We start from the raw sequence: 68,766 nt of genomic DNA, 5'->3' as shown, positions 1-68,766 counted from the left end.
TGCAGACGTTCGCATTTTGGGAGCAGGGCAGACTCAGGCGCCCTGTACGGACACCCAGAGATACCTTTGACATTTGAGGTGGCAAGACAAGCAAGCAGCCCCAGTCTCTGTGCCTCTGTGCAAGCAGTGCCATGGGCAGATGAGGCTGAGCAACAGCTTTCCAGGCTAGCTCTTTCTGCCTGCGAGCTATCTGCAGACGTTCGCATTTTGGGAGCAGGGCTGCCGCAGGCGCCCGGCACGGACACCCAAAGCTTCGTTTTAAGTTTGAGGTGGCAAGACAAGCAAGCAGCCCCAGTCTCTGTGCCTCTGTGCGAGCAGTGCCATGGGCAGATGAGGCTGAGCAACAGCTTTCCAGGCTAGCTCTTTCTGCCGGCCAGCTATCTGCAGACGTTCGCATTTTGGGAGCAGGGCTGCCTCAGGCGCCCGGCACGGACACCCAGAGATACCTTTGACGTTTGAGGTGGCAAGACAAGCAAGCAGCCCCAGTCTCTGTGCCTCTGTGCGAGCAGTGCCATGGGCAGATGAGGCTGAGCAACAGCTTTCCAGGCTAGCTCTTTCTGCCTGCGAGCTATTTGCAGACGTTCGCATTTTGGGAGCAGGGCTGCCTCAGGCGCCCGGCACGGACACCCAGAGATACCTTTGACATTTGAGGTGGCAAGACAAGCAAGCAACCTCAGACTCTGTGCCTCTGTGCGGGCGGTGCCATGGGCAGATGAGGCTGAGCAACAGCTTTCCAGGCTAGCTCTTTCTGCCTGCCAGCTATCTGCAGACGTTCGCATTTTGGGAGCAGGGCTGCCAGAAGCGCCAGGCACGGACACCCAGAGATACCTTTGACGTTTGAGGTGGCAAGACAAGCAAGCAGCCCCAGTCTCTGTGCCTCTGTACGAGCAGTGCCATGGGCCGATGAGGCTGAGCAACAGCTTTCCAGGCTAGCTCTTTCTGCCTGCGAGCTATCTGCAGACGTTCGCATTTTGTGAGCAGGGCTGCCGGAGGCGCCCAGCAAAGACACCCAAAGCTTCGTTTGACGTTTGAGGTGGCAAGAGAAGCAAGCAGCCCCAGTCTCTGTGCCTCTGTGCGAGCAGTGCCATGGGCAGATGAGGCTGAGCAACAGCTTTCCAGGCTAGCTCTTTCTGCCTGCGAGCTATCTGCAGACGTTCGCATTTTGGGAGCAGGGCTGCCGCAGGCGCTCGGCACGGACACCCAGAGATACGTTTGAAGTTTGAGGTGGCAAGACAAGCAAGCAGCCCCAGTCTCTGTGCCTCTGTGCGAGCAGTGCCATGGGCAGATGAGGCTGAGCAACAGCTTTCCAGGCTAGCTCTTTCTGCCTGCCAGCTATCTGCAGACGTTCGCATTTTGGGAGCAGGGCTGCCTCAGGCGCTAGGCACGGACACCCAGAGATACCTTTGACGTTTGAGGTGGCAAGACAAGCAAGCAGCCCCAGTCTCTGTGCCTCTGTGCGAGCAGTGCCATGGGCAGATGAGGCTGAGCAACAGCTTTCCAGGCTAGCTCTTTCTGCCTGCCAGCTATCTGCAGATGTTCGCATTTTGGGAGCAGGGCTGCCGGAGGCGCCCAGCAAAGACACCCAAAGCTTCGTTTGACGTTTGAGGTGGCAAGAGAAGCAAGCAGCCCCAGTCTCTGTGCCTCTGTGCGAGCAGTGCCATGGGCAGATGAGGCTGAGCAACAGCTTTCCAGGCTAGCTCTTTCTGCCTGCGAGCTATCTGCAGACGTTCGCATTTTGGGAGCAGGGCTGCCGCAGGCGCTCGGCACGGACACCCAGAGATACGTTTGAAGTTTGAGGTGGCAAGACAAGCAAGCAGCCCCAGTCTCTGTGGCTCTGTGCGAGCAGTGCCATGGGCAGATGAGGCTGAGCAACAGCTTTCCAGGCTAGCTCTTTCTGCCTGCGAGCTATCTGCAGACGTTCGCATTTTGGGAGCAGGGCTGCCGCAGGCGCCCGGCACGGACACCCAAAGCTTCGTTTTAAGTTTAAGGTGGCAAGACAAGCAAGCAGCCCCAGTCTCTGTGCCTCTGTGCGAGCAGTGCCATGGGCAGATGAGGCTGAGCAACAGCTTTCCAGGCTAGCTCTTTCTGCCTGCCAGCTATCTGCAGACGTTCGCATCTTGGGAGCAGGGCTGCCGGAGACACCCGACAAAGACACCCAAAGCTACATTGGAACTTTGAGGTGGCAAGACAAGCAAGCAGCCCCAGTCTCTGTGCCTCTGTGCGAGCAGTGCCATGGGCAGATGAGGCTGAGCAACAGCTTTCCAGGCTAGCTCTTTCTGCCTGCGAGCTATCTGCAGACGTTCGCATCTTGGGAGCAGGGCTGCCGGAGACACCCGACAAAGACACCCAAAGCTACATTGGAACTTTGAGGTGGCAAGACAAGCAAGCAGCCCCAGTCTCTGTGCCTCTGTGCAAGCAGTGCCATGGGCAGATGAGGCTGAGCAACAGCTTTCCAGGCTAGCTCTTTCTGCCTGCGAGCTATCTGCAGATGTTCGCATTTTGGGAGCAGGGCTGCCTCAGGCGCCCGGCACGGACACCCAAATCTTCGTTTCACGTTTCAGGTGGCAAGACAAGCAAGCAGCCCCAGTCTCTGTGCCTCTGTGCAAGCAGTGCCATGGGCAGATGAGGCTGAGCAACATCTTTCCAGGCTAGCTCTTTCTGCCTGCCAGCTATCTGCAGACGTTCGCATTTTGGGAGCAGGGCTGCCTCAGGCGCCCGGCACGGACACCCAGAGATACCTTTGACGTTTGAGGTGGCAAGACAAGCAAGCAGCCCCAGTCTCTGTGCCTCTGTGCGAGCAGTGCCATGGGCAGATGAGGCTGAGCAACAGCTTTCCAGGCTAGCTCTTTCTGCCTGCCAGCTATCTGCAGACGTTCGCATTTTGGGAGCAGGGCTGCCTCAGGCGCCCGGCAGGGACACCCAGAGATACCTTTGACGTTTGAGGTGGCAAGACAAGCAAGCAGCCCCAGTCTCTGTGCCTCTGTGCGAGCAGTGCCATGGGCAGATGAGGCTGAGCAACAGCTTTCCAGGCTAGCTCTTTCTGCCTGCCAGCTATCTGCAGACGTTCGCATTTTGGGAGCAGGGCTGCCTCAGGCGCCCGGCACGGACACCCAGAGATACCTTTGACGTTTGAGGTGGCAAGACAAGCAAGCAGCCCCAGTCTCGGTGCCTCTGTGCGAGCAGTGCCATGGGCAGATGAGGCTGAGCAACAGCTTTCCAGGCTAGCTCTTTCTGCCTGCGAGCTATCTGCAGACGTTCGCATTTTGGGAGCAGGGCTGCCTCAGGCGCCCGGCACGGACACCCAAATCTTCGTTTCACGTTTGAGGTGGCAAGACAAGCAAGCAGCCCCAGTCTCTGTGCCTCTGTGCGAGCAGTGCCATGGGCAGATGAGGCTGAGCAACAGCTTTCCAGGCTAGCTCTTTCTGCCTGCCAGCTATCTGCAGACGTTCGCATTTTGGGAGCAGGGCTGCCTCAGGCGCCCGGCACGGACACCCAGAGATACCTTTGACGTTTGAGGTGGCAAGACAAGCAAGCAGCCCCAGTCTCTGTGCCTCTGTGCGAGCAGTGCCATGGGCAGATGAGGCTGAGCAACAGCTTTCCAGGCTAGCTCTTTCTGCCTGCGAGCTATCTGCAGACGTTCGCATTTTGGGAGCAGGGCTGCCGCAGGCGCTAGGCACGGACACCCAGAGATACGTTTGAAGTTTGAGGTGGCAAGACAAGCAAGCAGCCCCAGTCTCTGTGCCTCTGTGCGAGCAGTGCCATGGGCAGATGAGGCTGAGCAACAGCTTTCCAGGCTAGCTCTTTCTGCCTGCCAGCTATCTGCAGACGTTCGCATTTTGGGAGCAGGGCAGACTCAGGCGCCCGGCACGGACACCCAGAGATACCTTTGACGTTTGAGGTGGCAAGACAAGCAAGCAGCCCCAGTCTCTGTGCCTCTGTGCGAGCAGTGCCATGGGCAGATGAGGCTGAGCAACAGCTTTCCAGGCTAGCTCTTTCTGCCTGCGAGCTATCTGCAGATGTTCGCATTTTGGGAGCAGGGCTGCCTCAGGCGCCCGGCACGGACACCCAAATCTTCGTTTCACGTTTGAGGTGGCAAGACAAGCAAGCAGCCCCAGTCTCTGTGCCTCTGTGCGAGCAGTGCCATGGGCAGATGAGGCTGAGCAACATCTTTCCAGGCTAGCTCTTTCTGCCTGCGAGCTATCTGCAGACGTTCGCATTTTGGGAGCAGGGCTGCCTCAGGCGCCCAGCACGGACACCCAGAGATACCTTTGACGTTTGAGGTGGCAAGACAAGCAAGCAGCCCCAGTCTCTGTGCCTCTGTGCGAGCAGTGCCATGGGCAGATGAGGCTGAGCAACAGCTTTCCAGGCTAGCTCTTTCTGCCTGCCAGCTATCTGCAGACGTTCGCATTTTGGGAGCAGGGCTGCCTCAGGCGCTAGGCACGGACACCCAAAGATACGTTTGAAGTTTGAGGTGGCAAGACAAGCAAGCAGCCCCAGTCTCTGTGGCTCTGTGCGAGCAGTGCCATGGGCAGATGAGGCTGAGCAACAGCTTTCCAGGCTAGCTCTTTCTGCCTGCCAGCTATCTGCAGACGTTCGCATTTTGGGAGGAGGGCTGCCGCAGGCGCCCGGCAAAGACACCCAAAGCTACGTTTGAAGTTTGAGGTGGCAAGAGAAGCAAGCAGCCCCAGTCTCTGTGCCTCTGTGCGAGCAGTGCCATGGGCAGATGAGGCTGAGCAACAGCTTTCCAGGCTAGCTCTTTCTGCCTGCCAGCTATCTGCAGACGTTCGCATTTTGGGAGCAGGGGGGCCTCAGGCGCTAGGCACGGACACCCAGAGATACGTTTGAAGTTTGAGGAGGCAAGACAAGCAAGCAGCCCCAGTCTCTGTGCCTCTGTGCGAGCAGTGCCATGGGCAGATGAGGCTGAGCAACAGCTTTCCAGGCTAGCTCTTTCTGCCTGCCAGCTATCTGCAGACGTTCGCATTTTGGGAGCAGGGCTGCCTCAGGCGCCCGGCACTTACACCCAGAGATACCTTTGACGTTTGAGGTGGCAAGACAAGCAAGCAGCCCCAGTCTCGGTGCCTCTGTGCGAGCAGTGCCATGGGCAGATGAGGCTGAGCAACAGCTTTCCAGGCTAGCTCTTTCTGCCTGCGAGCTATCTGCAGACATTCGCATTTTGGGAGCAGGGCTGCCTCAGGCGCCCGGCACGGACACCCAAATCTTCGTTTCACGTTTGAGGTGGCAAGACAAGCAAGCAGCCCCAGTCTCTGTGCCTCTGTGCGAGCAGTGCCATGGGCAGATGAGGCTGAGCAACAGCTTTCCAGGCTAGCTCTTTCTGCCTGCGAGCTATCTGCAGACGTTCGCATTTTGGGAGCAGGGCTGCCTCAGGCGCTAGGCACGGACACCCAAAGATACGTTTGAAGTTTGAGGTGGCAAGACAAGCAAGCAGCCCCAGTCTCTGTGCCTCTGTGCGAGCAGTGCCATGGGCAGATGAGGCTGAGCAACAGCTTTCCAGGCTAGCTCTTTCTGCCTGCCAGCTATCTGCAGACGTTCGCATTTTGGGAGCAGGGCTGCCGCAGGCGCCCGGCAAAGACACCCAAAGCTTCGTTTCACATTTGAGGTGGCAAGACAAGCAAGCAGCCCCAGTCTCTGTGCCTCTGTGCGAGCAGTGCCATGGGCAGATGAGGCTGAGCAACAGCTTTCCAGGCTAGCTCTTTCTGCCTGCGAAGTATCTGCAGACGTTCGCATTTTGGGAGCAGGGCTGCCTCAGGCGCTAGGCACGGACACTCAGAGATACGTTTTAAGTTTGAGGTGGCAAGACAAGCAAGCAGCCCCAGTCTCTGTGCCTCTGTGCGAGCAGTGCCATGGGCAGATGAGGCTGAGCAACAGCTTTCCAGGCTAGCTCTTTCTGCCTGCGAGCTATCTGCAGACGTTCGCATTTTGGGAGCAGGGCTGCCGGAGGCGCCCGGCAAAGACACCCAGAGATACGTTTGACGTTTGAGGTGGCAAGACAAGCAAGCAGCCCCAGTCTCTGTGCCTCTGTGCGAGCAGTGCCATGGGCAGATGAGGCTGAGCAACAGCTTTCCAGGCTAGCTCTTTCTGCCTGCGAGCTATCTGCAGACGTTCGCATTTTGGGAGCAGGGCTGCCTCAGGCGCCCGGCACGGACACCCAGAGATACCTTTGACGTTTGAGGTGGCAAGACAAGCAAGCAGCCCCAGTCTCTGTGCCTCTGTGCGAGCAGTGCCATGGGCAGATGAGGCTGAGCAACAGCTTTCCAGGCTAGCTCTTTCTGCCTGCCAGCTATCTGCAGACGTTCGCATTTTGGGAGCAGGGCTGCCTCAGGCGCCCGGCACGGACACCCAGAGATACCTTTGACGTTTGAGGTGGCAAGACAAGCAAGCAGCCCCAGTCTCTGTGGCTCTGTGCGAGCAGTGCCATCGGCAGATGAGGCTGAGCAACAGCTTTCCAGGCTAGCTCTTTCTGCCTGCGAGCTATCTGCAGACGTTCGCATTTTGGGAGCAGGGCTGCCGCAGGCGCTCGGCACGGACACCCAGAGATACGTTTGAAGTTTGAGGTGGCAAGACAAGCAAGCAGCCCCAGTCTCTGTGCCTCTGTGCGAGCAGTGCCATGGGCAGATGAGGCTGAGCAACATCTTTCCAGGCTAGCTCTTTCTGCCTGCGAGCTATCTGCAGACGTTCGCATTTTGGGAGCAGGGCAGACTCAGGCGCCCTGTACGGACACCCAGAGATACCTTTGACATTTGAGGTGGCAAGACAAGCAAGCAGCCCCAGTCTCTGTGCCTCTGTGCAAGCAGTGCCATGGGCAGATGAGGCTGAGCAACAGCTTTCCAGGCTAGCTCTTTCTGCCTGCGAGCTATCTGCAGACGTTCGCATTTTGGGAGCAGGGCTGCCGCAGGCGCCCGGCACGGACACCCAAAGCTTCGTTTTAAGTTTGAGGTGGCAAGACAAGCAAGCAGCCCCAGTCTCTGTGCCTCTGTGCGAGCAGTGCCATGGGCAGATGAGGCTGAGCAACAGCTTTCCAGGCTAGCTCTTTCTGCCTGCGAGCTATCTGCAGACGTTCGCATTTTGGGAGCAGGGCTGCCTCAGGCGCCCGGCACGGACACCCAGAGATACCTTTGACGTTTGAGGTGGCAAGACAAGCAAGCAGCCCCAGTCTCTGTGCCTCTGTGCGAGCAGTGCCATGGGCAGATGAGGCTGAGCAACAGCTTTCCAGGCTAGCTCTTTCTGCCTGCGAGCTATCTGCAGACGTTCGCATTTTGGGAGCAGGGCTGCCTCAGGCGCTAGGCACGGACACCCAAATCTTCGTTTCACGTTTGAGGTGGCAAGACAAGCAAGCAGCCCCAGTCTCTGTGCCTCTGTGCGAGCAGTGCCATGGGCAGATGAGGCTGAGCAACAGCTTTCCAGGCTAGCTCTTTCTGCCTGCCAGCTATCTGCAGACGTTCGCATTTTGGGAGCAGGGCTGCCGCAGGCGCCCGGCGAAGACACCCAAAGCTACGTTTGAAGTTTGAGGTGGCAAGACAAGCAAGTAGCCCCAGTCTCTGTGCCTCTGTGCGAGCAGTGCCATGGGCAGCTGAGGCTGAGCAACAGCTTTCCAGGCTAGCTCTTTCTGCCTGCGAGCTATCTGCAGACGTTCGCATTTTGGGAGCAGGGCTGCCTCAGGCGCTAGGCACGGACACCCAGAGATACCTTTGACGTTTGAGGTGGCAAGACAAGCAAGCAGCCCCAGTCTCTGTGCCTCTGTGCGAGCAGTGCCATGGGCAGATGAGGCTGAGCAACAGCTTTCCAGGCTAGCTCTTTCTGCCTTCCAGCTATCTGCAGACGTTCGCATTTTGGGAGCAGGGCTGCCTCAGGCGCCCGGCACGGACGCCCAGAGATACCTTTGACGTTTGAGGTGGCAAGACAAGCAAGCAGCCCCAGTCTCGGTGCCTCTGTGCGAGCAGTGCCATGGGCAGATGAGGCTGAGCAACAGCTTTCCAGGCTAGCTCTTTCTGCCTGCGAGCTATCTGCAGACGTTCGCATTTTGGGAGCAGGGCTGCCTCAGGCGCCCGGCACGGACACCCAAATCTTCGTTTCACGTTTGAGGTGGCAAGACAAGCAAGCAGCCCCAGTCTCTGTGCCTCTGTGCGAGCAGTGCCATGGGCAGATGAGGCTGAGCAACAGCTTTCCAGGCTAGCTCTTTCTGCCTGCCAGCTATCTGCAGACGTTCGCATTTTGGGAGCAGGGCTGCCGCAGGCGCTAGGCACGGACACCCAGAGATACGTTTGAAGTTTGAGGTGGCAAGACAAGCAAGCAGCCCCAGTCTCTGTGCCTCTGTGCGAGCAGTGCCATGGGCAGATGAGGCTGAGCAACAGCTTTCCAGGCTAGCTCTTTCTGCCTGCGAGCTATCTGCAGACGTTCGCATTTTGGGAGCAGGGCAGACTCAGGCGCCCGGCACGGACACCCAGAGATACCTTTGACGTTTGAGGTGGCAAGACAAGCAAGCAGCCCCAGTCTCTGTGCCTCTGTGCGAGCAGTGCCATGGGCAGATGAGGCTGAGCAACAGCTTTCCAGGCTAGCTCTTTCTGCCTGCGAGCTATCTGCAGATGTTCGCATTTTGGGAGCAGGGCTGCCTCAGGCGCCCGGCACGGACACCCAAATCTTCGTTTCACGTTTGAGGTGGCAAGACAAGCAAGCAGCCCCAGTCTCTGTGCCTCTGTGCGAGCAGTGCCATGGGCAGATGAGGCTGAGCAACATCTTTCCAGGCTAGCTCTTTCTGCCTGCGAGCTATCTGCAGACGTTCGCATTTTGGGATCGGGGCTGCCTCAGGCGCCCGGCACGGACACCCAGAGATACCTTTGACGTTTGAGGTGGCAAGACAAGCAAGCAGCCCCAGTCTCTGTGCCTCTGTGCGAGCAGTGCCATGGGCAGATGAGGCTGAGCAACAGCTTTCCAGGCTAGCTCTTTCTGCCTGCCAGCTATCTGCAGACGTTCGCATTTTGGGAGCAGGGCAGACTCAGGCGCCCTGTACGGACACCCAGAGATACCTTTGACATTTGAGGTGGCAAGAGAAGCAAGCAGCCCCAGTCTCTGTGCCTCTGTGCGAGCAGTGCCATGGGCAGATGAGGCTGAGCAACAGCTTTCCAGGCTAGCTCTTTCTGCCTGCCAGCTATCTGCAGACGTTCGCATTTTGGGAGCAGGGCTGCCTCAGGCGCCCGGCACGGACACCCAGAGATACCTTTGACGTTTGAGGTGGCAAGACAAGCAAGCAGCCCCAGTCTCTGTGCCTCTGTACGAGCAGTGCCATGGGCCGATGAGGCTGAGCAACAGCTTTCCAGGCTAGCTCTTTCTGCCTGCGAGCTATCTGCAGACGTTCGCATTTTGGGAGCAGGGCTGCCTCAGGCGCCCGGCACGGACACCCAGAGATACCTTTGACGTTTGAGGTGGCAAGACAAGCAAGCAGCCCCAGTCTCTGTGCCTCTGTGCGAGCAGTGCCATGGGCAGATGAGGCTGAGCAACAGCTTTCCAGGCTAGCTCTTTCTGCCTGCCAGCTATCTGCAGACGTTCGCATTTTGGGAGCAGGGCTGCCTCAGGCGCTAGGCACGGACACCCAGAGATACGTTTGAAGTTTGAGGTGGCAAGACAAGCAAGCAGCCCCAGTCTCTGTGCCTCTGTGCGAGCAGTGCCATGGGCAGATGAGGCTGAGCAACAGCTTTCCAGGCTAGCTCTTTCTGCCTGCGAGCTATCTGCAGACGTTCGCATTTTGTGAGCAGGGCTGCCGGAGGCGCCCAGCAAAGACACCCAAAGCTTCGTTTGACGTTTGAGGTGGCAAGAGAAGCAAGCAGCCCCAGTCTCTGTGCCTCTGTGCGAGCAGTGCCATGGGCAGATGAGGCTGAGCAACAGCTTTCCAGGCTAGCTCTTTCTGCCTGCGAGCTATCTGCAGACGTTCGCATTTTGGGAGCAGGGCTGCCGCAGGCGCTCGGCACGGACACCCAGAGATACGTTTGAAGTTTGAGGTGGCAAGACAAGCAAGCAGCCCCAGTCTCTGTGCCTCTGTGCGAGCAGTGCCATGGGCAGATGAGGCTGAGCAACAGCTTTCCAGGCTAGCTCTTTCTGCCTGCCAGCTATCTGCAGACGTTCGCATTTTGGGAGCAGGGCTGCCTCAGGCGCTAGGCACGGACACCCAGAGATACGTTTGAAGTTTGAGGTGGCAAGAGAAGCAAGCAGCCCCAGTCTCTGTGCCTCTGTGCGAGCAGTGCCATGGGCAGATGAGGCTGAGCAACAGCTTTCCAGGCTAGCTCTTTCTGCCTGCCAGCTATCTGCAGATGTTCGCATTTTGGGAGCAGGGCTGCCGGAGGCGCCCAGCAAAGACACCCAAAGCTTCGTTTGACGTTTGAGGTGGCAAGAGAAGCAAGCAGCCCCAGTCTCTGTGCCTCTGTGCGAGCAGTGCCATGGGCAGATGAGGCTGAGCAACAGCTTTCCAGGCTAGCTCTTTCTGCCTGCGAGCTATCTGCAGACGTTCGCATTTTGGGAGCAGGGCTGCCGCAGGCGCTCGGCACGGACACCCAGAGATACGTTTGAAGTTTGAGGTGGCAAGACAAGCAAGCAGCCCCAGTCTCTGTGGCTCTGTGCGAGCAGTGCCATGGGCAGATGAGGCTGAGCAACAGCTTTCCAGGCTAGCTCTTTCTGCCTGCGAGCTATCTGCAGACGTTCGCATTTTGGGAGCAGGGCTGCCGCAGGCGCCCGGCACGGACACCCAAAGCTTCGTTTTAAGTTTAAGGTGGCAAGACAAGCAAGCAGCCCCAGTCTCTGTGCCTCTGTGCGAGCAGTGCCATGGGCAGATGAGGCTGAGCAACAGCTTTCCAGGCTAGCTCTTTCTGCCTGCCAGCTATCTGCAGACGTTCGCATCTTGGGAGCAGGGCTGCCGGAGACACCCGACAAAGACACCCAGAGATACCTTTGACGTTTGAGGTGGCAAGACAAGCAAGCAGCCCCAGTCTCTGTGCCTCTGTGCGAGCAGTGCCATGGGCAGATGAGGCTGAGCAACAGCTTTCCAGGCTAGCTCTTTCTGCCTGCGAGCTATCTGCAGACGTTCGCATCTTGGGAGCAGGGCTGCCGGAGACACCCGACAAAGACACCCAAAGCTACATTGGAACTTTGAGGTGGCAAGACAAGCAAGCAGCCCCAGTCTCTGTGCCTCTGTGCAAGCAGTGCCATGGGCAGATGAGGCTGAGCAACAGCTTTCCAGGCTAGCTCTTTCTGCCTGCGAGCTATCTGCAGATGTTCGCATTTTGGGAGCAGGGCTGCCTCAGGCGCCCGGCACGGACACCCAAATCTTCGTTTCACGTTTCAGGTGGCAAGACAAGCAAGCAGCCCCAGTCTCTGTGCCTCTGTGCAAGCAGTGCCATGGGCAGATGAGGCTGAGCAACATCTTTCCAGGCTAGCTCTTTCTGCCTGCCAGCTATCTGCAGACGTTCGCATTTTGGGAGCAGGGCTGCCTCAGGCGCCCGGCACGGACACCCAGAGATACCTTTGACGTTTGAGGTGGCAAGACAAGCAAGCAGCCCCAGTCTCTGTGCCTCTGTGCGAGCAGTGCCATGGGCAGATGAGGCTGAGCAACAGCTTTCCAGGCTAGCTCTTTCTGCCTGCCAGCTATCTGCAGACGTTCGCATTTTGGGAGCAGGGCTGCCGCAGGCGCCCGGCGAAGACACCCAAAGCTACGTTTGAAGTTTGAGGTGGCAAGACAAGCAAGTAGCCCCAGTCTCTGTGCCTCTGTGCGAGCAGTGCCATGGGCAGATGAGGCTGAGCAACAGCTTTCCAGGCTAGCTCTTTCTGCCTGCCAGCTATCTGCAGACGTTCGCATTTTGGGAGCAGGGCTGCCTCAGGCGCCCGGCAGGGACACCCAGAGATACCTTTGACGTTTGAGGTGGCAAGACAAGCAAGCAGCCCCAGTCTCTGTGCCTCTGTGCGAGCAGTGCCATGGGCAGATGAGGCTGAGCAACAGCTTTCCAGGCTAGCTCTTTCTGCCTGCCAGCTATCTGCAGACGTTCGCATTTTGGGAGCAGGGCTGCCTCAGGCGCCCGGCACGGACACCCAGAGATACCTTTGACGTTTGAGGTGGCAAGACAAGCAAGCAGCCCCAGTCTCGGTGCCTCTGTGCGAGCAGTGCCATGGGCAGATGAGGCTGAGCAACAGCTTTCCAGGCTAGCTCTTTCTGCCTGCCAGCTATCTGCAGACGTTCGCATTTTGGGAGCAGGGCTGCCTCAGGCGCTAGGCACGGACACCCAGAGATACGTTTGAAGTTTGAGGTGGCAAGACAAGCAAGCAGCCCCAGTCTCTGTGCCTCTGTGCGAGCAGTGCCATGGGCAGATGAGGCTGAGCAACAGCTTTCCAGGCTAGCTCTTTCTGCCTGCCAGCTATCTGCAGATGTTCGCATTTTGGGAGCAGGGCTGCCGGAGGCGCCCAGCAAAGACACCCAAAGCTTCGTTTGACGTTTGAGGTGGCAAGAGAAGCAAGCAGCCCCAGTCTCTGTGCCTCTGTGCGAGCAGTGCCATGGGCAGATGAGGCTGAGCAACAGCTTTCCAGGCTAGCTCTTTCTGCCTGCGAGCTATCTGCAGACGTTCGCATTTTGGGAGCAGGGCTGCCGCAGGCGCTCGGCACGGACACCCAGAGATACGTTTGAAGTTTGAGGTGGCAAGACAAGCAAGCAGCCCCAGTCTCTGTGGCTCTGTGCGAGCAGTGCCATGGGCAGATGAGGCTGAGCAACAGCTTTCCAGGCTAGCTCTTTCTGCCTGCGAGCTATCTGCAGACGTTCGCATTTTGGGAGCAGGGCTGCCGCAGGCGCCCGGCACGGACACCCAAAGCTTCGTTTTAAGTTTAAGGTGGCAAGACAAGCAAGCAGCCCCAGTCTCTGTGCCTCTGTGCGAGCAGTGCCATGGGCAGATGAGGCTGAGCAACAGCTTTCCAGGCTAGCTCTTTCTGCCTGCCAGCTATCTGCAGACGTTCGCATCTTGGGAGCAGGGCTGCCGGAGACACCCGACAAAGACACCCAAAGCTACATTGGAACTTTGAGGTGGCAAGACAAGCAAGCAGCCCCAGTCTCTGTGCCTCTGTGCGAGCAGTGCCATGGGCAGATGAGGCTGAGCAACAGCTTTCCAGGCTAGCTCTTTCTGCCTGCGAGCTATCTGCAGACGTTCGCATCTTGGGAGCAGGGCTGCCGGAGACACCCGACAAAGACACCCAAAGCTACATTGGAACTTTGAGGTGGCAAGACAAGCAAGCAGCCCCAGTCTCTGTGCCTCTGTGCAAGCAGTGCCATGGGCAGATGAGGCTGAGCAACAGCTTTCCAGGCTAGCTCTTTCTGCCTGCGAGCTATCTGCAGATGTTCGCATTTTGGGAGCAGGGCTGCCTCAGGCGCCCGGCACGGACACCCAAATCTTCGTTTCACGTTTCAGGTGGCAAGACAAGCAAGCAGCCCCAGTCTCTGTGCCTCTGTGCAAGCAGTGCCATGGGCAGATGAGGCTGAGCAACATCTTTCCAGGCTAGCTCTTTCTGCCTGCCAGCTATCTGCAGACGTTCGCATTTTGGGAGCAGGGCTGCCTCAGGCGCCCGGCACGGACACCCAGAGATACCTTTGACGTTTGAGGTGGCAAGACAAGCAAGCAGCCCCAGTCTCTGTGCCTCTGTGCGAGCAGTGCCATGGGCAGATGAGGCTGAGCAACAGCTTTCCAGGCTAGCTCTTTCTGCCTGCGAGCTATCTGCAGACGTTCGCATTTTGGGAGCAGGGCTGCCTCAGGCGCTAGGCACGGACACCCAAATCTTCGTTTCACGTTTGAGGTGGCAAGACAAGCAAGCAGCCCCAGTCTCTGTGCCTCTGTGCGAGCAGTGCCATGGGCAGATGAGGCTGAGCAACAGCTTTCCAGGCTAGCTCTTTCTGCCTGCCAGCTATCTGCAGACGTTCGCATTTTGGGAGCAGGGCTGCCGCAGGCGCCCGGCGAAGACACCCAAAGCTACGTTTGAAGTTTGAGGTGGCAAGACAAGCAAGTAGCCCCAGTCTCTGTGCCTCTGTGCGAGCAGTGCCATGGGCAGCTGAGGCTGAGCAACAGCTTTCCAGGCTAGCTCTTTCTGCCTGCCAGCTATCTGCAGACGTTCGCATTTTGGGAGCAGGGCTGCCTCAGGCGCCCGGCAGGGACACCCAGAGATACCTTTGACGTTTGAGGTGGCAAGACAAGCAAGCAGCCCCAGTCTCTGTGCCTCTGTGCGAGCAGTGCCATGGGCAGATGAGGCTGAGCAACAGCTTTCCAGGCTAGCTCTTTCTGCCTGCCAGCTATCTGCAGACGTTCGCATTTTGGGAGCAGGGCTGCCTCAGGCGCCCGGCACGGACACCCAGAGATACCTTTGACGTTTGAGGTGGCAAGACAAGCAAGCAGCCCCAGTCTCGGTGCCTCTGTGCGAGCAGTGCCATGGGCAGATGAGGCTGAGCAACAGCTTTCCAGGCTAGCTCTTTCTGCCTGCGAGCTATCTGCAGACGTTCGCATTTTGGGAGCAGGGCTGCCTCAGGCGCCCGGCACGGACACCCAAATCTTCGTTTCACGTTTGAGGTGGCAAGACAAGCAAGCAGCCCCAGTCTCTGTGCCTCTGTGCGAGCAGTGCCATGGGCAGATGAGGCTGAGCAACAGCTTTCCAGGCTAGCTCTTTCTGCCTGCCAGCTATCTGCAGACGTTCGCATTTTGGGAGCAGGGCTGCCTCAGGCGCCCGGCACGGACACCCAGAGATACCTTTGACGTTTGAGGTGGCAAGACAAGCAAGCAGCCCCAGTCTCTGTGCCTCTGTGCGAGCAGTGCCATGGGCAGATGAGGCTGAGCAACAGCTTTCCAGGCTAGCTCTTTCTGCCTGCGAGCTATCTGCAGACGTTCGCATTTTGGGAGCAGGGCTGCCGCAGGCGCTAGGCACGGACACCCAGAGATACGTTTGAAGTTTGAGGTGGCAAGACAAGCAAGCAGCCCCAGTCTCTGTGCCTCTGTGCGAGCAGTGCCATGGGCAGATGAGGCTGAGCAACAGCTTTCCAGGCTAGCTCTTTCTGCCTGCCAGCTATCTGCAGACGTTCGCATTTTGGGAGCAGGGCAGACTCAGGCGCCCGGCACGGACACCCAGAGATACCTTTGACGTTTGAGGTGGCAAGACAAGCAAGCAGCCCCAGTCTCTGTGCCTCTGTGCGAGCAGTGCCATGGGCAGATGAGGCTGAGAAACAGCTTTCCAGGCTAGCTCTTTCTGCCTGCGAGCTATCTGCAGATGTTCGCATTTTGGGAGCAGGGCTGCCTCAGGCGCCCGGCACGGACACCCAAATCTTCGTTTCACGTTTGAGGTGGCAAGACAAGCAAGCAGCCCCAGTCTCTGTGCCTCTGTGCGAGCAGTGCCATGGGCAGATGAGGCTGAGCAACATCTTTCCAGGCTAGCTCTTTCTGCCTGCGAGCTATCTGCAGACGTTCGCATTTTGGGAGCAGGGCTGCCTCAGGCGCCCAGCACGGACACCCAGAGATACCTTTGACGTTTGAGGTGGCAAGACAAGCAAGCAGCCCCAGTCTCTGTGCCTCTGTGCGAGCAGTGCCATGGGCAGATGAGGCTGAGCAACAGCTTTCCAGGCTAGCTCTTTCTGCCTGCCAGCTATCTGCAGACGTTCGCATTTTGGGAGCAGGGCTGCCTCAGGCGCTAGGCACGGACACCCAAAGATACGTTTGAAGTTTGAGGTGGCAAGACAAGCAAGCAGCCCCAGTCTCTGTGGCTCTGTGCGAGCAGTGCCATGGGCAGATGAGGCTGAGCAACAGCTTTCCAGGCTAGCTCTTTCTGCCTGCCAGCTATCTGCAGACGTTCGCATTTTGGGAGGAGGGCTGCCGCAGGCGCCCGGCAAAGACACCCAAAGCTACGTTTGAAGTTTGAGGTGGCAAGAGAAGCAAGCAGCCCCAGTCTCTGTGCCTCTGTGCGAGCAGTGCCATGGGCAGATGAGGCTGAGCAACAGCTTTCCAGGCTAGCTCTTTCTGCCTGCCAGCTATCTGCAGACGTTCGCATTTTGGGAGCAGGGGGGCCTCAGGCGCTAGGCACGGACACCCAGAGATACGTTTGAAGTTTGAGGAGGCAAGACAAGCAAGCAGCCCCAGTCTCTGTGCCTCTGTGCGAGCAGTGCCATGGGCAGATGAGGCTGAGCAACAGCTTTCCAGGCTAGCTCTTTCTGCCTGCCAGCTATCTGCAGATGTTCGCATTTTGGGAGCAGGGCTGCCTCAGGCGCCCGGCACTTACACCCAGAGATACCTTTGACGTTTGAGGTGGCAAGACAAGCAAGCAGCCCCAGTCTCGGTGCCTCTGTGCGAGCAGTGCCATGGGCAGATGAGGCTGAGCAACAGCTTTCCAGGCTAGCTCTTTCTGCCTGCGAGCTATCTGCAGACATTCGCATTTTGGGAGCAGGGCTGCCTCAGGCGCCCGGCACGGACACCCAAATCTTCGTTTCACGTTTGAGGTGGCAAGACAAGCAAGCAGCCCCAGTCTCTGTGCCTCTGTGCGAGCAGTGCCATGGGCAGATGAGGCTGAGCAACAGCTTTCCAGGCTAGCTCTTTCTGCCTGCGAGCTATCTGCAGACGTTCGCATTTTGGGAGCAGGGCTGCCTCAGGCGCTAGGCACGGACACCCAAAGATACGTTTGAAGTTTGAGGTGGCAAGACAAGCAAGCAGCCCCAGTCTCTGTGCCTCTGTGCGAGCAGTGCCATGGGCAGATGAGGCTGAGCAACAGCTTTCCAGGCTAGCTCTTTCTGCCTGCGAGCTATCTGCAGACGTTCGCATTTTGGGAGCAGGGCTGCCGCAGGCGCCCGGCAAAGACACCCAAAGCTTCGTTTCACATTTGAGGTGGCAAGACAAGCAAGCAGCCCCAGTCTCTGTGCCTCTGTGCGAGCAGTGCCATGGGCAGATGAGGCTGAGCAACAGCTTTCCAGGCTAGCTCTTTCTGCCTGCGAAGTATCTGCAGACGTTCGCATTTTGGGAGCAGGGCTGCCTCAGGCGCTAGGCACGGACACTCAGAGATACGTTTTAAGTTTGAGGTGGCAAGACAAGCAAGCAGCCCCAGTCTCTGTGCCTCTGTGCGAGCAGTGCCATGGGCAGATGAGGCTGAGCAACAGCTTTCCAGGCTAGCTCTTTCTGCCTGCGAGCTATCTGCAGACGTTCGCATTTTGGGAGCAGGGCTGCCGGAGGCGCCCGGCAAAGACACCCAGAGATACGTTTGACGTTTGAGGTGGCAAGACAAGCAAGCAGCCCCAGTCTCTGTGCCTCTGTGCGAGCAGTGCCATGGGCAGATGAGGCTGAGCAACAGCTTTCCAGGCTAGCTCTTTCTGCCTGCGAGCTATCTGCAGACGTTCGCATTTTGGGAGCAGGGCTGCCTCAGGCGCCCGGCACGGACACCCAGAGATACCTTTGACGTTTGAGGTGGCAAGACAAGCAAGCAGCCCCAGTCTCTGTGCCTCTGTGCGAGCAGTGCCATGGGCAGATGAGGCTGAGCAACAGCTTTCCAGGCTAGCTCTTTCTGCCTGCCAGCTATCTGCAGACGTTCGCATTTTGGGAGCAGGGCTGCCGCAGGCGCTCGGCACGGACACCCAGAGATACCTTTGACGTTTGAGGTGGCAAGACAAGCAAGCAGCCCCAGTCTCTGTGGCTCTGTGCGAGCAGTGCCATCGGCAGATGAGGATGAGCAACAGCTTTCCAGGCTAGCTCTTTCTGCCTGCCAGCTATCTGCAGACGTTCGCATTTTGGGAGCAGGGCTGCCTAAGGCACCGGGCACGGACACCCAGAGATACCTTTGACGTTTGAGGTGGCAAGACAAGCAAGCAGCCCCAGTCTCTGTGCCTCTGTGCAAGCAGTGCCATGGGCAGATGAGGCTGAGCAACATCTTTCCAGGCTAGCTCTTTCTGCCTGCGAGCTATCTGCAGACGTTCGCATTTTGGGAGCAGGGCTGCCGCAGGCGCCCGGCACGGACACCCAAAGCTACATTGAAACTTTGAGGTGGCAAGACAAGCAAGCAGCCCCAGTCTCTGTGCCTCTGTGCGAGCAGTGCCATGGGCAGATGAGGCTGAGCAACAGCTTTCCAGGCTAGCTCTTTCTGCCTGCCAGCTATCTGCAGACGTTCGCATTTTGGGAGCAGGGCTGCCGCAGGCGCTCGGCACGGACACCCAGAGATACCTTTGACGTTTGAGGTGGCAAGACAAGCAAGCAGCCCCAGTCTCTGTGCCTCTGTGCGAGCAGTGCCATGGGCAGATGAGGCTGAGCAACAGCTTTCCAGGCTAGCTCTTTCTGCCTGCCAGCTATCTGCAGACGTTCACATTTTGGGAGCAGGGCAGACTCAGGCGCCCTGTAGGGACACCCAGAGATACCTTTGACATTTGAGGTGACAAGACAAGCAAGCAGCCCCAGTCTCTGTGCCTCTGTGCGAGCAGTGCCATGGGCAGATGAGGCTGAGCAACAGCTTTCCAGGCTAGCTCTTTCTGCCTGCGAGCTATCTGCAGACGTTCGCATTTTGGGAGCAGGGCTGCCTCAGGCGCCCGGCACGGACACCCAAATCTTCGTTTCACGTTTGAGGTGGCAAGACAAGCAAGCAGCCCCAGTCTCTGTGCCTCTGTGCGAGCAGTGCCATGGGCAGATGAGGCTGAGCAACAGCTTTCCAGGCTAGCTCTTTCTGCCTGCGAGCTATCTGCAGACGTTCGCATCTTGGGAGCAGGGCTGCCGGAGACACCCGACAAAGACACCCAAAGCTACGTTTGAAGTTTGAGGTGGCAAGACAAGCAAGCAGCCCCAGTCTCTGTGCCTCTGTGCAAGCAGTGCCATGGGCAGATGAGGCTGAGCAACAGCTTTCCAGGCTAGCTCTTTCTGCCTGCGAGCTATCTGCAGACGTTCGCATTTTGGGAGCAGGGCTGCCGGAGACGCCCAGCAAAGACAGCCAAAGATTCGTTTTAAGTTTGAGGTGGCAAGACAAGCAAGCAGCCCCAGTCTCTGTGGCTCTGTGCGAGCAGTGCCATGGGCAGATGAGGCTGAGCAACAGCTTTCCAGGCTAGCTCTTTCTGCCTGCGAGCTATCTGCAGACGTTCGCATTTTGGGAGCAGGGCTGACGCAGGCGCCCGGCACGGACACAGAGAGATACGTTTGAAGTTTGAGGTGGCAAGACAAGCAAGCAGCCCCAGTCTCTGTGCCTCTGTGCGAGCAGTGCCATGGGCAGATGAGGCTGAGCAACAGCTTTCCAGGCTAGCTCTTTCTGCCTGCCAGCTATCTGCAGACGTTCGCATTTTGGGAGCAGGGATGCCGCAGGCGCCCGGCAAAGACACCCAAAGATTCGTTTGACGTTTGAGGTGGCAAGACAAGCAAGCAGCCCCAGTCTCTGTGCCTCTGTGCGAGCAGTGCCATGGGCAGATGAGGCTGAGCAACAGCTTTCCAGGCTAGCTCTTTCTGCCTGCGAGCTATCTGCAGACGTTCGCATTTTGGGAGCAGGGCTGCCTCAGGCGCCCGGCACGGACACCCAGAGATACCTTTGACGTTTGAGGTGGCAAGACAAGCAAGCAGCCCCAGTCTCTGTGCCTCTGTGCGAGCAGTGCCATGGGCAGATGAGGCTGAGCAACAGCTTTCCAGGCTAGCTCTTTCTGCCTGCGAGCTATCTGCAGACGTTCGCATTTTGGGAGCAGGGCTGCCTCAGGCGCTAGGCACGGACACCCAAATCTTCGTTTCACGTTTGAGGTGGCAAGACAAGCAAGCAGCCCCAGTCTCTGTGCCTCTGTGCGAGCAGTGCCATGGGCAGATGAGGCTGAGCAACAGCTTTCCAGGCTAGCTCTTTCTGCCTGCCAGCTATCTGCAGACGTTCGCATTTTGGGAGCAGGGCTGCCGCAGGCGCCCGGCGAAGACACCCAAAGCTACGTTTGAAGTTTGAGGTGGCAAGACAAGCAAGTAGCCCCAGTCTCTGTGCCTCTGTGCGAGCAGTGCCATGGGCAGCTGAGGCTGAGCAACAGCTTTCCAGGCTAGCTCTTTCTGCCTGCGAGCTATCTGCAGACGTTCGCATTTTGGGAGCAGGGCTGCCTCAGGCGCTAGGCACGGACACCCAGAGATACCTTTGACGTTTGAGGTGGCAAGACAAGCAAGCAGCCCCAGTCTCTGTGCCTCTGTGCGAGCAGTGCCATGGGCAGATGAGGCTGAGCAACAGCTTTCCAGGCTAGCTCTTTCTGCCTTCCAGCTATCTGCAGACGTTCGCATTTTGGGAGCAGGGCTGCCTCAGGCGCCCGGCACGGACGCCCAGAGATACCTTTGACGTTTGAGGTGGCAAGACAAGCAAGCAGCCCCAGTCTCGGTGCCTCTGTGCGAGCAGTGCCATGGGCAGATGAGGCTGAGCAACAGCTTTCCAGGCTAGCTCTTTCTGCCTGCGAGCTATCTGCAGACGTTCGCATTTTGGGAGCAGGGCTGCCTCAGGCGCCCGGCACGGACACCCAAATCTTCGTTTCACGTTTGAGGTGGCAAGACAAGCAAGCAGCCCCAGTCTCTGTGCCTCTGTGCGAGCAGTGCCATGGGCAGATGAGGCTGAGCAACAGCTTTCCAGGCTAGCTCTTTCTGCCTGCCAGCTATCTGCAGACGTTCGCATTTTGGGAGCAGGGCTGCCGCAGGCGCTAGGCACGGACACCCAGAGATACGTTTGAAGTTTGAGGTGGCAAGACAAGCAAGCAGCCCCAGTCTCTGTGCCTCTGTGCGAGCAGTGCCATGGGCAGATGAGGCTGAGCAACAGCTTTCCAGGCTAGCTCTTTCTGCCTGCGAGCTATCTGCACACGTTCGCATTTTGGGAGCAGGGCTGCCTCAGGCGCCCGGCACGGACACCCAGAGATACCTTTGACGTTTGAGGTGGCAAGACAAGCAAGCAGCCCCAGTCTCTGTGCCTCTGTGCGAGCAGTGCCATGGGCAGATGAGGCTGAGCAACAGCTTTCCAGGCTAGCTCTTTCTGCCTGCGAGCTATCTGCAGACGTTCGCATTTTGGGAGCAGGGCTGCCGCAGGCGCTAGGCACGGACACCCAAATCTTCGTTTCACGTTTGAGGTGGCAAGACAAGCAAGCAGCCCCAGTCTCTGTGCCTCTGTGCGAGCAGTGCCATGGGCAGATGAGGCTGAGCAACAGCTTTCCAGGCTAGCTCTTTCTGCCTGCCAGCTATCTGCAGACGTTCGCATTTTGGGAGCAGGGCTGCCGCAGGCGCCCGGCGAAGACACCCAAAGCTACGTTTGAAGTTTGAGGTGGCAAGACAAGCAAGTAGCCCCAGTCTCTGTGCCTCTGTGCGAGCAGTGCCATGGGCAGCTGAGGCTGAGCAACAGCTTTCCAGGCTAGCTCTTTCTGCCTGCGAGCTATCTGCAGACGTTCGCATTTTGGGAGCAGGGCTGCCTCAGGCGCTAGGCACGGACACCCAGAGATACCTTTGACGTTTGAGGTGGCAAGACAAGCAAGCAGCCCCAGTCTCTGTGCCTCTGTGCGAGCAGTGCCATGGGCAGATGAGGCTGAGCAACAGCTTTCCAGGCTAGCTCTTTCTGCCTTCCAGCTATCTGCAGACGTTCGCATTTTGGGAGCAGGGCTGCCTCAGGCGCCCGGCACGGACGCCCAGAGATACCTTTGACGTTTGAGGTGGCAAGACAAGCAAGCAGCCCCAGTCTCGGTGCCTCTGTGCGAGCAGTGCCATGGGCAGATGAGGCTGAGCAACAGCTTTCCAGGCTAGCTCTTTCTGCCTGCGAGCTATCTGCAGACGTTCGCATTTTGGGAGCAGGGCTGCCTCAGGCGCCCGGCACGGACACCCAAATCTTCGTTTCACGTTTCAGGTGGCAAGACAAGCAAGCAGCCCCAGTCTCTGTGCCTCTGTGCGAGCAGTGCCATGGGCAGATGAGGCTGAGCAACAGCTTTCCAGGCTAGCTCTTTCTGCCTGCCAGCTATCTGCAGACGTTCGCATTTTGGGAGCAGGGCTGCCGCAGGCGCTAGGCACGGACACCCAGAGATACGTTTGAAGTTTGAGGTGGCAAGACAAGCAAGCAGCCCCAGTCTCTGTGCCTCTGTGCGAGCAGTGCCATGGGCAGATGAGGCTGAGCAACAGCTTTCCAGGCTAGCTCTTTCTGCCTGCGAGCTATCTGCAGACGTTCGCATTTTGGGAGCAGGGCAGACTCAGGCGCCCGGCACGGACACCCAGAGATACCTTTGACGTTTGAGGTGGCAAGACAAGCAAGCAGCCCCAGTCTCTGTGCCTCTGTGCGAGCAGTGCCATGGGCAGATGAGGCTGAGCAACAGCTTTCCAGGCTAGCTCTTTCTGCCTGCGAGCTATCTGCAGATGTTCGCATTTTGGGAGCAGGGCTGCCTCAGGCGCCCGGCACGGACACCCAAATCTTCGTTTCACGTTTGAGGTGGCAAGACAAGCAAGCAGCCCCAGTCTCTGTGCCTCTGTGCGAGCAGTGCCATGGGCAGATGAGGCTGAGCAACATCTTTCCAGGCTAGCTCTTTCTGCCTGCGAGCTATCTGCAGACGTTCGCATTTTGGGATCGGGGCTGCCTCAGGCGCCCGGCACGGACACCCAGAGATACCTTTGACGTTTGAGGTGGCAAGACAAGCAAGCAGCCCCAGTCTCTGTGCCTCTGTGCGAGCAGTGCCATGGGCAGATGAGGCTGAGCAACAGCTTTCCAGGCTAGCTCTTTCTGCCTGCCAGCTATCTGCAGACGTTCGCATTTTGGGAGCAGGGCTGCCGGAGGCGCCCGGCAGGGACACCCAGAGATACCTTTGACGTTTGAGGTGGCAAGACAAGCAAGCAGCCCCAGTCTCTGTGCCTCTGTGCGAGCAGTGCCATGGGCAGATGAGGCTGAGCAACATCTTTCCAGGCTAGCTCTTTCTGCCTGCGAGCTATCTGCAGACTTTGCATTTTGGGAGCAGGGCTGCCGGAGACGCCCGGCAAAGACACCCAAAGCTACGTTTGACGTTTGAGGTGGCAAGACAAGCAAGCAGCCCCAGTCTCTGTGCCTCTGTGCGAGCAGTGCCATGGGCAGATGAGGCTGAGCAACAGCTTTCCAGGCTAGCTCTTTCTGCCTGCCAGCTATCTGCAGACGTTCGCATTTTGGGAGCAGGGCTGCCGGAGGCGCCCGGCAGGGACACCCAGAGATACCTTTGACGTTTGAGGTGGCAAGACAAGCAAGCAGCCCCAGTCTCTGTGCCTCTGTGCGAGCAGTGCCATGGGCAGATGAGGCTGAGCAACATCTTTCCAGGCTAGCTCTTTCTGCCTGCGAGCTATCTGCAGACTTTGCATTTTGGGAGCAGGGCTGCCGGAGACGCCCGGCAAAGACACCCAAAGCTACGTTTGACGTTTGAGGTGGCAAGACAAGCAAGCAGCCCCAGTCTCTGTGCCTCTGTGCGAGCAGTGCCATGGGCAGATGAGGCTGAGCAACAGCTTTCCAGGCTAGCTCTTTCTGCCTGCGAGCTATCTGCAGACGTTCGCATTTTGGGAGCAGGGCTGCCGCAGGCGCCTGGCAAAGACACTCAAAGTTACGTTTGACGTTTGAGGTGGCAAGACAAGCAAGCAGCCCCCGTCTCTGTGCCTCTGTGCGAGCAGTGCCATGGGCAGATGAGGCTGAGCAACAGCTTTCCAGGCTAGCTCTTTCTGCCTGCCAGCTATCTGGAGACGTTCACATTTTGGGAGCAGGGCTTCCGGAGACGCCCGGCAAAGACACGCAAAGCTACGCTGAATGTTTGAGGTGGCAAGACAAGCAAGCAGCCCCAGTCTCTGTGCCTCTGTGCAAGCAGTGCCATGGGCAGATGAGGCTGAGCAACAGCTTTCCAGGCTAGCTCTTTCTGCCTGCCAGCTATCTGCAGACGTTCGCATTTTGGGAGCAGGGCTGCCTCAGGCGCCCGGCACGGACACCCAGAGATACGTTTGACGTTTGAGGTGGCAAGACAAGCAAGCAGCCCCAGTCTCTGTGCCTCTGTGCGAGCAGTGCCATGGGCAGATGAGGCTGAGCAACAGCTTTCCAGGCTAGCTCTTTCTGCCTGCGAGCTATCTGCAGACGTTCGCATTTTGGGAGCAGGGCTGCCGCAGGCGCCCGGCAAAGACACCCAAAGCTACGTTTGACGTTTGAGGTGGCAAGACAAGCAAGCAGCCCCAGTCTCTGTGCCTCTGTGCGAGCAGTGCCATGGGCAGATGAGGCTGAGCAACAGCTTTCCAGGCTAGCTCTTTCTGCCTGCGAGCTATCTGCAGACGTTCGCATTTTGGGAGCAGGGCTGCCTCAGGCGCCCGGCACGGACACCCAGAGATACCTTTGACGTTTGAGGTGGCAAGACAAGCAAGCAGCCCCAGTCTCTGTGCCTCTGTGCGAGCAGTGCCATGGGCAGATGAGGCTGAGCAACAGCTTTCCAGGCTAGCTCTTTCTGCCTGCCAGCTATCTGCAGACGTTTGCATTTTGGGAGCAGGGCTGCCGCAGGCCCCCGGCAAAGACACCCAAAGCTACGTTTTAAGTTTGAGGTGGCAAGACAAGCAAGCAGCCCCAGTCTCTGTGCCTCTGTGCGAGCAGTGCCATGGGCAGATGAGGCTGAGCAACAGCTTTCCAGGCTAGCTCTTTCTGCCTGCCAGCTATCTGCAGACGTTCGCATTTTGGGAGCAGGGCTGCCTCAGGCGCCCGGCACGGACACCCAGAGATACCTTTGACGTTTGAGGTGGCAAGACAAGCAAGCAGCCCCAGTCTCTGTGCCTCTGTTCGAGCAGTGCCATGGGCAGATGAGGCTGAGCAACAGCTTTCCAGGCTAGCTCTTTCTGCCTGCGAGCTATCTGCAGACGTTTGCATTTTGGGAGCAGGGCTGCCGGAGACACCCGGCAAAGACACCCAAAGCTACGTTTGACGTTTGAGGTGGCAAGACAAGCAAGCAGCCCCAGTCTCTGTGCCTCTGTGCGAGCAGTGCCATGGGCAGATGAGGCTGAGCAACAGCTTTCCAGGCTAGCTCTTTCTGCCTGCGAGCTATCTGCAGACGTTCGCATTTTGGGAGCAGGGCTGCCGCAGGCGCCTGGCAAAGACACCCAAAGCTTCGTTTTAAGTTTGAGGTGGCAAGACAAGCAAGCAGCCCCAGTCTCTGTGCCTCTGTGCGAGCAGTGCCATGGGCAGATGAGGCTGAGCAACAGCTTTCCAGGCTAGCTCTTTCTGCCTGCGAGCTATCTGCAGACGTTCGCATTTTGGGAGCAGGGCTGCCTCAGGCGCCCGGCACGGACACCCAAAGCTACATTGGAACTTTGAGGTGGCAAGACAAGCAAGCAGCCCCAGTCTCTGTGCCTCTGTGCGAGCGGTGCCATGGGCAGATGAGGCTGAGTAACAGCTTTCCAGGCTAGCTCTTTCTGCCTGCGAGCTATCTGCAGACGTTCGCATTTTGGGAGCAGGGCTGCCGCAGGCGCCCGGCAAAGACACCCAAAGCTACGTTGTAAGTTTGAGGTGGCAAGACAAGCAAGCAGCCCCAGTCTCTGTGCCTCTGTGCGAGCAGTGCCATGGGCAGATGAGGCTGAGCAACAGCTTTCCAGGCTAGCTCTTTCTGCCTGCCAGCTATCTGCAGACGTTCGCATTTTGGGAGCAGGGCTGCCTCAGGCGCCCGGCACGGACACCCAGAGATACCTTTGACGTTTGAGGTGGCAAGACAAGCAAGCAGCCCCAGTCTCTGTGCCTCTGTGCGAGCAGTGCCATGGGCAGATGAGGCTGAGCAACAGCTTTCCAGGCTAGCTCTTTCTGCCTGCCAGCTATCTGCAGACGTTCGCATTTTGGGAGCAGGGCTGCCGCAGGCGCCCGGCAAAGACACCCAAAGATACGTTTTAAGTTTGAGGTGGCAAGACAAGCAAGCAGCCCCAGTCTCTGTGCCTCTGTGCGAGCAGTGCCATGGGCAGATGAGGCTGAGCAACAGCTTTCCAGGCTAGCTCTTTCTGCCTGCCAGCTATCTGCAGACGTTCGCATTTTGGGAGCAGGGCTGCCTCAGGCGCCCGGCACGGACACCCAGAGATACCTTTGACGTTTGAGGTGGCAAGACAAGCAAGCAGCCCCAGTCTCTGTGCCTCTGTGCGAGCAGTGCCATGGGCAGATGAGGCTGAGCAACAGCTTTCCAGGCTAGCTCTTTCTGCCTGCGAGCTATCTGCAGACGTTTGCATTTTGGGAGCAGGGCTGCCGGAGACGCCCGGCAAAGACACCCAAAGCTACGTTTGACGTTTGAGGTGGCAAGACAAGCAAGCAGCCCCAGTCTCTGTGCCTCTGTGCGAGCAGTGCCATGGGCAGATGAGGCTGAGCAACAGCTTTCCAGGCTAGCTCTTTCTGCCTGCGAGCTATCTGCAGACGTTCGCATTTTGGGAGCAGGGCTGCCTCAGGCGCCCGGCACGGACACCCAGAGATACATTTGACGTTTGAGGTGGTGAGACAAGCAAGCAGTCCCAGTCTCGGTGCCTCTGTGCGAGCAGTGCCATGGGCAGATGAGGCTGAGCAACAGCTTTCCAGGCTAGCTCTTTCTGTCTGCCAGCTATCTGCAGACGTTCGCATTTTGGGAGCAGGGCTGCCGCAGGCGCTCGGCACGGACACCCAGAGATACCTTTGACGTTTGAGGTGGCAAGACAAGCAAGCAGCCCCAGTCTCTGTGCCTCTGTGCGAGCAGTGCCATGGGCAGATGAGGCTGAGCCACAGCTTTCCAGGCTAGCTCTTTCTGCCTGCCAGCTATCTGCAGACGTTCACATTTTGGGAGCAGGGCTTCCGGAGACGCCCGGCAAAGACACGCAAAGCTACGCTGAATGTTTGAGGTGGCAAGACAAGCAAGCAGCCCCAGTCTCTGTGCCTCTGTGCAAGCAGTGCCATGGGCAGATGAGGCTGAGCAACAGCTTTCCAGGCTAGCTCTTTCTGCCTGCGAGCTATCTGCAGACGTTCGCATTTTGGGAGCAGGGCTGCCTCAGGCGCCCGGCACGGACACCCAGAGATACGTTTGACGTTTGAGGTGGCAAGACAAGCAAGCAGCCCCAGTCTCTGTGCCTCTGTGCGAGCAGTGCCATGGGCAGATGAGGCTGAGCAACAGCTTTCCAGGCTAGCTCTTTCTGCCTGCGAGCTATCTGCAGACGTTCGCATTTTGGGAGCAGGGCTGCCGCAGGCGCCCGGCAAAGACACCCAAAGCTACGTTGTAAGTTTGAGGTGGCAAGACAAGCAAGCAGCCCCAGTCTCTGTGCCTCTGTGCGAGCAGTGCCATGGGCAGATGAGGCTGAGCAACAGCTTTCCAGGCTAGCTCTTTCTGCCTGCCAGCTATCTGCAGACGTTCGCATTTTGGGAGCAGGGCTGCCTCAGGCGCCCGGCACGGACACCCAGAGATACCTTTGACGTTTGAGGTGGCAAGACAAGCAAGCAGCCCCAGTCTCTGTGCCTCTGTGCGAGCAGTGCCATGGGCAGATGAGGCTGAGCAACAGCTTTCCAGGCTAGCTCTTTCTGCCTGCCAGCTATCTGCAGACGTTTGCATTTTGGGAGCAGGGCTGCCGCAGGCGCCCGGCAGGGACACCCAGAGATACCTTTGACGTTTGAGGTGGCAAGACAAGCAAGCAGCCCCAGTCTCTGTGCCTCTGTGCGAGCAGTGCCATGGGCAGATGAGGCTGAGCAACAGCTTTCCAGGCTAGCTCTTTCTGCCTGCCAGCTATCTGCAGACGTTCGCATTTTGGGAGCAGGGCTGCCGCAGGCGCCCGGCAAAGACACCCAAAGCTACGTTTTAAGTTTGAGGTGGCAAGACAAGCAAGCAGCCCCAGTCTCTGTGCCTCTGTGCGAGCAGTGCCATGGGCAGATGAGGCTGAGCAACAGCTTTCCAGGCTAGCTCTTTCTGCCTGCGAGCTATCTGCAGACGTTCGCATTTTGGGAGCAGGGCTGCTGGAGACACCCGACAAAGACACCCAAAGCTACATTGGACCTTTGAGGTGGCAAGACAAGCAAGCAGCCCCAGTCTCTGTGCCTCTGTGCGAGCGGTGCCATGGGCAGATGAGGCTGAGCAACAGCTTTCCAGGCTAGCTCTTTCTGCCTGCCAGCTATCTGCAGACGTTCGCATTTTGGGAGCAGGGCTGCCGCAGGCGCCCGGCACGGACACCCAGAGATACCTTTGACATTTGAGGTGGCAAGACAAGCAAGCAGCCCCAGTCTCTGTGCCTCTGTGCGAGCGGTGCCATGGGCAGATGAGGCTGAGTAACAGCTTTCCAGGCTAGCTCTTTCTGCCTGCGAGCTATCTGCAGACATTCGCATTTTGGGAGCAGGGCTGCCGGAGGCGCCCGTCAAAGACACCTAGAGATACCTTTGACGTTTGAGGTGGCAAGACAAGCAAGCAGCCCCAGTCTCTGTGCCTCTGTGCGAGCAGTGCCATGGGCAGATGAGGCTGAGCAACAGCTTTCCAGGCTAGCTCTTTCTGCCTGCGAGCTATCTGCAGGCGTTCGCATTTTGGGAGCAGGGCTGCCGCAGGCGCCCGGCACGGACACCCAGAGATACCTTTGACGTTTGAGGTGGCAAGACAAGCAAGCAGCCCCAGTCTCTGTGCCTCTGTGCGAGCAGTGCCATGGGCAGATGAGGCTGAGCAACAGCTTTCCAGGCTAGCTCTTTCTGCCTGCAATCTATCTGCAGACGTTCGCATTTTGGGAGCAGGGCTGCCTCAGGCGCCCGGCACGGACACCCAAAGCTACATTGGAACTTTGAGGTGGCAAGACAAGCAAGCAGCCCCAGTCTCTGTGCCTCTGTGCGAACGGTGCCATGGGCAGATGAGGCTGAGTAACAGCTTTCCAGGCTAGCTCTTTCTGCCTGCGAGCTATCTGCAGACGTTCGCATTTTGGGAGCAGGGCTGCCGCAGGCGCCCGGCAAAGACACCCAAAGCTACGTTTGACGTTTGAGGTGGCAAGACAAGCAAGCAGCCCCAGTCTCTGTGCCTCTGTGCGAGCAGTGCCATGGGCAGATGAGGCTGAGCAACAGCTTTCCAGGCTAGCTCTTTCTGCCTGCCAGCTATCTGCAGACGTTCGCATTTTGGGAGCAGGGCTGCCTCAGGCGCCCGGCACGGACACCCAGAGATACCTTTGACGTTTGAGGTGGCAAGACAAGCAAGCAGCCCCAGTCTCTGTGCCTCTGTGCGAGCAGTGCCATGGGCAGATGAGGCTGAGCAACAGCTTTCCAGGCTAGCTCTTTCTGCCTGCGAGCTATCTGCAGACGTTCGCATTTTGGGAGCAGGGCTGCCGCAGGCGCCCGGCAAAGACACCCAAAGCTACGTTTTAAGTTTGAGGTGGCAAGACAAGCAAGCAGCCCCAGTCTCTGTGCCTCTGTGCGAGCAGTGCCATGGGCAGATGAGGCTGAGCAACAGCTTTCCAGGCTAGCTCTTTCTGCCTGCCAGCTATCTGCAGACGTTCGCATTTTGGGAGCAGGGCTGCCTCAGGCGCCCGGCACGGACACCCAGAGATACCTTTGACGTTTGAGGTGGCAAGACAAGCAAGCAGCCCCAGTCTCTGTGCCTCTGTTCGAGCAGTGCCATGGGCAGATGAGGCTGAGCAACAGCTTTCCAGGCTAGCTCTTTCTGCCTGCGAGCTATCTGCAGACGTTTGCATTTTGGGAGCAGGGCTGCCGGAGACGCCCGGCAAAGACACCCAAAGCTACGTTTGACGTTTGAGGTGGCAAGACAAGCAAGCAGCCCCAGTCTCTGTGCCTCTGTGCGAGCAGTGCCATGGGCAGATGAGGCTGAGCAACAGCTTTCCAGGCTAGCTCTTTCTGCCTGCGAGCTATCTGCAGACGTTCGCATTTTGGGAGCAGGGCTGCCTCAGGCGCCCGGCACGGACACCCAAAGTTACATTGGAACTTTGAGGTGGTGAGACAAGCAAGCAGCCCCAGTCTCGGTGCCTCTGTGCGAGCAGTGCCATGGGCAGATGAGGCTGAGCAACAGCTTTCCAGGCTAGCTCTTTCTGTCTGCCAGCTATCTGCAGACGTTCGCATTTTGGGAGCAGGGCTGCCGCAGGCGCTCGGCACGGACACCCAGAGATACCTTTGACGTTTGAGGTGGCAAGACAAGCAAGCAGCCCCAGTCTCTGTGCCTCTGTGCGAGCAGTGCCATGGGCAGATGAGGCTGAGCAACAGCTTTCCAGGCTAGCTCTTTCTGCCTGCCAGCTATCTGCAGACGTTCGCATTTTGGGAGCAGGGCTGCCGCAGGCGCCTGGCAAAGACACCCAAAGCTTCGTTTGACGTTTGAGGTGGCAAGACAAGCAAGCAGCCCCAGTCTCTGTGCCTCTGTGCGAGCAGTGCCATGGGCAGATGAGGCTGAGCAACAGCTTTCCAGGCTAGCTCTTTCTGCCTGCAATCTATCTGCAGACGTTCGCATTTTGGGAGCAGGGCTGCCTCAGGCGCCCGGAACGGACACCCAGAGATACCTTTGACATTTGAGGTGGCAAGACAAGCAAGCAGCCCCAGTCTCTGTGCCTCTGTGCGAGCGGTGCCATGGGCAGATGAGGCTGAGTAACAGCTTTCCAGGCTAGCTCTTTCTGCCTGCGAGCTATCTGCAGACGTTCGCATTTTGGGAGCAGGGCTGCCGGAGGCGCCAGGCACTGACACCCAGAGATACCTTTGACGTTTGAGGTGGCAAGACAAGCAAGCAGCCCCAGTCTCTGTGCCTCTGTGCGAGCAGTGCCATGGGCAGATGAGGCTGAGCAACAGCTTTCCAGGCTAGCTCTTTCTGCCTGCCAGCTATCTGCAGACGTTCGCATTTTGGGAGCAGGGCTGCCTCAGGCGCCCGGCACGGACACCCAGAGATACCTTTGACGTTTGAGGTGGCAAGACAAACAAGCAGCCCCAGTCTCTGTGCCTCTGTGCGAGCAGTGCCATGGGCAGATGAGGCTGAGCAACAGCTTTCCAGGCTAGCTCTTTCTGCCTGCGAGCTATCTGCAGACGTTCGCATTTTGGGAGCAGGGCTGCCGCAGGCGCTCAGCACGGACACCCAGAGATACCTTTGACGTTTGAGGTGGCAAGACAAGCAAGCAGCCCCAGTCTCTGTGCCTCTGTGCGAGCAGTGCCATGGGCAGATGAGGCTGAGCAACAGCTTTCCAGGCTAGCTCTTTCTGCCTGCGAGCTATCTGCAGACGTTCGCATTTTGGGAGCAGGGCTGCCGGAGGCGCCCGGCGAAGACACCCAAAGATTCGTTTGACGTTTGAGGTGGCAAGACAAGCAAGCAGCCCCAGTCTCTGTGCCTCTGTGCGAGCAGTGCCATTGCAGATGAGGCTGAGCAACAGCTTTCCAGGCTAGCTCTTTCTGCCTGCGAGCTATCTGCAGACGTTCGCATTTTGGGAGCAGGGCTGCCGCAGGCACCCGGCACGGACACCAAGAGATACCTTTGACGTTTGAGGTGGCAAGACAAGCAAGCAGCCCCAGTCTCTGTGCCTCTGTGCGAGCAGTGCCATGGGCAGATGAGGCTGAGCAACAGCTTTCCAGGCTAGCTCTTTCTGCCTGCGAGCTATCTGCAGACGTTCGCATTTTGGGAGCAGGGCTGCCTCAGGCGCCCGGCAAAGACACCCAGAGATACCTTTGACGTTTGAGGTGGCAAGACAAGCAAGCAGCCCCAGTCTCTGTGCCTCTGTGCGAGCAGTGCCATGGGCAGATGAGGCTGAGCAACAGCTTTCCAGGCTAGCTCTTTCTGCCTGCCAGCTATCTGCAGACGTTCGCATTTTGGGAGCAGGGCTGCCTCAGGCGCCCGGCACGGACACCCAGAGATACGTTTGAAGTTTGAGGTGGCAAGACAAGCAAGCAGCCCCAGTCTCTGTGCCTCTGTGCGAGCAGTGCCATGGGCAGATGAGGCTGAGCAACAGCTTTCCAGGCTAGCTCTTTCTGCCTGCCAGCTATCTGCAGACGTTCGCATTTTGGGAGCAGGGCTGCCGCAGGTGCCCGGCAAAGACACCCAGAGATACCTTTGACGTTTGAGGTGGCAAGACAAGCAAGCAGCCCCAGTCTCTGTGCCTCTGTGTGAGCAGTGCCATGGGCAGATGAGGCTGAGCAACAGCTTTCCAGGCTAGCTCTTTCTGCCTGCGAGCTATCTGCAGACGTTCGCATTTTGGGAGCAGGGCTGCCGCAGGCGCCCGGCACGGACACCCAGAGATACCTTTGACATTTGAGGTGGCAAGACAAGCAAGCAGCCCCAGTCTCTGTGCCTCTGTGCGAGCGGTGCCATGGGCAGATGAGGCTGAGCAACAGCTTTCCAGGCTAGCTCTTTCTGCCTGCGAGCTATCTGCAGACGTTCGCATTTTGGGAGCAGGGCTGCCGCAGGCGCCCGGCACGGACACCCAGAGATACCTTTGACATTTGAGGTGGCAAGACAAGCAAGCAGCCCCAGTCTCTGTGCCTCTGTGCGAGCGGTGCCATGGGCAGATGAGGCTGAGCAACAGCTTTCCAGGCTAGCTCTTTCTGCCTGCGAGCTATCTGCAGACGTTCGCATTTTGGGAGCAGGGCTGCCGCAGGCGCCAGGCACGGACACCCAGAGATACGTTTGACGTTTGAGGTGGCAAGACAAGCAAGCAGCCCCAGTCTCTGTGCCTCTGTGCGAGCAGTGCCATGGGCAGGTGAGGCTGAGCAACAGCTTTCCAGGCTAGCTCTTTCTGCCTGCCAGCTATCTGCAGACGTTCGCATTTTGGGAGCAGGGCTGCCGCAGGCGCCCGGCACGGACACCCAGAGATACCTTTGACATTTGAGGTGGCAAGACAAGCAAGCAGCCCCAGTCTCTGTGCCTCTGTGCGAGCGGTGCCATGGGCAGATGAGGCTGAGCAACAGCTTTCCAGGCTAGCTCTTTCTGCCTGCGAGCTATCTGCAGACGTTCGCATTTTGGGAGCAGGGCTGCCGGAGGCGCCCGGCAAAGACACCCAAAGATTCGTTTGACGTTTGAGGTGGCAAGACAAGCAAGCAGCCCCAGTCTCTGTGCCTCTGTGCGAGCAGTGCCATGGCAGATGAGGCTGAGCAACAGCTTTCCAGGCTAGCTCTTTCTGCCTGCGAGCTATCTGCAGACGTTCGCATTTTGGGAGCAGGGCTGCCGCAGGCACCCGGCACGGACACCAAGAGATACCTTTGACGTTTGAGGTGGCAAGACAAGCAAGCAGCCCCAGTCTCTGTGCCTCTGTGCGAGCAGTGCCATGGGCAGATGAGGCTGAGCAACAGCTTTCCAGGCTAGCTCTTTCTGCCTGCGAGCTATCTGCAGACGTTCACATTTTGGGAGCAGGGCTGCCGCAGGCGCCCGGCAAAGACACCCAAAGCTTCGTTTCACGTTTGAGGTGGCAAGACAAGCAAGCAGCCCCAGTCTCTGTGCCTCTGTGCGAGCAGTGCCATGGGCAGATGAGGCTGAGCAACAGCTTTCCAGGCTAGCTCTTTCTGCCTGCGAGCTATCTGCAGACGTTCGCATTTTGGGAGCAGGGCTGCCTCAGGCGCCCGGCACGGACACCCAGAGATACGTTTGAAGTTTGAGGTGGCAAGACAAGCAAGCAGCCCCAGTCTCTGTGCCTCTGTGCGAGCAGTGCCATGGGCAGATGAGGCTGAGCAACAGCTTTCCAGGCTAGCTCTTTCTGCCTGCCAGCTATCTGCAGACGTTCGCATTTTGGGAGCAGGGCTGCCGCAGGTGCCCGGCAAAGACACCCAGAGATACCTTTGACGTTTGAGGTGGCAAGACAAGCAAGCAGCCCCAGTCTCTGTGCCTCTGTGTGAGCAGTGCCATGGGCAGATGAGGCTGAGCAACAGCTTTCCAGGCTAGCTCTTTCTGCCTGCGAGCTATCTGCAGACGTTCGCATTTTGGGAGCAGGGCTGCCGCAGGCGCCCGGCACGGACACCCAGAGATACCTTTGACGTTTGAGGTGGCAAGACAAGCAAGCAGCCCCAGTCTCTGTGCCTCTGTGCGAGCGGTGCCATGGGTAGATGAGGCTGAGCAACAGCTTTCCAGGCTAGCTCTTTCTGCCTGCGAGCTATCTGCAGACGTTCGCATTTTGGGAGCAGGGCTGCCGCAGGCGCTCAGCACGGACACCCAGAGATACCTTTGACGTTTGAGGTGGCAAGACAAGCAAGCAGCCCCAGTCTCTGTGCCTCTGTGCGAGCAGTGCCATGGGCAGATGAGGCTGAGCAACAGCTTTCCAGGCTAGCTCTTTCTGCCTGCGAGCTATCTGCAGACGTTCGCATTTTGGGAGCAGGGCTGCCGGAGGCGCCCGGCGAAGACACCCAAAGATTCGTTTGACGTTTGAGGTGGCAAGACAAGCAAGCAGCCCCAGTCTCTGTGCCTCTGTGCGAGCAGTGCCATTGCAGATGAGGCTGAGCAACAGCTTTCCAGGCTAGCTCTTTCTGCCTGCGAGCTATCTGCAGACGTTCGCATTTTGGGAGCAGGGCTGCCGCAGGCACCCGGCACGGACACCAAGAGATACCTTTGACGTTTGAGGTGGCAAGACAAGCAAGCAGCCCCAGTCTCTGTGCCTCTGTGCGAGCAGTGCCATGGGCAGATGAGGCTGAGCAACAGCTTTCCAGGCTAGCTCTTTCTGCCTGCGAGCTATCTGCAGACGTTCGCATTTTGGGAGCAGGGCTGCCGCAGGCGCTCGGCACGGACACCCAGAGATACCTTTGACGTTTGAGGTGGCAAGACAAGCAAGCAGCCCCAGTCTCTGTGCCTCTGTGCGAGCAGTGCCATGGGCAGATGAGGCTGAGCAACAGCTTTCCAGGCTAGCTCTTTCTGCCTGCCAGCTATCTGCAGACGTTCGCATTTTGGGAGCAGGGCTGCCGCAGGCGCCTGGCAAAGACACCCAAAGCTTCGTTTGACGTTTGAGGTGGCAAGACAAGCAAGCAGCCCCAGTCTCTGTGCCTCTGTGCGAGCAGTGCCATGGGCAGATGAGGCTGAGCAACAGCTTTCCAGGCTAGCTCTTTCTGCCTGCAATCTATCTGCAGACGTTCGCATTTTGGGAGCAGGGCTGCCTCAGGCGCCCGGAACGGACACCCAGAGATACCTTTGACATTTGAGGTGGCAAGACAAGCAAGCAGCCCCAGTCTCTGTGCCTCTGTGCGAGCGGTGCCATGGGCAGATGAGGCTGAGTAACAGCTTTCCAGGCTAGCTCTTTCTGCCTGCGAGCTATCTGCAGACGTTCGCATTTTGGGAGCAGGGCTGCCGGAGGCGCCAGGCACGGACACCCAGAGATACCTTTGACGTTTGAGGTGGCAAGACAAGCAAGCAGCCCCAGTCTCTGTGCCTCTGTGCGAGCAGTGCCATGGGCAGATGAGGCTGAGCAACAGCTTTCCAGGCTAGCTCTTTCTGCCTGCCAGCTATCTGCAGACGTTCGCATTTTGGGAGCAGGGCTGCCTCAGGCGCCCGGCACGGACACCCAGAGATACCTTTGACGTTTGAGGTGGCAAGACAAACAAGCAGCCCCAGTCTCTGTGCCTCTGTGCGAGCAGTGCCATGGGCAGATGAGGCTGAGCAACAGCTTTCCAGGCTAGCTCTTTCTGCCTGCGAGCTATCTGCAGACGTTCGCATTTTGGGAGCAGGGCTGCCGCAGGCGCTCAGCACGGACACCCAGAGATACCTTTGACGTTTGAGGTGGCAAGACAAGCAAGCAGCCCCAGTCTCTGTGCCTCTGTGCGAGCAGTGCCATGGGCAGATGAGGCTGAGCAACAGCTTTCCAGGCTAGCTCTTTCTGCCTGCGAGCTATCTGCAGACGTTCGCATTTTGGGAGCAGGGCTGCCGCAGGCGCCCGGCGAAGACACCCAAAGATTCGTTTGACGTTTGAGGTGGCAAGACAAGCAAGCAGCCCCAGTCTCTGTGCCTCTGTGCGAGCAGTGCCATTGCAGATGAGGCTGAGCAACAGCTTTCCAGGCTAGCTCTTTCTGCCTGCGAGCTATCTGCAGACGTTCGCATTTTGGGAGCAGGGCTGCCGCAGGCACCCGGCACGGACACCAAGAGATACCTTTGACGTTTGAGGTGGCAAGACAAGCAAGCAGCCCCAGTCTCTGTGCCTCTGTGCGAGCAGTGCCATGGGCAGATGAGGCTGAGCAACAGCTTTCCAGGCTAGCTCTTTCTGCCTGCCAGCTATCTGCAGACGTTCGCATTTTGGGAGCAGGGCTGCCTCAGGCGCCCGGCAAAGACACCCAGAGATACCTTTGACGTTTGAGGTGGCAAGACAAGCAAGCAGCCCCAGTCTCTGTGCCTCTGTGCGAGCAGTGCCATGGGCAGATGAGGCTGAGCAACAGCTTTCCAGGCTAGCTCTTTCTGCCTGCGAGCTATCTGCAGACGTTCGCATTTTGGGAGCAGGGCTGCCTCAGGCGCCCGGCACGGACACCCAGAGATACGTTTGAAGTTTGAGGTGGCAAGACAAGCAAGCAGCCCCAGTCTCTGTGCCTCTGTGCGAGCAGTGCCATGGGCAGATGAGGCTGAGCAACAGCTTTCCAGGCTAGCTCTTTCTGCCTGCCAGCTATCTGCAGACGTTCGCATTTTGGGAGCAGGGCTGCCGCAGGTGCCCGGCAAAGACACCCAGAGATACCTTTGACGTTTGAGGTGGCAAGACAAGCAAGCAGCCCCAGTCTCTGTGCCTCTGTGTGAGCAGTGCCATGGGCAGATGAGGCTGAGCAACAGCTTTCCAGGCTAGCTCTTTCTGCCTGCGAGCTATCTGCAGACGTTCGCATTTTGGGAGCAGGGCTGCCGCAGGCGCCCGGCACGGACACCCAGAGATACCTTTGACATTTGAGGTGGCAAGACAAGCAAGCAGCCCCAGTCTCTGTGCCTCTGTGCGAGCGGTGCCATGGGCAGATGAGGCTGAGCAACAGCTTTCCAGGCTAGCTCTTTCTGCCTGCGAGCTATCTGCAGACGTTCGCATTTTGGGAGCAGGGCTGCCGCAGGCGCCAGGCACGGACACCCAGAGATACGTTTGACGTTTGAGGTGGCAAGACAAGCAAGCAGCCCCAGTCTCTGTGCCTCTGTGCGAGCAGTGCCATGGGCAGGTGAGGCTGAGCAACAGCTTTCCAGGCTAGCTCTTTCTGCCTGCCAGCTATCTGCAGACGTTCGCATTTTGGGAGCAGGGCTGCCGCAGGCGCCCGGCACGGACACCCAGAGATACCTTTGACATTTGAGGTGGCAAGACAAGCAAGCAGCCCCAGTCTCTGTGCCTCTGTGCGAGCGGTGCCATGGGCAGATGAGGCTGAGCAACAGCTTTCCAGGCTAGCTCTTTCTGCCTGCGAGCTATCTGCAGACATTCGCATTTTGGGAGCAGGGCTGCCGGAGGCGCCCGTCAAAGACACCCAGAGATACCTTTGACGTTTGAGGTGGCAAGACAAGCAAGCAGCCCCAGTCTCTGTGCCTCTGTGCGAGCAGTGCCATGGGCAGATGAGGCTGAGCAACAGCTTTCCAGGCTAGCTCTTTCTGCCTGCGAGCTATCTGCAGGCGTTCGCATTTTGGGAGCAGGGCTGCCGCAGGCGCCCGGCACGGACACCCAGAGATACCTTTGACGTTTGAGGTGGCAAGACAAGCAAGCAGCCCCAGTCTCTGTGCCTCTGTGCGAGCAGTGCCATGGGCAGATGAGGCTGAGCAACAGCTTTCCAGGCTAGCTCTTTCTGCCTGCCAGCTATCTGCAGACGTTCGCATTTTGGGAGCAGGGCTGCCGGAGGCGCCCGGCAAAGACACCCAAAGATTCGTTTGACGTTTGAGGTGGCAAGACAAGCAAGCAGCCCCAGTCTCTGTGCCTCTGTGCGAGCAGTGCCATGGCAGATGAGGCTGAGCAACAGCTTTCCAGGCTAGCTCTTTCTGCCTGCGAGCTATCTGCAGACGTTCGCATTTTGGGAGCAGGGCTGCCGCAGGCACCCGGCACGGACACCAAGAGATACCTTTGACGTTTGAGGTGGCAAGACAAGCAAGCAGCCCCAGTCTCTGTGCCTCTGTGCGAGCAGTGCCATGGGCAGATGAGGCTGAGCAACAGCTTTCCAGGCTAGCTCTTTCTGCCTGCGAGCTATCTGCAGACGTTCGCATTTTGGGAGCAGGGCTGCCGCAGGCGCCCGGCAAAGACACCCAAAGCTTCGTTTCACGTTTGAGGTGGCAAGACAAGCAAGCAGCCCCAGTCTCTGTGCCTCTGTGCGAGCAGTGCCATGGGCAGATGAGGCTGAGCAACAGCTTTCCAGGCTAGCTCTTTCTGCCTGCGAGCTATCTGCAGACGTTCGCATTTTGGGAGCAGGGCTGCCTCAGGCGCCCGGCACGGACACCCAGAGATACGTTTGAAGTTTGAGGTGGCAAGACAAGCAAGCAGCCCCAGTCTCTGTGCCTCTGTGCGAGCAGTGCCATGGGCAGATGAGGCTGAGCAACAGCTTTCCAGGCTAGCTCTTTCTGCCTGCCAGCTATCTGCAGACGTTCGCATTTTGGGAGCAGGGCTGCCGCAGGTGCCCGGCAAAGACACCCAGAGATACCTTTGACGTTTGAGGTGGCAAGACAAGCAAGCAGCCCCAGTCTCTGTGCCTCTGTGTGAGCAGTGCCATGGGCAGATGAGGCTGAGCAACAGCTTTCCAGGCTAGCTCTTTCTGCCTGCGAGCTATCTGCAGACGTTCGCATTTTGGGAGCAGGGCTGCCGCAGGCGCCCGGCACGGACACCCAGAGATACCTTTGACGTTTGAGGTGGCAAGACAAGCAAGCAGCCCCAGTCTCTGTGCCTCTGTGCGAGCGGTGCCATGGGTAGATGAGGCTGAGCAACAGCTTTCCAGGCTAGCTCTTTCTGCCTGCGAGCTATCTGCAGACGTTCGCATTTTGGGAGCAGGGCTGCCGCAGGCGCTCAGCACGGACACCCAGAGATACCTTTGACGTTTGAGGTGGCAAGACAAGCAAGCAGCCCCAGTCTCTGTGCCTCTGTGCGAGCAGTGCCATGGGCAGATGAGGCTGAGCAACAGCTTTCCAGGCTAGCTCTTTCTGCCTGCGAGCTATCTGCAGACGTTCGCATTTTGGGAGCAGGGCTGCCGGAGGCGCCCGGCGAAGACACCCAAAGATTCGTTTGACGTTTGAGGTGGCAAGACAAGCAAGCAGCCCCAGTCTCTGTGCCTCTGTGCGAGCAGTGCCATTGCAGATGAGGCTGAGCAACAGCTTTCCAGGCTAGCTCTTTCTGCCTGCGAGCTATCTGCAGACGTTCGCATTTTGGGAGCAGGGCTGCCGCAGGCACCCGGCACGGACACCAAGAGATACCTTTGACGTTTGAGGTGGCAAGACAAGCAAGCAGCCCCAGTCTCTGTGCCTCTGTGCGAGCAGTGCCATGGGCAGATGAGGCTGAGCAACAGCTTTCCAGGCTAGCTCTTTCTGCCTGCGAGCTATCTGCAGACGTTCGCATTTTGGGAGCAGGGCTGCCTCAGGCGCCCGGCAAAGACACCCAGAGATACCTTTGACGTTTGAGGTGGCAAGACAAGCAAGCAGCCCCAGTCTCTGTGCCTCTGTGCGAGCAGTGCCATGGGCAGATGAGGCTGAGCAACAGCTTTCCAGGCTAGCTCTTTCTGCCTGCCAGCTATCTGCAGACGTTCGCATTTTGGGAGCAGGGCTGCCGCAGGTGCCCGACAAAGACACCCAGAGATACCTTTGACGTTTGAGGTGGCAAGACAAGCAAGCAGCCCCAGTCTCTGTGCCTCTGTGTGAGCAGTGCCATGGGCAGATGAGGCTGAGCAACAGCTTTCCAGGCTAGCTCTTTCTGCCTGCCAGCTATCTGCAGACGTTCGCATTTTGGGAGCAGGGCTGCCGGAGGCGCCCGGCACGGACACCCAGAGATACCTTTGACATTTGAGGTGGCAAGACAAGCAAGCAGCCCCAGTCTCTGTGCCTCTGTGCGAGCGGTGCCATGGGCAGATGAGGCTGAGCAACAGCTTTCCAGGCTAGCTCTTTCTGCCTGCGAGCTATCTGCAGACGTTCGCATTTTGGGAGCAGGGCTGCCGCAGGCGCCAGGCACGGACACCCAGAGATACGTTTGACGTTTGAGGTGGCAAGACAAGCAAGCAGCCCCAGTCTCTGTGCCTCTGTGCGAGCAGTGCCATGGGCAGGTGAGGCTGAGCAACAGCTTTCCAGGCTAGCTCTTTCTGCCTGCCAGCTATCTGCAGACGTTCGCATTTTGGGAGCAGGGCTGCCGCAGGCGCCCGGCACGGACACCCAGAGATACCTTTGACATTTGAGGTGGCAAGACAAGCAAGCAGCCCCAGTCTCTGTGCCTCTGTGCGAGCGGTGCCATGGGCAGATGAGGCTGAGCAACAGCTTTCCAGGCTAGCTCTTTCTGCCTGCGAGCTATCTGCAGACATTCGCATTTTGGGAGCAGGGCTGCCGGAGGCGCCCGTCAAAGACACCCAGAGATACCTTTGACGTTTGAGGTGGCAAGACAAGCAAGCAGCCCCAGTCTCTGTGCCTCTGTGCGAGCAGTGCCATGGGCAGATGAGGCTGAGCAACAGCTTTCCAGGCTAGCTCTTTCTGCCTGCGAGCTATCTGCAGGCGTTCGCATTTTGGGAGCAGGGCTGCCGCAGGCGCCCGGCACGGACACCCAGAGATACCTTTGACGTTTGAGGTGGCAAGACAAGCAAGCAGCCCCAGTCTCTGTGCCTCTGTGCGAGCAGTGCCATGGGCAGATGAGGCTGAGCAACAGCTTTCCAGGCTAGCTCTTTCTGCCTGCCAGCTATCTGCAGACGTTCGCATTTTGGGAGCAGGGCTGCCGGAGGCGCCCGGCAAAGACACCCAAAGATTCGTTTGACGTTTGAGGTGGCAAGACAAGCAAGCAGCCCCAGTCTCTGTGCCTCTGTGCGAGCAGTGCCATGGCAGATGAGGCTGAGCAACAGCTTTCCAGGCTAGCTCTTTCTGCCTGCGAGCTATCTGCAGACGTTCGCATTTTGGGAGCAGGGCTGCCGCAGGCACCCGGCACGGACACCAAGAGATACCTTTGACGTTTGAGGTGGCAAGACAAGCAAGCAGCCCCAGTCTCTGTGCCTCTGTGCGAGCAGTGCCATGGGCAGATGAGGCTGAGCAACAGCTTTCCAGGCTAGCTCTTTCTGCCTGCGAGCTATCTGCAGACGTTCGCATTTTGGGAGCAGGGCTGCCGCAGTCGCCCGGCAAAGACACCCAAAGCTTCGTTTCACGTTTGAGGTGGCAAGACAAGCAAGCAGCCCCAGTCTCTGTGCCTCTGTGCGAGCAGTGCCATGGGCAGATGAGGCTGAGCAACAGCTTTCCAGGCTAGCTCTTTCTGCCTGCGAGCTATCTGCAGACGTTCGCATTTTGGGAGCAGGGCTGCCTCAGGCGCCCGGCACGGACACCCAGAGATACGTTTGAAGTTTGAGGTGGCAAGACAAGCAAGCAGCCCCAGTCTCTGTGCCTCTGTGCGAGCAGTGCCATGGGCAGATGAGGCTGAGCAACAGCTTTCCAGGCTAGCTCTTTCTGCCTGCCAGCTATCTGCAGACGTTCGCATTTTGGGAGCAGGGCTGCCGCAGGTGCCCGGCAAAGACACCCAGAGATACCTTTGACGTTTGAGGTGGCAAGACAAGCAAGCAGCCCCAGTCTCTGTGCCTCTGTGTGAGCAGTGCCATGGGCAGATGAGGCTGAGCAACAGCTTTCCAGGCTAGCTCTTTCTGCCTGCGAGCTATCTGCAGACGTTCGCATTTTGGGAGCAGGGCTGCCGCAGGCGCCCGGCACGGACACCCAGAGATACCTTTGACGTTTGAGGTGGCAAGACAAGCAAGCAGCCCCAGTCTCTGTGCCTCTGTGCGAGCGGTGCCATGGGTAGATGAGGCTGAGCAACAGCTTTCCAGGCTAGCTCTTTCTGCCTGCGAGCTATCTGCAGACGTTCGCATTTTGGGAGCAGGGCTGCCGCAGGCGCCAGGCACGGACACCCAGAGATACGTTTGACGTTTGAGGTGGCAAGACAAGCAAGCAGCCCCAGTCTCTGTGCCTCTGTGCGAGCAGTGCCATGGGCAGGTGAGGCTGAGCAACAGCTTTCCAGGCTAGCTCTTTCTGCCTGCCAGCTATCTGCAGACGTTCGCATTTTGGGAGCAGGGCTGCCGGAGGCGCCCGGCACGGACACGCAGATATACCTTTGACATTTGAGGTGGCAAGACAAGCAAGCAGCCCCAGTCTCTGTGCCTCTGTGCGAGCGGTGCCATGGGCAGATGAGGCTGAGCAACAGCTTTCCAGGCTAGCTCTTTCTGCCTGCGAGCTATCTGCAGACATTCGCATTTTGGGAGCAGGGCTGCCTCAGGCGCCCGGCAAAGACACCCAGAGATACCTTTGACGTTTGAGGTGGCAAGACAAGCAAGCAGCCCCAGTCTCTGTGCCTCTGTGCGAGCAGTGCCATGGGCAGATGAGGCTGAGCAACAGCTTTCCAGGCTAGCTCTTTCTGCCTGCGAGCTATCTGCAGGCGTTCGCATTTTGGGAGCAGGGCTGCCGCAGGCGCCCAGCACGGACACCCAGAGATACCTTTGACGTTTGAGGTGGCAAGACAAGCAAGCAGCCCCAGTCTCTGTGCCTCTGTGCGAGCAGTGCCATGGGCAGATGAGGCTGAGCAACAGCTTTCCAGGCTAGCTCTTTCGGCCTGCGAGCTATCTGCAGACGTTCGCATTTTGGGAGCAGGGCTTCCGGAGACGCCCGCAAAGACTCCCAAAGCTTCGTTTGACGTTTGAGGTGGCAAGACAAGCAAGCAGCCCCAGTCTCTGTGCCTCTGTGCGAGCAGTGCCATGGGCAGATGAGGCTGAGCAACAGCTTTCCAGGCTAGCTCTTTCTGCCTGCCAGCTATCTGCAGACGTTCGCATTTTGGGAGCAGGGCTGCCGCAGGCGCTCGGCACGGACACCCAGAGATACCTTTGACGTTTGAGGTGGCAAGACAAGCAAGCAGCCCCAGTCTCTGTGCCTCTGTTCGAGCGGTGCCATGGGCAGATGAGGCTGAGCAACAGCTTTCCAGGCTAGCTCTTTCTGCCTGCGAGCTATCTGCAGACGTTTGCATTTTGGGAGCAGGGCTGCCGGAGACGCCTGGCAAAGACACCCAAAGCTACGTTTGACATTTGAGGTGGCAAGACAAGCAAGCAGCCCCAGTCTCTGTGCCTCTGTGCGAGCAGTGCCATGGGCAGATGAGGCTGAGCAACAGCTTTCCAGGCTAGCTCTTTCTGCCTGCGAGCTATCTGCAGACGTTCGCATTTTGGGAGCAGGGCTGCCTCAGGCGCCCGGCAAAGACACCCAGAGATACCTTTGACGTTTGAGGTGGCAAGACAAGCAAGCAGCCCCAGTCTCTGTGCCTCTGTGCGAGCAGTGCCATGGGCAGATGAGGCTGAGCAACAGCTTTCCAGGCTAGCTCTTTCTGCCTGCCAGCTATCTGCAGACGTTCGCATTTTGGGAGCAGGGCTGCCGCAGGTGCCCGGCAAAGACACCCAGAGATACCTTTGACGTTTGAGGTGGCAAGACAAGCAAGCAGCCCCAGTCTCTGTGCCTCTGTGTGAGCAGTGCCATGGGCAGATGAGGCTGAGCAACAGCTTTCCAGGCTAGCTCTTTCTGCCTGCGAGCTATCTGCAGACGTTCGCATTTTGGGAGCAGGGCTGCCGCAGGCGCCCGGCACGGACACCCAGAGATACCTTTGACATTTGAGGTGGCAAGACAAGCAAGCAGCCCCAGTCTCTGTGCCTCTGTGCGAGCGGTGCCATGGGCAGATGAGGCTGAGCAACAGCTTTCCAGGCTAGCTCTTTCTGCCTGCGAGCTATCTGCAGACGTTCGCATTTTGGGAGCAGGGCTGCCGCAGGCGCCAGGCACGGACACCCAGAGATACGTTTTAAGTTTGAGGTGGCAAGACAAGCAAGCAGCCCCAGTCTCTGTGCCTCTGTGCGAGCAGTGCCATGGGCAGGTGAGGCTGAGCAACAGCTTTCCAGGCTAGCTCTTTCTGCCTGCCAGCTATCTGCAGACGTTCGCATTTTGGAAGCAGGGCTGCCGCAGGCGCCCGGCACGGACACCCAGAGATACCTTTGACATTTGAGGTGGCAAGACAAGCAAGCAGCCCCAGTCTCTGTGCCTCTGTGCGAGCGGTGCCATGGGCTGATGAGGCTGAGCAACAGCTTTCCAGGCTAGCTCTTTCTGCCTGCGAGCTATCTGCAGACATTCGCATTTTGGGAGCAGGGCTGCCGGAGGCGCCCGTCAAAGACACCCAGAGATACCTTTGACGTTTGAGGTGGCAAGACAAGCAAGCAGCCCCAGTCTCTGTGCCTCTGTGCGAGCAGTGCCATGGGCAGATGAGGCTGAGCAACAGCTTTCCAGGCTAGCTCTTTCTGCCTGCGAGCTATCTGCAGGCGTTCGCATTTTGGGAGCAGGGCTGCCGCAGGCGCCCGGCACGGACACCCAGAGATACCTTTGACGTTTGAGGTGGCAAGACAAGCAAGCAGCCCCAGTCTCTGTGCCTCTGTGCGAGCAGTGCCATGGGCAGATGAGGCTGAGCAACAGCTTTCCAGGCTAGCTCTTTCTGCCTGCCAGCTATCTGCAGACGTTCGCATTTTGGGAGCAGGGCTGCCGGAGGCGCCCGGCAAAGACACCCAAAGATTCGTTTGACGTTTGAGGTGGCAAGACAAGCAAGCAGCCCCAGTCTCTGTGCCTCTGTGCGAGCAGTGCCATGGCAGATGAGGCTGAGCAACAGCTTTCCAGGCTAGCTCTTTCTGCCTGCGAGCTATCTGCAGACGTTCGCATTTTGGGAGCAGGGCTGCCGCAGGCACCCGGCACGGACACCAAGAGATACCTTTGACGTTTGAGGTGGCAAGACAAGCAAGCAGCCCCAGTCTCTGTGCCTCTGTGCGAGCAGTGCCATGGGCAGATGAGGCTGAGCAACAGCTTTCCAGGCTAGCTCTTTCTGCCTGCGAGCTATCTGCAGACGTTCGCATTTTGGGAGCAGGGCTGCCTCAGGCGCCCGGCAAAGACACCCAAAGCTTCGTTTCACGTTTGAGGTGGCAAGACAAGCAAGCAGCCCCAGTCTCTGTGCCTCTGTGCGAGCAGTGCCATGGGCAGATGAGGCTGAGCAACAGCTTTCCAGGCTAGCTCTTTCTGCCTGCGAGCTATCTGCAGACGTTCGCATTTTGGGAGCAGGGCTGCCTCAGGCGCCCGGCACGGACACCCAGAGATACGTTTGAAGTTTGAGGTGGCAAGACAAGCAAGCAGCCCCAGTCTCTGTGCCTCTGTGCGAGCAGTGCCATGGGCAGATGAGGCTGAGCAACAGCTTTCCAGGCTAGCTCTTTCTGCCTGCCAGCTATCTGCAGACGTTCGCATTTTGGGAGCAGGGCTGCCGCAGGTGCCCGGCAAAGACACCCAGAGATACCTTTGACATTTGAGGTGGCAAGACAAGCAAGCAGCCCCAGTCTCTGTGCCTCTGTGCGAGCGGTGCCATGGGCAGATGAGGCTGAGCAACAGCTTTCCAGGCTAGCTCTTTCTGCCTGCGAGCTATCTGCAGACGTTCGCATTTTGGGAGCAGGGCTGCCGCAGGCGCCAGGCACGGACACCCAGAGATACGTTTTAAGTTTGAGGTGGCAAGACAAGCAAGCAGCCCCAGTCTCTGTGCCTCTGTGCGAGCAGTGCCATGGGCAGGTGAGGCTGAGCAACAGCTTTCCAGGCTAGCTCTTTCTGCCTGCCAGCTATCTGCAGACGTTCGCATTTTGGAAGCAGGGCTGCCGCAGGCGCCCGGCACGGACACCCAGAGATACCTTTGACATTTGAGGTGGCAAGACAAGCAAGCAGCCCCAGTCTCTGTGCCTCTGTGCGAGCGGTGCCATGGGCAGATGAGGCTGAGCAACAGCTTTCCAGGCTAGCTCTTTCTGCCTGCCAGCTATCTGCAGACATTCGCATTTTGGGAGCAGGGCTGCCGGAGGCGCCCGTCAAAGACACCCAGAGATACCTTTGACGTTTGAGGTGGCAAGACAAGCAAGCAGCCCCAGTCTCTGTGCCTCTGTGCGAGCAGTGCCATGGGCAGATGAGGCTGAGCAACAGCTTTCCAGGCTAGCTCTTTCTGCCTGCGAGCTATCTGCAGGCGTTCGCATTTTGGGAGCAGGGCTGCCGCAGGCGCCCGGCACGGACACCCAGAGATACCTTTGACGTTTGAGGTGGCAAGACAAGCAAGCAGCCCCAGTCTCTGTGCCTCTGTGCGAGCAGTGCCATGGGCAGATGAGGCTGAGCAACAGCTTTCCAGGCTAGCTCTTTCTGCCTGCCAGCTATCTGCAGACGTTCGCATTTTGGGAGCAGGGCTGCCGGAGGCGCCCGGCAAAGACACCCAAAGATTCGTTTGACGTTTGAGGTGGCAAGACAAGCAAGCAGCCCCAGTCTCTGTGCCTCTGTGCGAGCAGTGCCATGGCAGATGAGGCTGAGCAACAGCTTTCCAGGCTAGCTCTTTCTGCCTGCGAGCTATCTGCAGACGTTCGCATTTTGGGAGCAGGGCTGCCGCAGGCACCCGGCACGGACACCAAGAGATACCTTTGACGTTTGAGGTGGCAAGACAAGCAAGCAGCCCCAGTCTCTGTGCCTCTGTGCGAGCAGTGCCATGGGCAGATGAGGCTGAGCAACAGCTTTCCAGGCTAGCTCTTTCTGCCTGCGAGCTATCTGCAGACGTTCGCATTTTGGGAGCAGGGCTGCCTCAGGCGCCCGGCAAAGACACCCAAAGCTTCGTTTCACGTTTGAGGTGGCAAGACAAGCAAGCAGCCCCAGTCTCTGTGCCTCTGTGCGAGCAGTGCCATGGGCAGATGAGGCTGAGCAACAGCTTTCCAGGCTAGCTCTTTCTGCCTGCGAGCTATCTGCAGACGTTCGCATTTTGGGAGCAGGGCTGCCTCAGGCGCCCGGCACGGACACCCAGAGATACGTTTGAAGTTTGAGGTGGCAAGACAAGCAAGCAGCCCCAGTCTCTGTGCCTCTGTGCGAGCAGTGCCATGGGCAGATGAGGCTGAGCAACAGCTTTCCAGGCTAGCTCTTTCTGCCTGCCAGCTATCTGCAGACGTTCGCATTTTGGGAGCAGGGCTGCCGCAGGTGCCCGGCAAAGACACCCAGAGATACCTTTGACGTTTGAGGTGGCAAGACAAGCAAGCAGCCCCAGTCTCTGTGCCTCTGTGTGAGCAGTGCCATGGGCAGATGAGGCTGAGCAACAGCTTTCCAGGCTAGCTCTTTCTGCCTGCGAGCTATCTGCAGACGTTCGCATTTTGGGAGCAGGGCTGCCGCAGGCGCCCGGCACGGACACCCAGAGATACCTTTGACGTTTGAGGTGGCAAGACAAGCAAGCAGCCCCAGTCTCTGTGCCTCTGTGCGAGCGGTGCCATGGGTAGATGAGGCTGAGCAACAGCTTTCCAGGCTAGCTCTTTCTGCCTGCGAGCTATCTGCAGACGTTCGCATTTTGGGAGCAGGGCTGCCGCAGGCGCCAGGCACGGACACCCAGAGATACGTTTGACGTTTGAGGTGGCAAGACAAGCAAGCAGCCCCAGTCTCTGTGCCTCTGTGCGAGCAGTGCCATGGGCAGGTGAGGCTGAGCAACAGCTTTCCAGGCTAGCTCTTTCTGCCTGCCAGCTATCTGCAGACGTTCGCATTTTGGGAGCAGGGCTGCCGGAGGCGCCCGGCACGGACACGCAGATATACCTTTGACATTTGAGGTGGCAAGACAAGCAAGCAGCCCCAGTCTCTGTGCCTCTGTGCGAGCGGTGCCATGGGCAGATGAGGCTGAGCAACAGCTTTCCAGGCTAGCTCTTTCTGCCTGCGAGCTATCTGCAGACATTCGCATTTTGGGAGCAGGGCTGCCGGAGGCGCCCGTCAAAGACACCCAGAGATACCTTTGACGTTTGAGGTGGCAAGACAAGCAAGCAGCCCCAGTCTCTGTGCCTCTGTGTGAGCAGTGCCATGGGCAGATGAGGCTGAGCAACAGCTTTCCAGGCTAGCTCTTTCTGCCTGCGAGCTATCTGCAGGCGTTCGCATTTTGGGAGCAGGGCTGCCGCAGGCGCCCAGCACGGACACCCAGAGATACCTTTGACGTTTGAGGTGGCAAGACAAGCAAGCAGCCCCAGTCTCTGTGCCTCTGTGCGAGCAGTGCCATGGGCAGATGAGGCTGAGCAACAGCTTTCCAGGCTAGCTCTTTCGGCCTGCGAGCTATCTGCAGACGTTCGCATTTTGGGAGCAGGGCTTCCGGAGACGCCCGCAAAGACTCCCAAAGCTTCGTTTGACGTTTGAGGTGGCAAGACAAGCAAGCAGCCCCAGTCTCTGTGCCTCTGTGCGAGCAGTGCCATGGGCAGATGAGGCTGAGCAACAGCTTTCCAGGCTAGCTCTTTCTGCCTGCCAGCTATCTGCAGACGTTCGCATTTTGGGAGCAGGGCTGCCGCAGGCGCTCGGCACGGACACCCAGAGATACCTTTGACGTTTGAGGTGGCAAGACAAGCAAGCAGCCCCAGTCTCTGTGCCTCTGTTCGAGCGGTGCCATGGGCAGATGAGGCTGAGCAACAGCTTTCCAGGCTAGCTCTTTCTGCCTGCCAGCTATCTGCAGACGTTTGCATTTTGGGAGCAGGGCTGCCGGAGACGCCTGGCAAAGACATCCAAAGCTACGTTTGACATTTGAGGTGGCAAGACAAGCAAGCAGCCCCAGTCTCTGTGCCTCTGTGCGAGCAGTGCCATGGGCAGATGAGGCTGAGCAACAGCTTTCCAGGCTAGCTCTTTCTGCCTGCGAGCTATCTGCAGACGTTCGCATTTTGGGAGCAGGGCTGCCGCAGGCGCCTGGCAAAGACACCCAAAGCTTCGTTTGACGTTTGAGGTGGCAAGACAAGCAAGCAGCCCCAGTCTCTGTGCCTCTGTGCGAGCAGTGCCATGGGCAGATGAGGCTGAGCAACAGCTTTCCAGGCTAGCTCTTTCTGCCTGCCAGCTATCTGCAGACGTTCGCATTTTGGGAGCAGGGCTGCCTCAGGCGCCCGGCACGGACACCCAGAGATACCTTTGACATTTGAGGTGGCAAAACAAGCAAGCAGCCCCAGTCTCTGTGCATCTGTGCGAGCGGTGCCATGGGCAGATGAGGCTGAGCAACAGCTTTCCAGGCTAGCTCTTTCTGCCTGCGTGCTGTCTGCAGACGTTCGCATTTTGGGAGCAGGGCTGCCGGAGGCGCCAGGCACGGACACCCAGAGATACGTTTGACGTTTGAGGTGGCAAGACAAGCAAGCAGCCCCAGTCTCTGTGCCTCTGTGCGAGCAGTGCCATGGGCAGATGAGGCTGAGCAAGAGCTTTCCAGGCTAGCTCTTTCTGCCTGCCAGCTATCTGCAGACGTTCGCATTTTGGGAGCAGGGCTGCCTCAGGCGCCCGGCAAAGTCACCCAAAGCTTCGTTTCACGTTTGAGGTGGCAAGACAAGCAAGCAGCCCCAGTCTCTGTGCCTCTGTGGGAGCAGTGCCATGGGCAGATGAGGCTGAGCAACAGCTTTCCAGGCTAGCTCTTTCTGCCTGCCAGCTATCTGCAGACGTTCGCATTTTGGGAGCAGGGCTGCCGCAGGTGCCCGGCAAAGACACCCAGAGATACCTTTGACGTTTGAGGTGGCAAGACAAGCAAGCAGCCCCAGTCTCTGTGCCTCTGTGTGAGCAGTGCCATGGGCAGATGAGGCTGAGCAACAGCTTTCCAGGCTAGCTCTTTCTGCCTGCGAGCTATCTGCAGACGTTCGCATTTTGGGAGCAGGGCTGCCGCAGGCGCCCGGCACGGACACCCAGAGATACCTTTGACATTTGAGGTGGCAAGACAAGCAAGCAGCCCCAGTCTCTGTGCCTCTGTGCGAGCGGTGCCATGGGCAGATGAGGCTGAGCAACAGCTTTCCAGGCTAGCTCTTTCTGCCTGCGAGCTATCTGTAGACGTTCGCATTTTGGGAGCAGGGCTGCCGCAGGCGCCAGGCACGGACACCCAGAGATACGTTTGACGTTTGAGGTGGCAAGACAAGCAAGCAGCCCCAGTCTCTGTGCCTCTGTGCGAGCAGTGCCATGGGCAGGTGAGGCTGAGCAACATCTTTCCAGGCTAGCTCTTTCTGCCTGCCAGCTATCTGCAGACGTTTGCATTTTGGGAGCAGGGCTGCCGCAGGCGCCCGGCACGGACACCCAGAGATACCTTTGACATTTGAGGTGGCAAGACAAGCAAGCAGCCCCAGTCTCTGTGCCTCTGTGCGAGCGGTGCCATGGGCAGATGAGGCTGAGCAACAGCTTTCCAGGCTAGCTCTTTCTGCCTGCCAGCTATCTGCAGACGTTCGCATTTTGGGAGCAGGGCTGCCGCAGGCGTCAGGCACGGACACCCAGAGATACCTTTGACGTTTGAGGTGGCAAGACAAGCAAGCAGCCCCAGTCTCTGTGCCTCTGTGCGAGCAGTGCCATGGGCAGATGAGGCTGAGCAACAGCTTTCCAGGCTAGCTCTTTCTGCCTGCGAGCTATCTGCAGGCGTTCGCATTTTGGGAGCAGGGCTGCCGGAGACGCCAGCCAAAGACACCCAAAGCTACGTTGGAAGTTTGAGGTGGCAAGACAAGCAAGCAGCCCCAGTCTCTGTGCCTCTGTGCGAGCAGTGCCATGGGCAGATGAGGCTGAGCAACAGCTTTCCAGGCTAGCTCTTTCGGCCTGCGAGCTATCTGCAGACGTTCGCATTTTGGGAGCAGGGCTTCCGGAGACGCCCGCAAAGACTCCCAAAGCTTCGTTTGACGTTTGAGGTGGCAAGACAAGCAAGCAGCCCCAGTCTCTGTGCCTCTGTGCGAGCAGTGCCATGGGCAGATGAGGCTGAGCAACAGCTTTCCAGGCTAGCTCTTTCTGCCTGCGAGCTATCTGCAGACGTTCGCATTTTGGGAGCAGGGCTGCCTCAGGCGCCCGGCAAAGTCACCCAAAGCTTCGTTTCACGTTTGAGGTGGCAAGACAAGCAAGCAGCCCCAGTCTCTGTGCCTCTGTGCGAGCAGTGCCATGGGCAGATGAGGCTGAGCAACAGCTTTCCAGGCTAGCTCTTTCTGCCTGCCAGCTATCTGCAGACGTTCGCATTTTGGGAGCAGGGCTGCCGCAGGTGCCCGGCAAAGACACCCAGAGATACCTTTGACGTTTGAGGTGGCAAGACAAGCAAGCAGCCCCAGTCTCTGTGCCTCTGTGTGAGCAGTGCCATGGGCAGATGAGGCTGAGCAACAGCTTTCCAGGCTAGCTCTTTCTGCCTGCCAGCTATCTGCAGACGTTCGCATTTTGGGAGCAGGGCTGCCGCAGGCGCCCGGCACGGACACCCAGAGATACCTTTGACATTTGAGGTGGCAAGACAAGCAAGCAGCCCCAGTCTCTGTGCCTCTGTGCGAGCGGTGCCATGGGCAGATGAGGCTGAGCAACAGCTTTCCAGGCTAGCTCTTTCTGCCTGCGAGCTATCTGTAGACGTTCGCATTTTGGGAGCAGGGCTGCCGCAGGCGCCAGGCACGGACACCCAGAGATACGTTTGACGTTTGAGGTGGCAAGACAAGCAAGCAGCCCCAGTCTCTGTGCCTCTGTGCGAGCAGTGCCATGGGCAGGTGAGGCTGAGCAACATCTTTCCAGGCTAGCTCTTTCTGCCTGCCAGCTATCTGCAGACGTTTGCATTTTGGGAGCAGGGCTGCCTCAGGCGCCCGGCACGGACACCCAGAGATACCTTTGACATTTGAGGTGGCAAGACAAGCAAGCAGCCCCAGTCTCTGTGCCTCTGTGCGAGCGGTGCCATGGGCAGATGAGGCTGAGCAACAGCTTTCCAGGCTAGCTCTTTCTGCCTGCCAGCTATCTGCAGACGTTCGCATTTTGGGAGCAGGGCTGCCGCAGGCGTCAGGCACGGACACCCAGAGATACCTTTGACGTTTGAGGTGGCAAGACAAGCAAGCAGCCCCAGTCTCTGTGCCTCTGTGCGAGCAGTGCCATGGGCAGATGAGGCTGAGCAACAGCTTTCCAGGCTAGCTCTTTCTGCCTGCGAGCTATCTGCAGGCGTTCGCATTTTGGGAGCAGGGCTGCCGGAGACGCCCGGCAAAGACACCCAAAGCTACGTTGGAAGTTTGAGGTGGCAAGACAAGCAAGCAGCCCCAGTCTCTGTGCCTCTGTGCGAGCAGTGCCATGGGCAGATGAGGCTGAGCAACAGCTTTCCAGGCTAGCTCTTTCGGCCTGCGAGCTATCTGCAGACGTTCGCATTTTGGGAGCAGGGCTTCCGGAGACGCCCGCAAAGACTCCCAAAGCTTCGTTTGACGTTTGAGGTGGCAAGACAAGCAAGCAGCCCCAGTCTCTGTGCCTCTGTGCGAGCAGTGCCATGGGCAGATGAGGCTGAGCAACAGCTTTCCAGGCTAGCTCTTTCTGCCTGCGAGCTATCTGCAGACGTTCGCATTTTGGGAGCAGGGCTGCCTCAGGCGCCAGGCACGGACACCCAGAGATACCTTTGACGTTTGAGGTGGCAAGACAAGCAAGCAGCCCCAGTCTCTGTGCCTCTGTGCGAGCAGTGCCATGGGCAGATGAGGCTGAGCAACAGCTTTCCAGGCTAGCTCTTTCGGCCTGCGAGCTATCTGCAGACGTTCGCATTTTGGGAGCAGGGCTGCCTCAGGCGCCCGCAAAGACTCCCAAAGCTTCGTTTGACGTTTGAGGTGGCAAGACAAGCAAGCAGCCCCAGTCTCTGTGCCTCTGTGCCAGCAGTGCCATGGGCAGATGAGGCTGAGCAACAGCTTTCCAGGCTAGCTCTTTCTGCCTGCCAGCTATCTGCAGGCGTTCGCATTTTGGGAGCAGGGCTGCCTCAGGCGCCCGGCAGGGACACCCAGAGATACCTTTGACGTTTGAGGTGGCAAGACAAGCAAGCAGCCCCAGTCTCTGTGCCTCTGTGCAAGCAGTGCCATGGGCAGATGAGGCTGAGCAACAGCTTTCCAGGCTAGCTCTTTCTGCCTGCGAGCTATCTGCAGACGTTCGCATTTTGGGAGCAGGGCTGCCGCAGGCGCCCGGCACGGACACCCAGAGATACCTTTGACGTTTGAGGTGGCAAGACAAGCAAGCAGCCCCAGTCTCTGTGCCTCTGTGCGAGCAGTGCCATGGGCAGATGAGGCTGAGCAACAGCTTTCCAGGCTAGCTCTTTCTGCCTGCGAGCTATCTGCAGACGTTCGCATTTTGGGAGCAGGGCTGCCGCAGGCGCCCGGCAAAGACACCCAAAGCTTCGTTTCACTTTTGAGGTGGCAAGACAAGCAAGCAGCCCCAGTCTCTGTGCCTCTGTGCGAGCAGTGCCATGGGCAGATGAGGCTGAGCAACAGCTTTCCAGGCTAGCTCTTTCTGCCTGCCAGCTATCTGCAGACGTTCGCATTTTGGGAGCAGGGCTGCCGCAGGTGCCCGGCAAAGACACCCAGAGATACCTTTGACGTTTGAGGTGGCAAGACAAGCAAGCAGCCCCAGTCTCTGTGCCTCTGTGTGAGCAGTGCCATGGGCAGATGAGGCTGAGCAACAGCTTTCCAGGCTAGCTCTTTCTGCCTGCGAGCTATCTGCAGACGTTCGCATTTTGGGAGCAGGGCTGCCGCAGGCGCCCGGCACGGACACCCAGAGATACCTTTGACATTTCAGGTGGCAAGACAAGCAAGCAGCCCCAGTCTCTGTGCCTCTGTGCGAGCAGTGCCATGGGCAGATGAGGCTGAGCAACAGCTTTCCAGGCTAGCTCTTTCTGCCTGCGAGCTATCTGCAGGCGTTCGCATTTTGGGAGCAGGGCTGCCTCAGGCGCCCGGCACGGACACCCAGAGATACCTTTGACGTTTGAGGTGGCAAGACAAGCAAGCAGCCCCAGTCTCTGTGCCTCTGTGCGAGCAGTGCCATGGGCAGATGAGGCTGAGCAACAGCTTTCCAGGCTAGCTCTTTCTGCCTGCGAGCTATCTGCAGACGTTCGCATTTTGGGAGCAGGGCTGCCGCAGGCGCCCGGCAGGGACACCCAGAGATACCTTTGTCGTTTGAGGTGGCAAGACAAGCAAGCAGCCCCAGTCTCTGTGCCTCTGTGCGAGCAGTGCCATGGGCAGATGAGGCTGAGCAACAGCTTTCCAGGCTAGCTCTTTCTGCCTGCCAGCTATCTGCAGACGTTCGCATTTTGGGAGCAGGGCTGCCGGAGACACCCGACAAAGACACCCAAAGCTACATTGGACCTTTGAGGTGGCAAGACAAGCAAGCAGCCCCAGTCTCTGTGCCTCTGTGCAAGCAGTGCCATGGGCAGATGAGGCTGAGCAACAGCTTTCCAGGCTAGCTCTTTCTGCCTGCCAGCTATCTGCAGACGTTCGCATTTTGGGAGCAGGGCTGCCGCAGGTGCCCGGCACGGACACCCAGAGATACCTTTGACGTTTGAGGTGGCAAGACAAGCAAGCAGCCCCAGTCTCTGTGCCTCTGTGCGAGCGGTGCCATGGGCAGATGAGGCTGAGCAACAGCTTTCCAGGCTAGCTCTTTCTGCCTGCGAGCTATCTGCAGACGTTTGCATTTTGGGAGCAGGGCTGCCGCAGGCGTTCGGCAAAGACACCCAAAGCTTCTTTTGACGTTTGAGGTGGCAAGACAAGCAAGCAGCCCCAGTCTCTGTGCCTCTGTGCGAGCAGTGCCATGGGCAGATGAGGCTGAGCAACAGCTTTCCAGGCTAGCTCTTTCTGCCTGCCAGCTATCTGCAGACGTTCGCATTTTGGGAGCAGGGCTGCCTCAGGCGCCCGCAAAGACTCCCAAAGCTTCGTTTGACGTTTGAGGTGGCAAGACAAGCAAGCAGCCCCAGTCTCTGTGCCTCTGTGCGAGCAGTGCCATGGGCAGATGAGGCTGAGCAACAGCTTTCCAGGCTAGCTCTTTCTGCCTGCGAGCTATCTGCAGACGTTCGCATTTTGGGAGCAGGGCTGCCGGAGGCGCCCGGCAGGGACACCCAGAGATACCTTTAACGTTTGAGGTGGCAAGACAAGCAAGCAGCCCCAGTCTCTGTGCCTCTGTGTGAGCAGTGCCATGGGCAGATGAGGCTGAGCAACAGCTTTCCAGGCTAGCTCTTTCTGCCTGCCAGCTATCTGCAGACGTTCGCATTTTGGGAGCAGGGCTGCCGCAGGCGCCCGGCAAAGACACCCAGAGATACCTTTGACGTTTGAGGTGGCAAGACAAGCAAGCAGCCCCAGTCTCTGTGCCTCTGTGTGAGCAGTGCCATGGGCAGATGAGGCTGAGCAACAGCTTTCCAGGCTAGCTCTTTCTGCCTGCGAGCTATCTGCAGACGTTCGCATTTTGGGAGCAGGGCTGCCTCAGGCGCCCGGCACGGACACCCAGAGATACCTTTGACATTTGAGGTGGCAAGACAAGCAAGCAGCCCCAGTCTCTGTGCCTCTGTGCGAGCAGTGCCATGGGCAGATGAGGCTGAGCAACAGCTTTCCAGGCTAGCTCTTTCGGCCTGCGAGCTATCTGCAGACGTTCGCATTTTGGGAGCAGGGCTGCCTCAGGCGCCCGGCACGGACACCCAGAGATACCTTTGACGTTTGAGGTGGCAAGACAAGCAAGCAGCCCCAGTCTCTGTGCCTCTGTGCGAGCAGTGCCATGGGCAGATGAGGCTGAGCAACAGCTTTCCAGGCTAGCTCTTTCTGCCTGCGAGCTATCTGCAGACGTTCGCATTTTGGGAGCAGGGCTTCCGGAGACGCCCGCAAAGACTCCCAAAGCTTCGTTTGACGTTTGAGGTGGCAAGACAAGCAAGCAGCCCCAGTCTCTGTGCCTCTGTGCGAGCAGTGCCATGGGCAGATGAGGCTGAGCAACAGCTTTCCAGGCTAGCTCTTTCTGCCTGCCAGCTATCTGCAGACGTTCGCATTTTGGGAGCAGGGCTGCCGCAGGCGCTCGGCACGGACACCCAGAGATACCTTTGACGTTTGAGGTGGCAAGACAAGCAAGCAGCCCCAGTCTCTGTGCCTCTGTGCGAGCAGTGCCATGGGCAGATGAGGCTGAGCAACAGCTTTCCAGGCTAGCTCTTTCTGCCTGCCAGCTATCTGCAGACGTTCGCATTTTGGGAGCAGGGCTGCCGCAGGCGCCCGGCAGGGACACCCAGAGATACCTTTGACGTTTGAGGTGGCAAGACAAGCAAGCAGCCCCAGTCTCTGTGCCTCTGTGCGAGCAGTGCCATGGGCAGATGAGGCTGAGCAACAGCTTTCCAGGCTAGCTCTTTCTGCCTGCCAGCTATCTGCAGACGTTCGCATTTTGGGAGCAGGGCTGCCGGAGACACCCGACAAAGACACCCAAAGCTACATTGGACCTTTGAGGTGGCAAGACAAGCAAGCAGCCCCAGTCTCTGTGCCTCTGTGCAAGCAGTGCCATGGGCAGATGAGGCTGAGCAACAGCTTTCCAGGCTAGCTCTTTCTGCCTGCGAGCTATCTGCAGACGTTCGCATTTTGGGAGCAGGGCTGCCTCAGGCGCCCGGCAGGGACACCCAGAGATACCTTTGTCGTTTGAGGTGGCAAGACAAGCAAGCAGCCCCAGTCTCTGTGCCTCTGTGCGAGCAGTGCCATGGGCAGATGAGGCTGAGCAACAGCTTTCCAGGCTAGCTCTTTCTGCCTGCGAGCTATCTGCAGACGTTCGCATTTTGGGAGCAGGGCTGCCGCAGGCGCCCGGCAAAGACACCCAAAGCTTCGTTTCACGTTTGAGGTGGCAAGACAAGCAAGCAGCCCCAGTCTCTGTGCCTCTGTGCGAGCAGTGCCATGGGCAGATGAGGCTGAGCAACAGCTTTCCAGGCTAGCTCTTTCTGCCTGCGAGCTATCTGCAGACGTTCGCATTTTGGGAGCAGGGCTGCCGCAGGCGCCCGGCACGGACACCCAGAGATACCTTTGACGTTTGAGGTGGCAAGACAAGCAAGCAGCCCCAGTCTCTGTGCCTCTGTGCGAGCAGTGCCATGGGCAGATGAGGCTGAGCAACAGCTTTCCAGGCTAGCTCTTTCTGCCTGCCAGCTATCTGCAGACGTTCGCATTTTGGGAGCAGGGCTGCCGCAGGTGCCCGGCAAAGACACCCAGAGATACCTTTGACGTTTGAGGTGGCAAGACAAGCAAGCAGCCCCAGTCTCTGTGCCTCTGTGTGAGCAGTGCCATGGGCAGATGAGGCTGAGCAACAGCTTTCCAGGCTAGCTCTTTCTGCCTGCGAGCTATCTGCAGACGTTCGCATTTTGGGAGCAGGGCTGCCGCAGGCGCCCGGCACGGACACCCAGAGATACCTTTGACATTTCAGGTGGCAAGACAAGCAAGCAGCCCCAGTCTCTGTGCCTCTGTGCGAGCAGTGCCATGGGCAGATGAGGCTGAGCAACAGCTTTCCAGGCTAGCTCTTTCTGCCTGCGAGCTATCTGCAGGCGTTCGCATTTTGGGAGCAGGGCTGCCTCAGGCGCCCGGCACGGACACCCAGAGATACCTTTGACGTTTGAGGTGGCAAGACAAGCAAGCAGCCCCAGTCTCTGTGCCTCTGTGCGAGCAGTGCCATGGGCAGATGAGGCTGAGCAACAGCTTTCCAGGCTAGCTCTTTCTGCCTGCGAGCTATCTGCAGACGTTCGCATTTTGGGAGCAGGGCTGCCGCAGGCGCCCGGCAGGGACACCCAGAGATACCTTTGTCGTTTGAGGTGGCAAGACAAGCAAGCAGCCCCAGTCTCTGTGCCTCTGTGCGAGCAGTGCCATGGGCAGATGAGGCTGAGCAACAGCTTTCCAGGCTAGCTCTTTCTGCCTGCCAGCTATCTGCAGACGTTCGCATTTTGGGAGCAGGGCTGCCGGAGACACCCGACAAAGACACCCAAAGCTACATTGGACCTTTGAGGTGGCAAGACAAGCAAGCAGCCCCAGTCTCTGTGCCTCTGTGCAAGCAGTGCCATGGGCAGATGAGGCTGAGCAACAGCTTTCCAGGCTAGCTCTTTCTGCCTGCCAGCTATCTGCAGACGTTCGCATTTTGGGAGCAGGGCTGCCGCAGGTGCCCGGCACGGACACCCAGAGATACCTTTGACGTTTGAGGTGGCAAGACAAGCAAGCAGCCCCAGTCTCTGTGCCTCTGTGCGAGCGGTGCCATGGGCAGATGAGGCTGAGCAACAGCTTTCCAGGCTAGCTCTTTCTGCCTGCCAGCTATCTGCAGACGTTCGCATTTTGGGAGCAGGGCTGCCGCAGGCGTCAGGCACGGACACCCAGAGATACCTTTGACGTTTGAGGTGGCAAGACAAGCAAGCAGCCCCAGTCTCTGTGCCTCTGTGCGAGCAGTGCCATGGGCAGATGAGGCTGAGCAACAGCTTTCCAGGCTAGCTCTTTCTGCCTGCCAGCTATCTGCAGACGTTCGCATTTTGGGAGCAGGGCTGCCGCAGGCGTTCGGCAAAGACACCCAAAGCTTCTTTTGACGTTTGAGGTGGCAAGACAAGCAAGCAGCCCCAGTCTCTGTGCCTCTGTGCGAGCAGTGCCATGGGCAGATGAGGCTGAGCAACAGCTTTCCAGGCTAGCTCTTTCTGCCTGCCAGCTATCTGCAGACGTTCGCATTTTGGGAGCAGGGCTGCCTCAGGCGCCCGCAAAGACTCCCAAAGCTTCGTTTGACGTTTGAGGTGGCAAGACAAGCAAGCAGCCCCAGTCTCTGTGCCTCTGTGCGAGCAGTGCCATGGGCAGATGAGGCTGAGCAACAGCTTTCCAGGCTAGCTCTTTCTGCCTGCCAGCTATCTGCAGACGTTCGCATTTTGGGAGCAGGGCTGCCGCAGGCGCTCGGCACGGACACCCAGAGATACCTTTGACGTTTGAGGTGGCAAGACAAGCAAGCAGCCCCAGTCTCTGTGCCTCTGTGCGAGCAGTGCCATGGGCAGATGAGGCTGAGCAACAGCTTTCCAGGCTAGCTCTTTCTGCCTGCGAGCTATCTGCAGACGTTCGCATTTTGGGAGCAGGGCTGCCGCAGGCGCCCGGCAGGGACACCCAGAGATACCTTTGATGTTTGAGGTGGCAAGACAAGCAAGCAGCCCCAGTCTCTGTGCCTCTGTGCGAGCAGTGCCATGGGCAGATGAGGCTGAGCAACAGCTTTCCAGGCTAGCTCTTTCTGCCTGCCAGCTATCTGCAGGCGTTCGCATTTTGGGAGCAGGGCCGCCGCAGGTGCCCGGCAAAGACACCCAGAGATACCTTTGACGTTTGAGGTGGCAAGACAAGCAAGCAGCCCCAGTCTCTGTGCCTCTGTGTGAGCAGTGCCATGGGCAGATGAGGCTGAGCAACAGCTTTCCAGGCTAGCTCTTTCTGCCTGCGAGCTATCTGCAGACGTTCGCATTTTGGGAGCAGGGCTGCCGGAGACACCCGACAAAGACACCCAAAGCTACATTGGACCTTTGAGGTGGCAAGACAAGCAAGCAGCCCCAGTCTCTGTGCCTCTGTGCAAGCAGTGCCATGGGCAGATGAGGCTGAGCAACAGCTTTCCAGGCTAGCTCTTTCTGCCTGCGAGCTATCTGCAGACGTTCGCATTTTGGGAGCAGGGCTGCCGCAGGCGCCCAGCACGGACAACCAGAGATAACTTTGACGTTTGAGGTGGCAAGACAAGCAAGCAGCCCCAGTCTCTGTGCCTCTGTGCGAGCAGCGCCATGGGCAGATGAGGCTGAGCAACAGCTTTCCAGGCTAGCTCTTTCTGCCTGCGAGCTATCTGCAGACGTTCGCATTTTGGGAGCAGGGCTGCCGCAGGCGCCCGGCAAAGACACCCAAAGCTTCGTTTCACGTTTGAGGTGGGAAGACAAGCAAGCAGCCCCAGTCTCTGTGCCTCTGTGCGAGCAGTGCCATGGGCAGATGAGGCTGAGCAACAGCTTTCCAGGCTAGCTCTTTCTGCCTGCGAGCTATCTGCAGACGTTCGCATTTTGGGAGCAGGGCTGCCTCAGGCGCCCGGCACGGACACCCAGAGATACCTTTGACGTTTGAGGTGGCAAGACAAGCAAGCAGCCCCAGTCTCTGTGCCTCTGTGCGAGCAGTGCCATGGGCAGATGAGGCTGAGCAACAGCTTTCCAGGCTAGCTCTTTCTGCCTGCCAGCTATCTGCAGGCGTTCGCATTTTGGGAGCAGGGCTGCCGCAGGTGCCCGGCAAAGACACCCAGAGATACCTTTGACGTTTGAGGTGGCAAGACAAGCAAGCAGCCCCAGTCTCTGTGCCTCTGTGTGAGCAGTGCCATGGGCAGATGAGGCTGAGCAACAGCTTTCCAGGCTAGCTCTTTCTGCCTGCCAGCTATCTGCAGACGTTCGCATTTTGGGAGCAGGGCTGCCGCAGGCGCCCGGCACGGACACCCAGAGATACCTTTCACATTTCAGGTGGCAAGACAAGCAAGCAGCCCCAGTCTCTGTGCCTCTGTGCGAGCGGTGCCATGGGCAGATGAGGCTGAGCAACAGCTTTCCAGGCTAGCTCTTTCTGCCTGCGAGCTATCTGCAGACGTTCGCATTTTGGGAGCAGGGCTGCCGCAGGCGCCAGGCACGGACACCCAGAGATACGTTTGACGTTTGAGGTGGCAAGACAAGCAAGCAGCCCCAGTCTCTGTGCCTCTGTGCGAGCAGTGCCATGGGCAGATGAGGCTGAGCAACAGCTTTCCAGGCTAGCTCTTTCTGCCTGCCAGCTATCTGCAGGCGTTCGCATTTTGGGAGCAGGGCTGCCTCAGGCGCCCGGCACGGACACCCAGAGATACCTTTGACGTTTGAGGTGGCAAGACAAGCAAGCAGCCCCAGTCTCTGTGCCTCTGTGCGAGCAGTGCCATGGGCAGATGAGGCTGAGCAACAGCTTTCCAGGCTAGCTCTTTCGGCCTGCGAGCTATCTGCAGACGTTCGCATTTTGGGAGCAGGGCTTCCGGAGACGCCCGCAAAGACTCCCAAAGCTTCGTTTGACGTTTGAGGTGGCAAGACAAGCAAGCAGCCCCAGTCTCTGTGCCTCTGTGCGAGCAGTGCCATGGGCAGATGAGGCTGAGCAACAGCTTTCCAGGCTAGCTCTTTCTGCCTGCCAGCTATCTGCAGACGTTCGCATTTTGGGAGCAGGGCTGCCGCAGGCGCTCGGCACGGACACCCAGAGATACCTTTGACGTTTGAGGTGGCAAGACAAGCAAGCAGCCCCAGTCTCTGTGCCTCTGTGCGAGCAGTGCCATGGGCAGATGAGGCTGAGCAACAGCTTTCCAGGCTAGCTCTTTCTGCCTGCGAGCTATCTGCAGACGTTCGCATTTTGGGAGCAGGGCTGCCGCAGGCGCCCGGCAGGGACACCCAGAGATACCTTTGACGTTTGAGGTGGCAAGACAAGCAAGCAGCCCCAGTCTCTGTGCCTCTGTGCGAGCAGTGCCATGGGCAGATGAGGCTGAGCAACAGCTTTCCAGGCTAGCTCTTTCTGCCTGCGAGCTATCTGCAGACGTTCGCATTTTGGGAGCAGGGCTGCCGGAGACACCCGACAAAGACACCCAAAGCTACATTGGACCTTTGAGGTGGCAAGACAAGCAAGCAGCCCCAGTCTCTGTGCCTCTGTGCAAGCAGTGCCATGGGCAGATGAGGCTGAGCAACAGCTTTCCAGGCTAGCTCTTTCTGCCTGCGAGCTATCTGCAGACGTTCGCATTTTGGGAGCAGGGCTGCCGCAGGCGCCCGGCACGGACACCCAGAGATACCTTTGACGTTTGAGGTGGCAAGACAAGCAAGCAGCCCCAGTCTCTGTGCCTCTGTGTGAGCAGTGCCATGGGCAGATGAGGCTGAGCAACAGCTTTCCAGGCTAGCTCTTTCTGCCTGCGAGCTATCTGCAGACGTTCGCATTTTGGGAGCAGGGCTGCCGCAGGCGCCCGGCACGGACACCCAGAGATACCTTTGACATTTGAGGTGGCAAGACAAGCAAGCAGCCCCAGTCTCTGTGCCTCTGTGCGAGCGGTGCCATGGGCAGATGAGGCTGAGCAACAGCTTTCCAGGCTAGCTCTTTCTGCCTGCCAGCTATCTGCAGACGTTCGCATTTTGGGAGCAGGGCTGCCGCAGGCGTCAGGCACGGACACCCAGAGATACCTTTGACGTTTGAGGTGGCAAGACAAGCAAGCAGCCCCAGTCTCTGTGCCTCTGTGCGAGCAGTGCCATGGGCAGATGAGGCTGAGCAACAGCTTTCCAGGCTAGCTCTTTCTGCCTGCGAGCTATCTGCAGACGTTCGCATTTTGGGAGCAGGGCTGCCGCAGGCGTTCGGCAAAGACACCCAAAGCTTCTTTTGACGTTTGAGGTGGCAAGACAAGCAAGCAGCCCCAGTCTCTGTGCCTCTGTGCGAGCAGTGCCATGGGCAGATGAGGCTGAGCAACAGCTTTCCAGGCTAGCTCTTTCGGCCTGCGAGCTATCTGCAGACGTTCGCATTTTGGGAGCAGGGCTTCCGGAGACGCCCGCAAAGACTCCCAAAGCTTCGTTTGACGTTTGAGGTGGCAAGACAAGCAAGCAGCCCCAGTCTCTGTGCCTCTGTGCGAGCAGTGCCATGGGCAGATGAGGCTGAGCAACAGCTTTCCAGGCTAGCTCTTTCTGCCTGCCAGCTATCTGCAGACGTTCGCATTTTGGGAGCAGGGCTGCCGAAGGCGCTCGGCACGGACACCCAGAGATACCTTTGACGTTTGAGGTGGCAAGACACGCAAGCAGCCCCAGTCTCTGTGCCTCTGTGCGAGCAGTGCCATGGGCAGATGAGGCTGAGCAACAGCTTTCCAGGCTAGCTCTTTCTGCCTGCGAGCTATCTGCAGACGTTCGCATTTTGGGAGCAGGGCTGCCGCAGGCGCCCGGCAGGGACACCCAGAGATACCTTTGATGTTTGAGGTGGCAAGACAAGCAAGCAGCCCCAGTCTCTGTGCCTCTGTGCGAGCAGTGCCATGGGCAGATGAGGCTGAGCAACAGCTTTCCAGGCTAGCTCTTTCTGCCTGCCAGCTATCTGCAGGCGTTCGCATTTTGGGAGCAGGGCCGCCGCAGGTGCCCGGCAAAGACACCCAGAGATACCTTTGACGTTTGAGGTGGCAAGACAAGCAAGCAGCCCCAGTCTCTGTGCCTCTGTGTGAGCAGTGCCATGGGCAGATGAGGCTGAGCAACAGCTTTCCAGGCTAGCTCTTTCTGCCTGCGAGCTATCTGCAGACGTTCGCATTTTGGGAGCAGGGCTGCCGGAGACACCCGACAAAGACACCCAAAGCTACAATGGACCTTTGAGGTGGCAAGACAAGCAAGCAGCCCCAGTCTCTGTGCCTCTGTGCAAGCAGTGCCATGGGCAGATGAGGCTGAGCAACAGCTTTCCAGGCTAGCTCTTTCTGCCTGCGAGCTATCTGCAGACGTTCGCATTTTGGGAGCAGGGCTGCCGCAGGCGCCCAGCACGGACACCCAGAGATAACTTTGACGTTTGAGGTGGCAAGACAAGCAAGCAGCCCCAGTCTCTGTGCCTCTGTGCGAGCAGCGCCATGGGCAGATGAGGCTGAGCAACAGCTTTCCAGGCTAGCTCTTTCTGCCTGCGAGCTATCTGCAGACGTTCGCATTTTGGGAGCAGGGCTGCCGCAGGCGCCCGGCAAAGACACCCAAAGCTTCGTTTCACGTTTGAGGTGGGAAGACAAGCAAGCAGCCCCAGTCTCTGTGCCTCTGTGCGAGCAGTGCCATGGGCAGATGAGGCTGAGCAACAGCTTTCCAGGCTAGCTCTTTCTGCCTGCGAGCTATCTGCAGACGTTCGCATTTTGGGAGCAGGGCTGCCTCAGGCGCCCGGCACGGACACCCAGAGATACCTTTGACGTTTGAGGTGGCAAGACAAGCAAGCAGCCCCAGTCTCTGTGCCTCTGTGCGAGCAGTGCCATGGGCAGATGAGGCTGAGCAACAGCTTTCCAGGCTAGCTCTTTCTGCCTGCCAGCTATCTGCAGGCGTTCGCATTTTGGGAGCAGGGCTGCCGCAGGTGCCCGGCAAAGACACCCAGAGATACCTTTGACGTTTGAGGTGGCAAGACAAGCAAGCAGCCCCAGTCTCTGTGCCTCTGTGTGAGCAGTGCCATGGGCAGATGAGGCTGAGCAACAGCTTTCCAGGCTAGCTCTTTCTGCCTGCCAGCTATCTGCAGACGTTCGCATTTTGGGAGCAGGGCTGCCGCAGGCGCCCGGCACGGACACCCAGAGATACCTTTCACATTTCAGGTGGCAAGACAAGCAAGCAGCCCCAGTCTCTGTGCCTCTGTGCGAGCGGTGCCATGGGCAGATGAGGCTGAGCAACAGCTTTCCAGGCTAGCTCTTTCTGCCTGCGAGCTATCTGCAGACGTTCGCATTTTGGGAGCAGGGCTGCCGCAGGCGCCAGGCACGGACACCCAGAGATACGTTTGACGTTTGAGGTGGCAAGACAAGCAAGCAGCCCCAGTCTCTGTGCCTCTGTGCGAGCAGTGCCATGGGCAGATGAGGCTGAGCAACAGCTTTCCAGGCTAGCTCTTTCTGCCTGCGAGCTATCTGCAGGCGTTCGCATTTTGGGAGCAGGGCTGCCTCAGGCGCCCGGCACGGACACCCAGAGATACCTTTGACGTTTGAGGTGGCAAGACAAGCAAGCAGCCCCAGTCTCTGTGCCTCTGTGCGAGCAGTGCCATGGGCAGATGAGGCTGAGCAACAGCTTTCCAGGCTAGCTCTTTCGGCCTGCGAGCTATCTGCAGACGTTCGCATTTTGGGAGCAGGGCTTCCGGAGACGCCCGCAAAGACTCCCAAAGCTTCGTTTGACGTTTGAGGTGGCAAGACAAGCAAGCAGCCCCAGTCTCTGTGCCTCTGTGCGAGCAGTGCCATGGGCAGATGAGGCTGAGCAACAGCTTTCCAGGCTAGCTCTTTCTGCCTGCGAGCTATCTGCAGACGTTCGCATTTTGGGAGCAGGGCTGCCGCAGGCGCTCGGCACGGACACCCAGAGATACCTTTGACGTTTGAGGTGGCAAGACAAGCAAGCAGCCCCAGTCTCTGTGCCTCTGTGCGAGCAGTGCCATGGGCAGATGAGGCTGAGCAACAGCTTTCCAGGCTAGCTCTTTCTGCCTGCGAGCTATCTGCAGACGTTCGCATTTTGGGAGCAGGGCTGCCGCAGGCGCCCGGCACGGACACCCAGAGATACCTTTGACGTTTGAGGTGGCAAGACAAGCAAGCAGCCCCAGTCTCTGTGCCTCTGTGTGAGCAGTGCCATGGGCAGATGAGGCTGAGCAACAGCTTTCCAGGCTAGCTCTTTCTGCCTGCGAGCTATCTGCAGACGTTCGCATTTTGGGAGCAGGGCTGCCTCAGGCGCCCGGCAAAGACACCCAAAGCTTCGTTTCACGTTTGAGGTGGCAAGACAAGCAAGCAGCCCCAGTCTCTGTGCCTCTGTGCGAGCAGTGCCATGGGCAGATGAGGCTGAGCAACAGCTTTCCAGGCTAGCTCTTTCTGCCTGCGAGCTATCTGCAGACGTTTGCATTTTGGGAGCAGGGCTGCCTCAGGCGCCCAGCACGGACACCCAGAGATACCTTTGACGTTTGAGGTGGCAAGACAAGCAAGCAGCCCCAGTCTCTGTGCCTCTGTGCGAGCAGTGCCATGGGCAGATGAGGCTGAGCAACAGCTTTCCAGGCTAGCTCTTTCTGCCTGCCAGCTATCTGCAGACGTTCGCATTTTGGGAGCAGGGCTGCCGCAGGTGCCCGGCAAAGACACCCAGAGATACCTTTGACGTTTGAGGTGGCAAGACAAGCAAGCAGCCCCAGTCTCTGTGCCTCTGTGTGAGCAGTGCCATGGGCAGATGAGGCTGAGCAACAGCTTTCCAGGCTAGCTCTTTCTGCCTGCGAGCTATCTGCAGACGTTCGCATTTTGGGAGCAGGGCTGCCGCAGGCGCCCGGCACGGACACCCAGAGATACCTTTGACATTTGAGGTGGCAAGACAAGCAAGCAGCCCCAGTCTCTGTGCCTCTGTGCGAGCGGTGCCATGGGCAGATGAGGCTGAGCAACAGCTTTCCAGGCTAGCTCTTTCTGCCTGCGAGCTATCTGCAGACGTTCGCATTTTGGGAGCAGGGCTGCCGCAGGCGTCAGGCACGGACACCCAGAGATACCTTTGACGTTTGAGGTGGCAAGACAAGCAAGCAGCCCCAGTCTCTGTGCCTCTGTGCGAGCAGTGCCATGGGCAGATGAGGCTGAGCAACAGCTTTCCAGGCTAGCTCTTTCTGCCTGCGAGCTATCTGCAGACGTTCGCATTTTGGGAGCAGGGCTGCCGCAGGCGTTCGGCAAAGACACCCAAAGCTTCTTTTGACGTTTGAGGTGGCAAGACAAGCAAGCAGCCCCAGTCTCTGTGCCTCTGTGCGAGCAGTGCCATGGGCAGATGAGGCTGAGCAACAGCTTTCCAGGCTAGCTCTTTCGGCCTGCGAGCTATCTGCAGACGTTCGCATTTTGGGAGCAGGGCTTCCGGAGACGCCCGCAAAGACTCCCAAAGCTTCGTTTGACGTTTGAGGTGGCAAGACAAGCAAGCAGCCCCAGTCTCTGTGCCTCTGTGCGAGCAGTGCCATGGGCAGATGAGGCTGAGCAACAGCTTTCCAGGCTAGCTCTTTCTGCCTGCCAGCTATCTGCAGACGTTCGCATTTTGGGAGCAGGGCTGCCTCAGGCGCCCGCAAAGACTCCCAAAGCTTCGTTTGACGTTTGAGGTGGCAAGACAAGCAAGCAGCCCCAGTCTCTGTGCCTCTGTGCGAGCAGTGCCATGGGCAGATGAGGCTGAGCAACAGCTTTCCAGGCTAGCTCTTTCTGCCTGCCAGCTATCTGCAGACGTTCGCATTTTGGGAGCAGGGCTGCCGCAGGCGCTCGGCACGGACACCCAGAGATACCTTTGACGTTTGAGGTGGCAAGACAAGCAAGCAGCCCCAGTCTCTGTGCCTCTGTGCGAGCAGTGCCATGGGCAGATGAGGCTGAGCAACAGCTTTCCAGGCTAGCTCTTTCTGCCTGCGAGCTATCTGCAGACGTTCGCATTTTGGGAGCAGGGCTGCCGCAGGCGCCCGGCAGGGACACCCAGAGATACCTTTGACGTTTGAGGTGGCAAGACAAGCAAGCAGCCCCAGTCTCTGTGCCTCTGTGCGAGCAGTGCCATGGGCAGATGAGGCTGAGCAACAGCTTTCCAGGCTAGCTCTTTCTGCCTGCCAGCTATCTGCAGGCGTTTGCATTTTGGGAGCAGGGCCGCCGCAGGTGCCCGGCAAAGACACCCAGAGATACCTTTGACGTTTGAGGTGGCAAGACAAGCAAGCAGCCCCAGTCTCTGTGCCTCTGTGTGAGCAGTGCCATGGGCAGATGAGGCTGAGCAACAGCTTTCCAGGCTAGCTCTTTCTGCCTGCGAGCTATCTGCAGGCGTTCGCATTTTGGGAGCAGGGCTGCCGCAGGTGCCCGGCAAAGACACCCAGAGATACCTTTGACGTTTGAGGTGGCAAGACAAGCAAGCAGCCCCAGTCTCTGTGCCTCTGTGCGAGCAGTGCCATGGGCAGATGAGGCTGAGCAACAGCTTTCCAGGCTAGCTCTTTCGGCCTGCCAGCTATCTGCAGACGTTCGCATTTTGGGAGCAGGGCTTCCGGAGACGCCCGCAAAGACTCCCAAAGATTCGTTTGACGTTTGAGGTGGCAAGACAAGCAAGCAGCCCCAGTCTCTGTGCCTCTGTGCGAGCAGTGCCATGGGCAGATGAGGCTGAGCAACAGCTTTCCAGGCTAGCTCTTTCTGCCTGCCAGCTATCTGCAGACGTTCGCATTTTGGGAGCAGGGCTGCCGCAGGCGCTCGGCACGGACACCCAGAGATACCTTTGACGTTTGAGGTGGCAAGACAAGCAAGCAGCCCCAGTCTCTGTGCCTCTGTGCGAGCAGTGCCATGGGCAGATGAGGCTGAGCAACAGCTTTCCAGGCTAGCTCTTTCTGCCTGAGAGCTATCTGCAGACGTTCGCATTTTGGGAGCAGGGCTGCCTCAGGCGCCCGGCACGGACACCCAGAGATACGTTTGACGTTTGAGGTGGTGAGACAAGCAAGCAGCCCCAGTCTCTGTGCCTCTGTGCGAGCAGTGCCATGGGCAGATGAGGCTGAGCAACAGCTTTCCAGGCTAGCTCTTTCTGCCTGCGAGCTATCTGCAGACGTTCGCATTTTGGGAGCAGGGCTGCCGGAGACACCCGACAAAGACACCCAAAGCTACATTGGACCTTTGAGGTGGCAAGACAAGCAAGCAGCCCCAGTCTCTGTGCCTCTGTGCGAGCAGTGCCATGGGCAGATGAGGCTGAGCAACAGCTTTCCAGGCTAGCTCTTTCTGCCTGCGAGCTATCTGCAGACGTTCGCATTTTGGGAGCAGGGCTGCCGCAGGCGCCCGGCACGGACACCCAGAGATACCTTTGACGTTTGAGGTGGCAAGACAAGCAAGCAGCCCCAGTCTCTGTGCCTCTGTGCGAGCAGTGCCATGGGCAGATGAGGCTGAGCAACAGCTTTCCAGGCTAGCTCTTTCTGCCTGCCAGCTATCTGCAGACGTTCGCATTTTGGGAGCAGGGCTGCCTCATGCGCCCGGCACGGACACCCAGAGATACCTTTGACGTTTGAGGTGGCAAGACAAGCAAGCAGCCCCAGTCTCTGTGCCTCTGTGCGAGCAGTGCCATGGGCAGATGAGGCTGAGCAACAGCTTTCCAGGCTAGCTCTTTCTGCCTGCCAGCTATCTGCAGGCGTTCGCATTTTGGGAGCAGGGCTGCCGCAGGTGCCCGGCAAAGACACCCAGAGATACCTTTGACGTTTGAGGTGGCAAGACAAGCAAGCAGCCCCAGTCTCTGTGCCTCTGTGCGAGCAGTGCCATGGGCAGATGAGGCTGAGCAACAGCTTTCCAGGCTAGCTCTTTCGGCCTGCGAGCTATCTGCAGACGTTCGCATTTTGGGAGCAGGGCTG

This window comes from Opisthocomus hoazin, unplaced genomic scaffold (assembly GCF_030867145.1).
Source record: "Opisthocomus hoazin isolate bOpiHoa1 unplaced genomic scaffold, bOpiHoa1.hap1 HAP1_SCAFFOLD_42, whole genome shotgun sequence".
Taxonomy (NCBI): Eukaryota; Metazoa; Chordata; class Aves; order Opisthocomiformes; family Opisthocomidae; genus Opisthocomus; species Opisthocomus hoazin.
This window is presented reverse-complemented; position numbering follows the sequence as displayed.